The 72089-nt window shown below is 33.9% G+C and overlaps 1 long non-coding RNA gene across 1 annotated transcript; it reads left to right on the plus strand.

The window, feature by feature from the left end:
• The first annotated feature begins 22476 nt into the window (after window positions 1-22476).
• LOC141417303 (uncharacterized) lies at window positions 22477-57027 on the plus strand. The gene is made up of 3 exons (XR_012441824.1): window positions 22477-22707; window positions 52408-52533; window positions 56610-57027. It is a non-coding gene; the product is annotated as an uncharacterized lncRNA (long non-coding RNA).
• The last annotated feature ends 15062 nt before the right edge of the window (window positions 57028-72089 follow it).

Below are 72089 nucleotides of genomic sequence, written 5' to 3' on the forward strand. Positions count from 1 at the left end.
TTTTGATACGTTTTGTGTTCGGTCAGTTAAAAATACTTTAAATTTTATTTTGATATCTTCGTTAACCAATACATTGTTCAGAAGTGTTGCTTAATTTCTTTCTTCTGTTTTGATCAATCTGCTGTAGATCTTATCCAATGAATTTTTAACTTCATATACCCTTTTATATAATTTTAGAATTTCCATTTGTTGCTGTGTTAGTTTCCAAATCTTTTCTGAATTTCTCATTATATCAAGGACTACATTTCTTACTTTGGACTCATTAAGAAAGTCATCATACTTATCTAAAAATTCTTATTTATTAACTCCTATTCTTCATGGGTTCATTTTGATTCACTGATTTTTTTCGGCATCATGTGTCTTATTTTCTGCTTTTCCTTGTATCTAGCAATTTTTAATGCACACTGAACTTTGTGGTGATATGCTACAAAAACATGTATCAAAAATAAAATAATTTAAAAGATAATAGTTTAAGAAGAGTTAAAAATGAATATGAAAGTTCCTGTGTATTCCTGTAGATGATTTAGATAGATGCTATAGATATCTCTCTCTCTCTTTCTCTCTTCCTCTCTCTCTTTCCCCCCTTCAATTCTTGCTTACCTGCCCTTTTCTCTAATTTTTGATAATTACAGTAAACATACTTTAAAAAAAACTTTAAAAGCAAATTCTGAATTTCTAAAGAGAACATTAATCATCACTGAAAAGCCTAGTAGTTTCATTCTTAAAATTTCTTTAAGGACCTTAAGAACAGCAGCAAGAACAAAAAGGTAAGACTGGTGGAACAAGAAAACATAGTTTAATGAGTTAAAAATCCAAAACAATCATTATTAAGTCCCATAGGTTTGTGGCAAAAGGATTTGATGACAATATTTTATTTAGTAATAAAAATGCTGTGATTACTACATGGATTGAACAGAGATGAAGTGGATGGATTCCTCTGGGTTTCCTGATGGCTATCTCTGGGAGATGAATTACTGCATACTTTTGCAAGTTGTGTGGTAAAGCTTCTAAAGAGACATTCATTATTGTTTCACCCAGTGGAATCATTCCAGAACTAGATTCAAGAAATAGGAGAAATGTATATTCCCTGATTTTAGATTATTTTATTTACATAGGTAAATAAGAGAAAATTCTATGTCCTGTATTAATGTAATAAAATTCATTTTCATTGTTCTACTTAGTAGCTACTTACAAGGAAGCATCAAAATCTTCACAAGCTAAATGGGACCAATGGAAGGAGCACTTGACTCAGAGCAGGGATTCCCTGTGTGTCCACATGACGTCTATTCAATTTTTATCTTTTTTTTCTTTTCTGGTCTCTTATTCATTTCAGGGAACATAACATTTTAAATATTTAAACTATGGTGATTTCGTTTGAATGAATATAGGTGTTGTGTTTAAATGTTGTTATTCACTTAGAATACCAAAGAAATATCCAATTAGGATGAAAGTACCTTTCTTTGAGTGGTTTGTGTTCACAAAAAAAGCAGCCAGACAATGATAACAACTTTTTTTCTAATGAGCGTTATTTAGTCTGTTCAGGTTCTTTGCATGCTGTAAAAAAATGATTGTAGCAATAGGACTGTTCAAATTCTTCTTTTGTATTAAAATCCACTGTGTTGTATAGTGATGAAAATCAATTGCCTTGTGACAATTCTTTCCAAAGTGGCTTCTTAATGCTGACTAAGTATTATTAACAAGTATAAAAAACCATCTCAACAAAAGCTTTCACTGCCAATATTATTGGAAACAAGTAAATTCACATCATAGTTGGAGTTTCAAAACACACAGCAGCATATTAAAGCATTATTTAAACTGTTTTTTCCTACTTTTTGATCCTAGAATTCATTTGGTAAAAATATTTAATAACAACTTGAACTATTTCACAAAACATTGTTTGGGGAATATCAAGGCTTTAAATTTTTCAAATTTTCAAGATATATTAAAGGAAAATAAAATTACATTAAGAATGCATTAAGAATGCATGTCAGAAATGTAAGAAAAACATAAAATATTAATAATGAATACCAAAGCATCCATTTCAAAATATATTTACACAAAAATGTTTATTTTAGTCCAGTGCCTTTGTAAGATATAGCTCTCTAGGTTAGCCATTACCAATATTAACTATATTTTCATGAAATTAATGAAATCACATTGGTGCTTTGGAAAAGTATATCAAAGCCTGTGTGACACTTGAAATTTTGCTTGCAATCAGTTTAGGTACCTTTGTGGATCATTTGAGATACACTACAAGGGGAAGATATTGACATTGAGTACATACCATGTGCCTGGCACTCTACAGATGCTTGATATTATTCTTACTAAAAAATGAACAAACTTAAGCCTTTAATGGGTCACATCATCATTAAAGACATTATGGGAGCCATGAAGCAGAAAAGGACATGACTACTGTGTATTCCCAAATGCTCTCATTGTCATAAGTGACTCATTGCGGTGTTAAATGCACACACACTATGAAAAGTGAGGTGCTGTGAGAAGTACAAAGTGCTCCATGAACTCAGAGGCAGGGAAATTATTTTAGACATTGTGTACGGTGTGTGATGAGTTTCAGAATGAGTGAATGCTAGACGGTGGGAAAATTCATTTGCGAATAGAACCTTGAAAGCTACCTAGGATTTATAATCTGACTTTAAAAGCAGTGAGAGGGAACATGCTTGCCTTGCTTGTCTTGCTCCCAATCCTACCGTAAAGCTTCAAGATTCTCACAAGTAAATATGCTGTTAGCAGGAGAATATTCACAGATGTTCTTGATCAAGTTGAGGACCTTGCCCTCTATTGCTTATCCACAAAGACAGTTTGTATGTTGAATAGATGTTGGATTTTTTCAATTGCCTTTTCTTCATCTATGGCTATGGTAATGAAATTGAACTGTTTCAGCCTGTTTTAGTTACATCACTTGATTTTTTTAAGGTTAAGCAAGTTTTGTGTACCTAGAATGAATCCCATCTGATTTTAGTTTATAATTCTTTTTACACATTGCCAAATTCAGCTTGCTAAAATTTGCTGAGGATGTTTGCATCTATGTTCATGAGAAATATCAATTTGTAATTTTATTTTCTTTTAGTGTGTGTGTGTGTGTGTGTGTGTGTGTGTGTGTGTGTGTGTGTGTGTGTGTGTGTGTGTATGGTGCTGGGAATTAAGCCCAGAGCCTCACACATGCTAGGCCAATGTTCTACCATGGAGCTACACCCCAGCCCTTTTTGGTTTTGTGTAGTTTTTGTATTAGGTCAATGCTGGTCTCTTTGAATAAGTTAGGAAATATTCCATCTGCTTCTATTTTTGGTAATAGATGGTCTCCCTTAAATATTTGTTAATATTCATCAATGAACTCATCTGGGGCTGTTGCTTTCTGTTTGGAGATATTAATTATTGATTCAGTATCTTTAATAGATTTAAGCCCATTCAAATTGTCTGATTTTTCTCATGTGAGTTTTGACAGATGTGTATTGCAAAGAATTGGTCCATTTTGCCTAAGTTATCAAGTTTATGAACACAGAGTTGTTCAAAATTTCCATTATTATTCTTTTAATGTCCATAGGATCTGTAATGATATCTCCTCTCATTGCTGATAATAGCAATTCCTATCTTCTCATTTGATTCTCAGCTTGTTTATAAGTTTTCAATTTTACTGTTATTCAAAGAACTTATTTTTCATTTTCATATATTTTCTCTATTAATTTCTCTGAAAACTCTTGAGGGTTAGGCTCTGGTGAAATAGTTTCTCCTGATGGCAGGTCCTGTTAAGAACAGAGTACTCTGAAATACTTTAAAAGGGTGATTATTTCACTTCTCATGCCAGAAATATGAGGGGATTTTCTCCTATTTTACTGTGAGAACTTAGACAAGCATCTGGAAGTAAAACTCACAGCAATGGCATACCTCCCCCCCACCCCAGCCACACACACACATATATGAGTCCTCTAAGGTTATGAACTCTCACAGATGCTCTACACTGAACCTCCAGCAACTCGTCAATTATAGTTTAGGACTGTTCTTCTCCAGCACTAGCTCTTAGATATTTCTACCTATTGGTTTCTCTTCTGGTAAATTGTGATTCCTTGTATTCACCTGTCTCTCAAGTTTTAAGAGCAGAGGTTTACACTGTAGCCTCACTTCTCTGATGGACATAAAATGAATCGATTTTTCAGTTTGTTAGAATAGGATGGGTGATTTACAAGCTCCTTATATGCTGAACTAAGAACCACAAAATTTCCCTGCTCAGCATGTTTTCATAGACTTATCTGGCATCTGTATATTTTCCTTGATTTTGCATTTGTTTATTGAAAGATTTTTGTTTTCTTATTAATAAATTTATATATTACTTTCATATACATATTAAGAATGTAAGTCCTCATCAGATAAAATGTTTTGCAACTGTTTCCTTCTAGTCTGTGGGTTGTCTATTCGTGCCGTAGGTAAGGAAACAATAGCTATCTCTTCCACTTCTCTTAGGTTCATTGGCTGGTGATCCTGAAACAAAAGGCAGATCAACAAGAGAAATCTGTACAAATGTATTCAATACAAATCTTACATGACATAGAAGCCTTTATGGAGATAAGAGGAGCAGAAGAAGCAATTGATTGTGTGTTTATGATGGATTTCTTAAAAGAGTAGAGAAGAAAGTAACAGTCACATCTTTTTATGATTTTATTAGCAAGTAAAGTTGTTCGGAGGAATACATTGTGATATTTACATACGTGTTTAAAATACATCTTAGTTGGATTTACCCCTTCCATTGTTCTCCTTCTTCCATCCTCATCCCATCTTAGAACAATTTCAAGAGAGTTCATTCTTCTATTTTCACACATAGATACAAAATATATCCACCATATACACACTCATTCTCCCTTTTATTGTGCGCACCCCACTCCCACTAGTACCCATCCCTGGAAAAGATTTATTTTTCCCTCCTGCCCTTCATTTTTTAAATTAAGTGTGTATTGATAGTCTAAGGGGGGGTTGCCTTGGTAATCTAGGTCTGTACATATTGTGCTTTTATCAAATTAACCACCTTCCCTCCATTACTAACTCATTTTCTATCACCATGCTCCCCTAATTATCAACAGCTTACTATATAGTGCATTATGCTATATTCATGTATACACAGTTTATTTCAATATTTTTCATTCTCTAACATTTTCTTTTTCTCTCCCAATTCCTATAGCCCCCTTAGATGGACTCATTAATACAATTTTGCTCCCCCTCCTCTCTCTCTTTATTATATATGTAGAAACATATATGACCATATATATGTACATTTAACTTACAGGTCTACCTTCCACATATGAGAGAAAACATGTGACCTTTGATTTTATGAGCTTGGCTTACTTTGCTTAACATGAAGTTCTCCAGTTCCATCCATTTACCTACAAACATAATTTCTTTCTTCCTTATGGCTCAATAAAACTACATCGTGTATATATACCACATTTTCTTAATCGATTCATCAGCTGTGGGCCTCTTGACTGCTTCCAATGCTTGGCTGTTATAAATAGTGCTACAATAAACATGGGTGTACAAGTGGCTCTATCATATCCTGGAGTACATTCTTTTGGATATATGCCTAGGAGTGGTATGGATCATAAGGTAGTTCTATTTTCAACAAAGGAGTCCAAAGTATTCATCGGAGAAAAGACAGCCTCTTCAACAAATGGTGCTGGAAAAATTGGACTTCCATCTGCAGAAGACTGAAAGTAGTCTTTCACCTTGTATACTAGCATCAATTCAAAATGGATATAAGAACTGAAACAGTGAAATTAATCCAGGAAAAAATAGGCAACACATTGAACCCCACAGGCATAAGTAATAATTTTATGAATGGAACTCTAATAGTTCAACAATTAAGAGAAAATATTGACAAATAAGAGTATATGGAAGTAAAAACCTTCTGAACAGCAAAGGAAACAATCAGAGACTACAGAGTCAGCCTATAGAATGAGAGAAAATCTTTGCTAGCTACACACCTGATAGGGATTAATAACAGAATGTACAGGTAGCTTAAAAAATTAACTTCTCAAAGTGGTCAACAACACACTGAATAAGTGGGCAAATGAACCGAACAGACAATTCTCAAAAGAAGAAGTACAAATGTCTAATAAACATACGAAGAAATTCTCAACATCCTTGGCCATAAAGGAAATGCAAATCAAAACAACACTGAGATTCTACCTTACTCTAGTCAAAATGGGTATCATCAATACAGATGCTGGGGAGGATGTGGGGGAAAAGGAACACTTCTACACTGTTGGCAGGCTATGGAAAGCAATATGGAGGTCCCTCAAAAGCCTAAAAAGGAGCCACATTTTTTAAACAGGTAACAGTAAGATTTGTTCTCTCAGATTCTTTTCAGAGTCCCTGGTCTTCAGAGATAAGGATGCTTCTTTATTCTTGGTAGAGAGAAGGCAATTCTTACATGAGGATTTTCAGACCTGCTTCAAAGAAAGGTCAGAAAACCCTTCCTACATGTACGATTTCATGAATTTCTTCCATTAAAATATTCAGTATGTCAAGGTGCCATATTTTGTGGTAGAGTCCCCTGATTCCCATCAATGCTTTAATGAGATATTTTACAGGACAGAATTTTGAAATGTTAATTAAGGCATAGTGCTTATGAGAGTGTAAGGTTGATATAAACAGATGTATAGATCAATGGAACAGAAGAGCTCAGAAATAGATCCACATATATTTGATCCATTGATTTTTTTAAAAGTTAGATGTTAATATTTTCATACATATTTAAGACTTCAAACATTATATTTTGATATTGATGATAAATGTATTATGAGTTAAGCCAATTAACATGTCTGTCTCCTCAGCTAATTATCCTTTTCATATTTTATTTTTATGTTGGAGGTATACAATTTGAAGTTATGGAATATGTCTGATAATAAAATAGTTATTATAATGAAGAAAGTTAGCATATTCATCTTTTCACATAGTTACCCATCTTTTGTACATGTGACAAAAAGCAGCTAAAATCCAGTCATTAGCAGGAATCCCAAATGTGATCAATTTCCAATTAGCAATTTATAATTACAGTACAATTATCTGTGATCCTTATGTTGTATATTAGATCTCTCAACTTGTTTGTCCTACAAATCAGCTATTTTGTATCCTCTAACCTACATCTCCCCATTTTCTTCTCACAGTCCTCTCCCCATCCATGGTGAGATATGAAAACCCTTTCAATATGTATACATTTGAGTTGTTTTTAAGAGTCTACATATGAGTGAGATCATGCAATAGTTTTCTTTCTGTGTTTGGCTTGTTTCAATATGATAAAGTCCTTCAAGTTCATCCATGTTGTATAGTTATACTATATCTATTTATTCATCCATCCACCATCTGTATATCTATTTATCTGTTTTTATATATCAGCTTCTTTATCCATTTTTCCATCAACAGACAATTTGTTTCTATATCTCTACTATTGTGAATAATGCTGCAGTGAAAAAAGAGTGAAGACATCTTTGCAAGGTGCAATTTCATTTCCTTTGGATGTATAACCAGAAGAGGGATGTCTCATTACATGCAGCTCTACTTTTAACTCCTGTAGGAACATCCTTGCTGTTTTCAATAGTGGTTATACCAATCTACACTTACATTAGCAGTATACAGTTCATGGAACCCTGTCAACATTTGTTATTTTTTATTTTTTCATTATAGCCATCTTAACTTGTGAGGTTATGGTTTTCATTACATTCTCTGGTGAGGAACGATGATGAACACCTTTTAATATGCATATTGGCTACTTCCATATTTTCTTTGGAGAAATATCTATTCAGGTTATTTACCATCTTCAAATGGATTAGTTTCATATTATTGAATTATATGAGTTCTTTATCAACTTTGTATATTAACTCTTTATGAAATATTTCAGATATATTGGCAGCAATTATTTCCCCAAAATGAAGGCTGCTCTTTAACTTTCTTGGTATTATCCCTTGCTGCTCTAACACTTGTGAGTTTGCTGTAGTCTTATTTATTAATTTTTGCATTTATGCAAAAATTATGAGCTTTTTGTGTAATATCCAAAGAAACCATTGTTAAGCCCAATGACCCTGAGTTTTTCCCCTATGATCTCTTCAAACAGTTTCATAATTTCAGGTTTTACATTTAGGTCTTTTATCCATTTTGGGTTGGTTATTGTGTATGGTATAAGATAAGGATGGGTCCAGCTTAATCTTTTGCATGTGGTTTTTCCCACCACCGTTTATTGAAGAGACTATGATTTCCCTATTGATGGACTCTTTTTAACAAAAGTGCAAACATAATTCAGTGGACAAAGGAAGTCTTTCCAAAAAGCAATGTGACATAATTGGATTCTTATATGCCAAAAATTCAATTTCATTCCTTAAAGCTTATACAAAAATTAATTATTATGAATTATAGGTCTAAATGCAAAGTCTAAATCTACAAAACTTCTGAATGAATGCATGAAAGAAATTTTTCATGACCATAGCTTAGTCATGTTACCAAAAGCAAAATAATAAAACATGTTAAACTGACTTTTTACTGTTGGACAGGATTCTACTTAGATAGTCAAAAGTTTGTTTTGGAGAAGATTTTCCTAAAATATGAGTATGCATTCTACATTTGCTAAAAGAAAGAGAAAGGGGCATGAAAGCGAGAGAAAGAAAGACCCTACTTATCCTACTGTGTATTATTTTCTGGACAAATCATAGGTAGTGTAATGGCTTATCCTCAAAAAACTCAACTGGTAAACCTTCAAAAATCCTATGAGCCAGTTGTCAGACCACTGAGAGACTGAACTTATACTTGATCTACTACCAGGGCTACAAATCAAGGTCTTTTTGTTTATTGTCAGTACTTCATGTACTTGTCCGTCACTAGGAGAATGGATAAACTCTCATATTTTGAGACTCCCATATTGTATTTGACTTACTGAAATACAACAGAGAGGTTAAAATAAACTGGAGCTACAGCATGAATGAAGAACTATCTCAAAAATAAGATTTTATATAATATTGTGATTCAACTTATATAACATCTTAAACTATTTTAAACAATAATATATATTCTACATATTTGGATGTCATATCAGATCACATCTGGTAATCATTCTATGTATAACTGAATAATATCTTCAGGAAGGCATCAGGGATGTTAATTTAACATGTATTTTTTATATTTGAATGAAATAGAGAGTTAAGCCTTCTAAAGCTGGATGTTACAGTACAGATTTTAAAAATAATAATTTCTAAGAATATTCTTGTTTATTTCAAATTTTGTATAGTACAAGTATAGAAAAATAACTTGATTTTAAATATTTAATGTAAAATTAATTGTCATTGCTCAAGTAATTGACACAATTATTTTCATAAGAAAATATGACTATATTATTCATACTGTAGTTTTTATAATTACAGAGTAGATTATAGAGTAATAGAAATAAACTTACAAGTTATTTGGATCAATTTCATTATTTTTTAGTTGTTTAAACTAAATCCCAGACATGTAAGTGTACATTCCCAAAGACCAGTACTCTACCCAGAAAAGCACATACCATTTTAATTGTTATATTTGACTGTCTTCAGAAAATAATGTTAATCTTTGATTTAGTTACTAAAGATTTCTCTGCTCATCCTTCCTTCTCATAAAGTTGTGACTTTCTTTTGGTTTCTATTCGACTCCTACCAGGGAATAATCATTGAATTACATATACTATTTTTAACTCCTTGCTCCCCTGCAACCTATAAAACATGCTTTTTCATGAATATTATAAAGGCAAATCTAATTAACCCAATGTAGCAAATATTTCTGGAAAGGCAGGTTAATTTTATGGAAGAAAATTGAAAAAGGAGAGAAATCTTGATTCCATTGTTTAAATCTTTTGCCATTTGTGGTGATTGGTTATGTTTATATTCTTTTTATAAAGTAATTAAGTTTCTTCTTTTCACTTGATGAAATAAGTTGAAAATTCACTTTGCATAGTCTGTTGGGTAGTTTCTCAATCCTGTTACCAAACCAAGTATCACAAAAATGGTTGTAGAAGAGAGAGAGAACTCTCTTTTTTGAGTTCTGTTCACTTTAACCCTGAAAATCATCCCCCCATGCAATTATTGCTTCTATGTTCATTTCTCTCATTTTAAGTGATTTCATAGTAATGCAAAAGCACTCTTGAAATAAGGATGGTATGGCATTGTAAATGATCAATTGGAAAATAGCTGATGCAGACTTGTTCAATATTACTATGATCCTTTCAACTATACAGTTCCTTGTAAATGAGTCATTTATAGGTACTTCACTAAGACATCTTGATATCTTTTTGTAACTTTCAAAAACAAATTATAAGAGGGGAAGATTGGCACTTATAATGAAGCTGTCCTTGAGCTTTTCTTAGTCACATTTCTTGAGAATTTCTTGTGTTTATTGTATAGTAAGGAAGTAAAATGAATGTGTGATTCTGCCGCCTTTTCATAGACTGATGCATATGCATAGAATCTGGACCGCTATGCACTGGGGATAGGATTTTGACTGAGGTGTTTATGTTCTAAGAGAAAAAAAATACATCAAGGACTGGTAAGTCATGAAACATAATTACTTCTAAGAATTATAGATAACAATCTCTTCCATTGAAAAAAAATTGCCTAAATGTACTCCTTACAAAGTTAAAAAAATTGCAGAAAAAATTTCTAAGCAAACAAAAATTTATTAAAAATAGCAAGAAGTCCTCACCTGCAAAATTTATTCATTATTACTAAGAAATCAGCATGTTCTATCTGGTTTAATTCACTGAACAATATGGTAGGGTAGAAAATACTACTCTCATTTTACAAAAAGGAAACCTAAAAGTTCAGAGAGTTTAAAAACATTTGTAAAGTTTGTTGTCTTATCTGAAAGCAAGAGTCAATATGTAGCAGAACCAAATTAGTAAAGATCTAAGGACTTCCTTCTTTCTTCTTCCAAAAAGAAAGCAGCTTTGTTAAAGAATATTCATAAATGCAAACTCCATAAGAGTAGTAAGATATCAAAAGTGCTAATTCATATGGAGTTAAAAGTTTGGTTTAAGAGGTAAAATTTCTTTTTACATATGTTTTGTTTGTATTTGTGGTATGTCTAAATTTCTCTTACATTTAGAATGTATGCCTCACTGTTATGGTACCAGAATGGAATACCAATGAATAAAGTTTTATTGGGGTCCAAGTCTCTGGAAAAGAAATACTCTTTCTGGTATCACTACTCTTACTGTACCATATTTTTCTCATTACTTGTCATTTTCTGGCCAAATTTCAGAAGAATAATTAGTTTCGTTATCGAGGTTCAGAACTTTTATTTAAAAATCTGAACCATTGAGTAAATTAATTTTAATAAGAAATTATTTTCAATAAAGTAATATAATACTTCCATAATAAAGTAAAATAAGTTAATTATCTAAGGTGTTTTAAATGAAAAGTACATCTACTTGAAATTAGCATGAAAAGGTATGCTACTTAAAACAAGTACAATACAATCAAATTTGATTTTTAAAATGCAAAATTTCAATGAACTCAAAACTTCCAAGAATGAGTTTTTCTAACCTTAAAATTTATAATTTAACCAGACACCAGTGGCTCACACCTGAAATCCTTAGCTACTCAGGAGACAAAGATCAGGAACATCCCAGTTCAAAGCCAGCCTAGGCAAATAGTTTGTAAAATACCTATTTCAAAAATATCCAACATTCAAAAGGCCTGGAGGAGCGGCTCAAGTGACAGAGTGCTTGGCTAGCAATTGTGAGGCCAGGTTCAAACCCCAGTGCAGCAAAAACAAATATATATATATATAAATACATATGAAATTTAGATTACCAGCCATATTTCAACTTCATATCTCCTTCTTGATTTATGGTGTAGTTCAGTAAGTCTTTGAGAGCAGCTATGTGTTCAGTCTGTAGCATACTGGAATATACCAAAACATGAACGATATCTCTTTGTAACTTTAAGGAAGCACTGAGGTTCATGGATAACTAATTAGAGTTTATTAAAGTAAAAACATGGCTAGGTTCTGTAGCATATAGTATAGTCTCTGACACCAATTAAGGTCTCAAAAGGTGGAATAGTAGGGATATTCTGAGAACACCTGTAAATTACTCTTTATGGAAATCTATGCACTTTATATCTATCTTGTAGAAATAATAATTTTTGTGGCTATTCCCTGGTTATTGAACTTCAACTTTGTAACAAAGAAGTAATAAATAAATAATATATCTAATTATTCTTTGGTTTCCAGCACCAGGGTTATTCTGAAGTAATCTTTAGTTCCATAAAAGAAAGGGCAGTATCTAAGTTGTTGACATTCCAATCCATGGACATTTAAAATTAAAATAAGAAATCTCAATGTATAATCATAATTATATATATATATATATGTTTTAGATATATTTATATATATGACACTCACATATGTACAACTGTTCAGACATTCCAATCCATGGACATTTAAAATTAAAATAAGAAATCTCAATGTATAATCATAATTTTATATATATATATATGTTTTAGATATATTTATATATATGACATTCACATATGTACAACTATTCAGATTTAAGGTCAAGTTCAGGACTAGAGGCATGGCTCAAGTGGTAGAGTGCCTGCCTGACAAGTGTGAAACCCTGATCTCAACCCCCAGTAAAAACAAAGAAAGAAAAAGAAAGCTCAAGTTCAGGGTAAAGTTCAAAGTTCAAGTTTAAAAATCAAGTCCCAAGGCAAGATCATGTTCAGGTCAACTTCAGATGCTGCTACACAAAATTCTTAGGCTTTGGGGGGCCTCAGTTAGTACTATGTGGGCAGAATGCTTGATGGCCACTAACTTCCAGAGTCCTCTGGGGCAAGCAGCTCCCAGAGGATTCACTTCTGAGCTGCAGATTGTCCTCACCTGGACAGCGGCCATCATAGTACAAGTATTCAATTTATTAAAACCCTAAAACAGGGCCAATCCCTAGTCATGTCACTCCCTCTTAAACATAACACTTTCAAGTGGCTTCGTCAGGGGGCTCCATTTCCACTCTTCAGCAGAGTACTTGGGCACGTGCATATGACACGTCAGGTGTGTCCTTTCATGTGTGTGTGCTAACACACATGGCTGTCCTGGACTTTGTGTTCATGTCCTTACCATGCATGTTTTCTGGCTTACAGCAGTTCTTGGAGTGGACAAAGACAGATGTTAAAGTTAGGGAAATGGTTTCCTTAATTCTTTTTTCTGGTCTTCTGAATTTCTTCTTCTGGTGATATCAAAGAGAAATACAATCAAACTTTAGTTTAAGTGTCAGGAACAGATTTTTTGCAGTAGCTACTGACTGTAGAGGAAAGACCTGAACTCCATTCTGATTTGTGCAGAGTTCACAAAAGAAGATAGCTTCCTGACATTTCGGCTACCCAAAAAGTTAACCAGAATACCTGATACCATCTCCAGAGATATTCAAACTGCAAACCAGGCAGCCTGTTAGATTGTCACTGCCATCTTCAAGCCCCAAAAATAGAAATCACACTTGGCTTCCCTCTGGACCCAGAAAATGGTTTCTAGTGGCAATAAATATGTGTTTATCTTTATTTCCATAAGAATTTCTCATTAAAAGCCTCAGTGCTAACACCATCCTGCAAATGTCTTCTACCACCAAGTCCCAACAGAAGATTCAGTTGGTTCCTAATAGACAAAAAGCTACCAAATGTGAAAATGGAGTTATATTGTTCAAAGAAGAAGAAGATGTCTCTCCTTTCCATGAACAAGAGGGGAAACTGAAAAAGACTGTCAACTTAGCCAAAGTTTAGTCAGATTCCTGAGCCCTCTCCTAAGCCCATATTTCTACTTCTACAAGGAAGTAGAATCCTCTGGGCTGGTGTAGTGACTCAAGTGATAGAGTACCTGCCTAGCAAGCATGAGGCTTTGAGTTCAAACCCCAGTAACACCAAGAAAAAAAAAAAAAAGAAGGAAGTAGAATCCAGTGTTAGCAAAGAACCCTTCTAAGTCAATTTGGCAAGAACATGACCTTCCCCAATATCTGATAATTCTTCATTTTTGATCAGGTTCTTCATCCTTTACTATTCACTAGGTGATGTCTGAGCACTTTGACCTGTTTCAATTAAGCCAGTTAGATTGGCTTAATAAGAATTATCCTCACCTTTGATATTTCTTCTCAGTCTTTTTTCATCTGCCCCTTCCCCATGCTTCTTGACTATAAATTCCCACTTTCCATGCTGTATTTGTGTTAGTTCAATCTCTCTCCCCCACTCCAAGACCCTTTTGCAGCAGTCTCTATACCCTATTTTGATGGCTCTGAATAAAATCTACCCACACTTTAAAAAACAAAAACAAAAAACAATCCTTAAGCAAAGTTATAAATATTTATAATATTTTGCTTTCTTATATTTCAGTCAATGCAATATTTTTGAGCAAAGAAAACAAAATAATAAAAGAGATAGGCAAAATTACAAGATGCTGTATTTCAGGAAGCAATTATTTGCCTAGTCCACGTATGTTTCCTGTATCTTAAATGTTTGCAAGAGATGATATATGGGGAAACTGTGATTTCATAATTTCCAATTATAATACTTTCTAAAGCATTTATATTTTTATCTCTTTCTGCATCTGTTTTTCTTAAATCTCTCTCTCTCTTCATATAAGTGAACACTTAAAGATAGACATACAAAAACTACTCTATCATATCACTACAGACAGGTTCATTCACATATCTGCTAAGTAAGCACTTAGCAGCAAACTCTTAAGTTTGTTGTGTGTGTGTGTGTGTGTTATGTGTACACATAAACCACATGAAATTGCATTTTTTGTAAGTTATATTGGTGACTTATTGATAGGTTCATGTAGTCAAGCTAAGAGAGTACAAATGTCTTTCCACGGGTTTTCTATGATAATAAAATCATTTCCTCTTTCTTGAGATTCATGAAACTGTATTCAATATATACTGAACTGTTGAATTATAAAACTGATTTGTGTTCTATTTTCTGTGTTGGTTAGCTCATTTTGAAATGAGCTATTTTCTGGGTTGATTAGCTCATTGTGCCTTTTCTAAAGGCACAATACTATGGAACTAGTTAATTTCTCCAAAAAATATCTGCAAATATATGCTATTAATTACAATGAGGAGTGACTAAGGGGTTTTGGACTTATTCATTTCTACCCAAGATTAATTAACTTTATAACAACCTATCATCTATTACCTCCCTTAGTCTTACAAGATATTTGTACTCATCTTTCTTCATTTTATGCAGAGTTTAGCTCTCCTAGTGACTCTTTACTGCTTGGTAGAGAAACGAAGGTTTAGAGGAAAAAAATTAAGTGATTAAATTTCCACATTGTTAGGAGACTGTTGTTCAAAAGCAAGTTAAAAATTTGGGTGCAGGTGTTTTGTTAGGCTAAATGAAATCCTTGATGCACTTTATCATAGGACTTCTCATCTGTCTATAATCTATTTTCTGCAGATTATGCATCTTGATTAAGTTTGTGCCAGGCTCCCTAACTGTGACTCTCATCAGCCCTGTATTATGCTCACACACAGGATTCCATCTTTCTCCTTTTTGGTACTTGTCGTCCTCATAATTAAATACTTGTAAAATTATTTTAATGCCTCTACATAGTAAGCTTATAGAGGGAAAATACGTATTCATTAATGTACTCATTTATTAATTATGAATTAGCTTGTTGCTATAGATACACAACCTGTCACAGTGCCAGGCACATAAAAGGTGCTTATGGTTTCGACTAAATATCTGAATGTCTGATGTAAAACAATATAATTAAAATGTAGAAATCAAATGAGTCTCTCAATAAGCAAGAGATGGAAACAATATAGACCTGTGGCTTAACAATAAGCTTGGTGTTAAGCAACCTGACTTTCAAATACCAGCTTTGCCATTTGTCAGGCTGCTAATATGAAGCATGATATTGTCTACCAGTTGTAGATTCCTCTTTGTAAAATTTACCAAATAATGGTGCCTATATTATATCAGAGGATCAGTACAAGAATTACATGAGATAATGAGGAGTGCAAGCCATGTAAAAAATACAGAGAAAAATTGACACAAATAATGAATGATCATGATAGGAAAGGTTAGGCATACCCATCTGCTGCTGGAGAGGATGTAATTGAAATGTTTACATTCATATACCCTTGGTGGCAAAACAAATCAGTGTGAATTTTAAGAGAAATTTGCCATATCTTTTGTTTTTTAAAGATTTCTATCCAGTTCTAAGCATGTATTCTGTGAATACATTTGCACAAGTGAGAAGTGATGCATCTGCATTTTAACATTTCAAAACATTGAGGAATAAACTAAATATAATATTTTCACCATTTTTCTAGTTTTTAAGAAAATCCAGAAATGTTCATTGTAAATGAAACTAATTACTCTTATGTGTATTGAAAGGAGAAATCTTGGTAATGAGAGGGAATTTTTTTCTAAATTTCCTGTATTTACATATTCTGCACATTTTCCTACAGGCATCTTAAAATTCTTTATTAAGCTTTCTTTAGAACATAAAACTCATTCTCACTGTAGAAAATATGTCAAACTGTAAAAAGTTTCCACTATGGCCAGGCCACATGACGCACACTTATAATCATGGCTACTGGGGACATAGAGATCAGGGAGATCACAGTTTGAGGCTAACATAGCCAATAACCTAGTGAAACCCAATAAGCCTGGGGGTGTGGTGGCAAACATGTGTCATCTCAGCTATGTGGGGAAGTGTAAATAAGAGGATCATGCTCCAGGCTGGCATGGGCATAAAGAAAGACCCTTTCTCAAAGAAAATATTTGTAAAAACCAAAAAAAAAAAAAAAAAGACCCTGTCTCAAAAATAACCAATGTGAAAAGGGCTGGCAGATTGGATCAAATGATAAATCATCTTCTAGCAACCAAGAGGCTCTGAGCTCAAACTCCAATACCACAAAAGAAATTAAAAATCAAAAAAGGTTTCCACATCAATTTAAAGTGGAGAATTTTAACCAGTTGTGCTGGCACACAACCCCTTCATTTCTATTGTCTATAATCCCAGCACTCAGGAGGCTGAAACAGGAAGGGCAGGAGTATTTGAAATTCAAGGCTAATCTGGGCTACATATCAAGACACTATGACATATACACACTCACTCACAAAATATTAACTAAGTAAATAAATGGAGGAGTTCATGTAAGTTATTTTCTCTTTTCTATATAAACTTCACTCAAGTATACAGTTTAATAATCCTAGAAGGAGGTGCATGAATCTGCTCTCAACTAGGTAAAAGTTTAAGGAAAACACAGATGAATCATATATTTCTGTATAATCTGTGCTTTTGTCAAAAGGTTGCCGTGACTCATTTATGACTTTCCATAGCTTTAAAACTAGTGTGTTTAACCATAGAAAATCTACTTCATGGTCTTATTATGATGACTCTCAAGTCAATAAAACACTCTTTGGTTTACATATGACTAGTTTTGTAGAAATAAAATCAAGTACAGTCTTGTCCCTGCTCTAACTCTACAAAGTAAAATCCTGTACAAAGAAAGAGATTACAAAATCAAGTAAGTGTCCTTAAACATAAGTGCTGAATTAAATGCAATGTATCTCATGTAATCCTCATAATACCCTATAAGATCCACCTACTGGTCAAAGGCCAACTAGCTATCAGGAAGGAACAGGGCTGGAATTTGAACACAACTGCCTGTCATTCCATGTTTCACCAAAATGACCACATTACCATGTGGTCTTTAATTAATTCAGTTCAATACCTATTTTTAGCTGATCCTATAGTTTTCAGGACCAAGTATTGGGGAAACTATTGTACAAAGGAAGTGTTTTGTTACTTAATTATTAATCAGTACTCCCTGGCATTGAGAAAGAAGTAATATCCATGGATAATTCTAAAATGTCACTTCACCCACTGAGCTTATTCTTCTTCCACATAAAAATTGATGGAAACAGAAATAAAGTCGGTCCCCTCCAATGCCTGTCATGATAATCAATACCTGAATAACTGGGTGTGATCTATTTACTGGAGATCTTTTAAAACCATTCTTCTCTGGAAGGATTCTTTTTAATGAGCTGACTCATTCTTGACCATGAAGAGAGGTCAACTGTCTCAACAATTTCAGGAATTTGATTCCTTGAGAATTCCTACTTCATCGGTCTCTGGGTAGAAAAAATAGAAATTTTTAGAAAAAAAATGGATACCCATAACTCAGCAACAATCCAGGTGTTTCCACTACCATGTCTGTATCTATTTAAAAACAAGGAGACACATAAACACTGGAAATAACTGAAGATGAAATTCTACCTCTTAGTCATATACCACATTTTTGTATTTCATTTCATACATAAAAGTCATATAACTGTTCTCTTGAAATTATTTAACCTGGAATACTTGACTCAAGAAAATACATCCTAACATAAATAACACAGTAGTTCAATTCCATGGCAAAAATATTTAAATTGTATTGTGTGTTTCAGGAGATGCTGTTTGGGCATTTCTTTTTGTCTCTGAGAGTCTTGTTTTTTCTCATAAGTGACTGTATTTGAGAAAGAGGAAATTGGGGGTAGTAATTATGCAGCTCCTAACTTTAATAAACTCCCAAAGTAGGTACCAACTATCTTTATTGCCTCAGACATTATAGATCCTGGGGTTCTTGGGAAGCTAAAAGTAAATAATTCTAGCATAACTGAAATTTACTACAACTCTACAATGGGAGCTCACTGAGTGTTTAAAATGCACACTGCAGATATATGTACTGAGAGACTGATTTAAATCCAGTTTGCTTTCTGGTACTTACTCACTGACAACTTCATTTGGAGAACTTGGATCCTTTATTTTTTATGTCACTTAGTGCCTAAATTTGTCATACTCAAAGTTTTGACAGTATTTGACTTACCTATAATGAGAAAATGAATGAATTGTTAGAGATCTGGTCACTCTTCTTTGTAAGTCATATTGGAGTCCCAACCTTGCTAGTAATTGCTCATAGATGTAAAATTTAACAAATAAGAAAAGCATATAGTAGAAGCATGCTTTTTGTTGAATTGCCCTGTATTTTGTTGAATTTCTAAGTTTGTGAAGTTAACAATTAAATTCTCTAACAAAGTTCCAAGATAGCCTATAATCAATCAATCACATGTTGCCCCCAAATAGCCATTATCAAGTAGAAATTCCTAGGCTTAAGAAAATATAAATCATTCGTGTGAAATAGGTGTCTTAGGAAAGCCAATTAGAAAAAGAAGGAAAAAAGAAAGCCAAATAGAATCATGACAACACTAAATTAGCTTGAAGTTCCTGTAGTCCAAATTAGTATTTTTTTCTTAAACAAAACAAAGGATTCTAATGTAATTAAAGAAGAGAAAAAGATATATTTCTTAAATCCAACAGTTCCTAATTATTTTCCTGGCTCTTCCTCCTATGCTTTTACATTCCTGTTTCCCAAAGACCTTTCCTTGGCTCTCATCTTTACATATCTATCATCTATTTTCCTGGAATTCAGCTAGCACCTCTGGATACAGAAGTCCCACATCAAGATCTTTGTTTTCTTTTGCTCCCAAATTTTATTTTAAAAATCAGTCATAATAGTAAGCACTTATTAGCCAGATACTGCCATTATATTACATGCGTTACATTGTAATTCTTACAACAAAACAGCAAAAGAGACATGATGATCCTAGCTGTATAGAAATGGAAACAGAAGCTTAAAGGTTAAACAGTAACTCCAAAGCAATACAAGCAACAGTGATTAGCTGAGTCTTCAAGCTAGGGTGGTTCAGACACCAAAGTCTGTGTTCTGCCCAGTAGGCTGTTTTCAGTCAGCTTCCTCATGCATAATTGAGACATCAGATGTGTCTTTGATGCTGTCATATCCTTTAACTGGCACAATTATTAATCTCAATAGTCTAAAGTTACACTAGTAATACAACTTTTGAGCTGCGTGATGATACCATTATGCTATATTTATATTACATTGTCTTTTACTTACTTGAACACATGTTCATAGCACCTTGTAGAGTCCCAAGAATTAGGCTGAAAATCAAATATTTGTTGAGTAAATGTAAATTATTTGAATTTCATATCCAGATTTATTTCCTACATCAGTCTCCTTCAAATTCAGAGCTTTCAATACCTTGACCATGACTTATCAAAGAGTCGTAACTGTATTTCTTGGTCCATTTCCCTTCTTGGCTTCAGTTGGTCACAATATGTTCTCCTTGGGCAATTTTGAAAAATGTGAAGTTCTGAACCCTGCTCAAATCTTCCATGATAACCCACTGCCTAGCTTTCATGACCACTTTGAAGAATATTACTTCATTCTATTAGTGCCTCAGGTAAGCTAGGGCACATCACTGAGGCTCCTAAAAATCGAGACTTATTCTGTCTTTACCTTTTCCTTTTGCTTATGAATCAGGACATTATTTTCTTAGCATGACAACATTTTTCTGCACCTTCTAAACCCAGCTCTTCCATAGGAATTATTGGCTTATCTAGTAAGAAAGGAACTGATTTACATTATTCATTGTGTCCCTCTCCTGACCATTTATTACTCTGTTAGCATTTGAAATACATGTATTACTTGATCAGATGAGGACAGATGGATATATTTTCAATGGAACAGAGCATGTGGATGGGTCTAAATGTTTATCAAATCTTTAAGTCCCAGAAAAAGAAACTTGTAAAAAGAAAAGAGTTACAACATTTATCATTCACTCAACAGACATCTAATGGTTTCTTCTGTATGACAGGAATTCTGCTGAATATTTTGTTACCACATCTATGCTCACTTGTAAATATATTTTACTACAGAACATTTCTACAAAATTCAGACATAAAAGACTAATAAGCTATGGGATAGGTAAGCTGCCACTTAACAGTTCTATCAAAGCAATATATTTAACTCCCTATGTTAAAAATGCAAACAAACTTTTGACTTCCAAGATCAATTACACCTATAGAGGGAGGCTTGCTGGAAACAGTATTCTGTCTTGTCAAGGACTCCTTATCATCAAGGAAGAATAAACACTCTAATTATATTTTTTTACTTTTTTGTTTGTTCCCTAATTGGATCATTAATTACTTCCTAGAATTCAAATCAACATCAGATTTATAGCTGGAGGCTATTGAAATATTGATTTGGTTATAGAAATGTCAAACTTGGCAGGTAAGCTGTCTTACCGCTGAAGAATGCTTTGGCTTTACTGAAACTGGGACTTGTTTTTAATGGCTATTAGAATGTAATGAGCAAACCATTTGCATTTGTACCAGGACTAGAGAGAACTTTTGGGAAGTTAGTTTCTTTAGCATCTTCTGATTCCATTTTTCTGGAATTAAGGTAGCAAAAAATACACAAATCCCATTTATCAAAAACTCTGACATTCACTTGCTATTTCTACATGACCTTGTTACACTTAAAGTAAGATCCAGGGGACCCCAAATCATACAGGATGTCTTTATTTGGACAGAGAATGATGTTGAAAAACTTAAATGTGACTTTTACATGGTTCTGCATTTTCTGGCACTGTAAATATAACATGCCATGTCATCTCCCCATACACCGTGGTTAATCACATTTAATTTGAGAAGAATAGACCTAGCCTGCTTATTTCATAGGTTGTAGTGAGAAGAACAATTTTTTAAGTATCCATCCTCTGAACTTCAAAAACACATTGTACCTTGAGAAACCATTGTGTAAGTCTCATATAGATGTGTTTCTTTACATTAAAAAATCATTTACTATATTTCCAATGAGCTCATCAGAAAAACTGGGTGATTGAAAAGTGGAAAAGGGGGGTAAGACAATTAAATAAATGGAAAGAGAGCTGAATACTTATATGATACTTAACCTAGAGTATTCTGACATTTAGGATGTGACTTTCTAAGCCATCACTTTAAGCAAATCTTAATATATTCAGACTTCTTTTTACAGTAAAGATATCTGCTGTGCACACTTATAACTAACAGTGGTATAAAGGAGAATGAGCTACTAGAAACCAAAAGAAGGCTTTGTCCCACTTCCTCCCCATAATATTTATTTAAGGGAACAGAGATTTTCTGCTGTCATCCATTCACACATTAAGGAAAGAGAGGTGTTTCTTCCACTCCTCCCAGAGCATCGTGCTTCTCCATCACATAGGCAAAGGCAATAGCCAAACCTTGCTGAATTGGCCTTGATCAGGCTAAGTTCTCTACCACCAACAGAACCAAGAAGGTAACCAATTGCAGAGCAGCACATTGCACCTTTTGTCATAAACTCAGTGAGGAGAATCATGACACATGAATTATGGTTGTCATAGCTGTTCCAACTTGCTTCCTATCTGATGGAGAGGGTTTGTAAAAGAGTGCTTTTATATCAGAAAAGTATATCAGCATCAAGTTTTTTAATGCTGAAAGATGAGTACGTTAGCAAGCTATCGTGCTCTTTCTCCTTAAACATCTCAATCTGATGATTCAAAAAAGAAAGTTTTCACTCCACCCCACTGATCAGCTAAGATATAATATTTTAACTGTGAGTAAAAAGTATGTTTCCTCAAAGAGAATATTTTTAGACAGTGAATAAGACTCTAAATGAAGCACTGGAAAAATTAGTCCTGGGCCTCTGTTTCTGCCCACAGTTTTCAAATTAAAATGATGCCCCTGGACGTAATGAAACAATCTACATGGCTCTTCAGGAGGACTTGGGAAATCCACTCTCCTGACCCCTGGCAATGCAGTGTGAGTACCATATCCAATCCTTCTAAGCTCTAGCCAATGTTTTCCCAACTAGAATCAAATCTTCATAGATTCTCAGTCTGCTAGCCAGCCCAAAGCAATATTCGTACAAAAAACCTAAATGGTAGTCAAATTCCCTTTTATCTATTCTCTTAGGAAATTCTTTCAAAAATTTGATACATGTACATTTAAGAGGACTTAGAAATCAATAAACCCCACACAATGCTAAAAATGCATGCAATTTACTTTGAGGTTATGCAGTGAGTCACAGTTTGATACATGTATCTGGTGTTACTAATATAGAATTATCAATCATATAAGGGACATAACAGGACTTTTAAGATTGCAACATACTTGAATTTAATTGCTAAAATTTCAGATGGTACCAACTAATCACAATTTTTGTACTGGAGCAAATAATTAAGGAACTATCTTTTGGAAACCAGAAGCCATTCATTGAAAAGAGGCAAAATAGATCTAATTCTTTATTAGTTGACATGGAAAAATCTTTCTAATCCTCTGAAACTCCTTCTCCATGAAGCAACTGAGACTTAGTTCTTCAAATGTGGGTGAAATTAAAATTTGCACAGGGAATCATTCAGCACTTGGCTGACATTTTATTTTACACTGAAAATCATTATGGGAATACATAATATATTGATCTTAATTTTTGATAGATTATATATTCTTGATAGTATTAACCAAAATTTTTTAGATGTTATGGAAATGAGAGGAAACAAATGTGCACAGAATGAAATATTTCTTGACCAGTAATCATAATTCACCTAATGTCTCTAACCCAGATTTTCTAAAGGAATTAGACTTTTCTTGAATCTTCATTGCTTATTTAAAAAATAAGTGTTTTCTTGAAAGTCCTCTAGGGCCCAAAGAAATGCCTGCAGATGAGTTTTCCATGGAGATTCTATCAATGTGAAATGATTTATAGTGTTCAAATTGGTAGAGAATGAGAAAATAACTGATTTGCTGAATCTCAAACCTGATTGGCTGATATGCAGCCCACTGCATTTAGGGGCATCACTTAGCTTTTTATATTTGCATCCCATTCTATAAAGAACTTCATCCATACTATCTCAGAGTAGTTATGATTCTCATAGCAACCATGAAACTGTAAACCTTGTAGTATAAATGAAAAAACAGAGTGTTAGTGATTTGCAAAATAACAACCAGTGAGTGTGTGATTAATCCTGATCTTCTGATGACAAATTTCAAACCCTTTTTATTTTCAGGCCAAGAAGGTTATTTCACCTCTCTAAAATTCTGGACCTTGGTTGCCTTTGAAAGGCCAAATCTATAATTTAACAAATTTGTGTGGTTACTGTCAATGAATTACACTAAGCACTGGATACCCTCAATCAGAGAAAAACGGCCACAAAATGATGCTTCATTACTTTCACTTAAAAAGGTCTTTCAAAGTGCAATTATTTTTTAAAAATAGAGAGGATATTAGAGTTGTAATAAAATGTCTCTATAGTCTCTCATTTTAAAACACTGGAACATAATTTATACTTGATGGAACTGGGCTTTGAACACCAGCATATTATCAATGAACTACAATGTCTTGACTATTTCCTTAGACTGCAAGATAGGGAATTCAAGTAAGGGTCCTTGAAGAATTTACTGAGCTCCATGATTCTTAAAACTCTCTGCTATAAGTGACAATCTGACTCATGAATGTAAATGTCGCTGAATTATGTTAGACTCTTAACCTGCTCACCACAATTCAAATTTTCTGTGCATGTGTCCCCATTGTTCACGTGGCACTTTGTAGAAAATATTTGATAAAAATTGAATTAAGTAATTAGTTAATGATCTAGTAATAAGCATCTCAGTTGATTCAAAATAGGGATTTTCATTCCTGGTTATATTAAGACAGCTCCTTTATTATCACATTTTTTTCTAGACCTTAATCTGATTTTTGCATCAGAAGTAAGTTTCCAATAACCTCAGGTAGAAATTTAAAGAGAAAAGAAAGAAAGCAGTAGACATATATACAGATTTGAAATGTAGTTGTGGCTTATATTCCTAGCTTATGAAACTTGTTAAAAAATAAATATTTTCTCTTAAATCATTTGCTTAATAGATGAACAGTTTTCTTGAATATGTATTAAGCTCCAAAATAAATGTCCTTACTTAGCTTCTAAGGTCAATTAACATAGGACCATTTAACAATATTTAATATATTACAGAAATAGTAGAAGATATGGACTCAGAAGTTATCTCCCAGAATCAGTTAAAATCATTTAAATCAAGCTTCACATATTTACATTCAGTTCTAATCATGCAGCAAAAATAGATCTATTTTCTACCATACCTTCATTTTTCTCTCTTCTCTGTTGTTGAACAAATTAGTTTCAACTCTGCCCCAGCCGCCTGGGTTCACTTAATTCTTGCTATTAACCCACTAAAAGATGTCAAGGTTTACTAAATTGCTCTATGAATATTTATTACTATATTTAACATATTTATATCTGAAGACATTCCTTAGAAATAATTATTTTGTCCAACATATGTTCAAGCCTTTTGAACAGTCTTGTGCAATCGTAAGAGTTACAAAATCAGTTTCTAAAATCATCCACTTACACTGTCAGTTCAATCACTATAGTTACAAAACAACTTAAAGTTTTAAAAGCTGCTTATTATTCTAAGAAAATATCTGCTCTGTCTGATTTCCATCACCGTACTCAGGAAAGGAAAATGAGGGCTTCAAAAGAAGTGAAACTTTTGTTAAGTTTTTAAGTGATGAGAGGACTTTAGACAGTATTTAACAATCCTAGGTTATTATTACCTACAGTGAATTGATTAATGCTTCTGAAAAAATTAATAAAGCAACATTTTAGGACTTTAATTTTAATTGAAAAGATTTTTGTAAAAAGATGTTTGTATACTCTCCATAAGGGTAGTCAATGAATTACAAAAAAAAATTCTTTGTAAGCTCACCCACAGTATATAAATTTCATTTGATTCTTCCCTTATCATTTTACTCCCCACAACATGATTTTTCTTCATTAAAATCACTGTGGAGTGATTCATTTAGGAAAGATGAAAGTAGAGTCCAAGGGTCAATGGAATGACATAATGGAAACTGTCAACTCTTGTCCCTTGGTATTTTCAAAGTTTAGAGTCAGCCATTTCCTGGTTTGGTTCTGCCCACAGATCTCCCATAGAAATTCAGAGGAACTAATGAACACTAAGTGTATCAAAAGGAGAATATGTCCCCAGAGAGTGGTTAAGATGAACACTGTTGACTTTCACATTTTCCTTTTCAAAATGCTTGGCTTCTTCACCAAAATTAATTCACCTCATTTTTGTTTTGAGAACAATTCTCAAAAACAGATTCTTCTTTAGTCAATAACAGAAAAGAATGGAAAAACAACGATGATAGAGAAAAAACAGTTCAAATACATGTTAAGACAATCTTAGCGCTGCTGAGTGGCAACAATTTCACTTACATGAAGGTTGTTGAGCCCAAATCTATAACTTTAAGCAGTAAGAACATTCTCCTTCGAGCAAGGTGGCAACTCAAGGGTGAAACATTAATATACAACTGAAATGAGACAAAGAAAAATAAAATTCTTTAAAGACATTTCCTAAATGTAAATTACATTGTCTCTAACTAAACAAAATTGAATATTCAGCTGTAAGAATCTCCTACCTAAAGTTTGAAAGACTGGATGTGTGTTGATTCATCCCCAGAATGAACAGCCACACAAGGTCCACTGAGTTCTTACACAAGGTCATTTACCTGGGTAAATCTGTTTACATCACTGTCTGCAAGACACTCTTACATCCACTAAGATGACATGGGAGTATCTCCTCAGTTTTAAAGAGATACTTCTATCCTTTCCACAAAATTATTTAAATCTGCAATGTTTTGCTTTTTCATAATATCATTTAAATACTTGCAAACTTTAAAATGGTTAAACATATCATGTAAGGAAACTATTTTTAAGTTATAGAAAAACTCTTCTGACTAAAAAGAAAAATGATCCACAGGACAGATTCACAAATTTGTGAGGCTAAATATCATGGAAAAGGCAAATGACTATTTTATAGTCTTGTATCACAGATAGTAAATTAAAATGTTTGTGATAAGCAACAGTGTATTTAAGGTTTCAAAATTACTTTCACTATTCCTACATGGTTTGGTCACTTAAAGTTTCTGAAAATTTTGTATATGTTTCAATTCTACTCAAAATTAAGCTCTATACAGACATTTGAAGTTAAATTCAGTTATTTTGAGTTATACAAAAGAAGGGAAAGAAATATTTTTATATTTCTTTCTGCATTTACTTTATACCTGAGATAAATAAAAATGACTGAAATGTGAAAATATATTTATTTACCTAAAAGAAGGAATAAAACTTTTAATTTGAGGGAAAGGAATTTAAAATAAAAATGTTATAAAGAATGAAGCATAAGAGTGCAAATATCTAAAAAACTTTGTGTCTAAGATCTGCAGCCCATGTGAACATGAAAGCAAAAGTTGTCAACTCAGAGAAAATGTGATAATGTGATTATAAACGATAACTTGTTTTATTTATAGTATATATTTAACAATGTGCAATCACACATAAATATTTATTTTATATCAATATGATTTAATATGTATTATTTTACACTGACATAATTTAACATGTTATTTTACATTTTATTTGGAGAAATCATATTCACATGTTGCTCTTTTAAGAGACAAACACAGGAAGTTAAGAGATGATAAAGCAGGGTTTAGTAATTTTGAATCTAACATGTGCTACGGTGATTTTTTAGCAGGCTGTGTCATATGTATAAATCTATCTTATCTATTCTTGGTATAATTCATTTATATTTTTATGTAGAGTGCAATGAGATACTTCTATTTACTTAACCCCCCAAAAAATCGATAGCCAATGAGTAACTTTTGCTCTAAAAATCACCATCTAGGTCAAAGCCTGCAGAAGTCCTGCAAAGATTCATAGAGAAATGGAAAATATCAACCAGCATACTTTAGAGTATTTACAGAGGAGTCTAAGGGACTAATGATAATGGAAATTGGAAAGGTGAGCATTCAGGAGATGGAGCCCTGGCAATATTTTAATAGTCCTCTGACGATCTCATCTGTGTCACATTTTAGGAAGCTAGTGCACGCTCTTGTACAGGCACCATGGTCGAAGATTGCAGAAAGAATGCTCTAGAACTATGCAATGTATTTAAACTGACTTTCTTGCCACAGAGGTTGGAATTGTTCTTGTGTGATTACTAATTCATTTAATAATACTGAAGCTCCAATTGAAATTATTATTAAAGCCAAGAAAGGTAAATTGTACAAGAGTAAAATCCTTCAAACTAAGGATCCTAACAGCAGAGTCAAAAGGGATGACTGCTAAAAGTTTAAAATATTACTATGAAAAGTCTCAAACTTGATGAACCTTGTGAATTTTATCTAGATAATGCTTAATTCCCGCACATATCGAAGTACGTTAGTATGTTGAGTGTGTAAGCTATTTATCTGATATGTGATCATCAATGTAAGCTAAAATCACTACTCATATTAAAACTGTTGCTGGTTTTGTCATTTGAAGGATCTTCATTATTTAGGATTTTGTAAAATATCCTATTTTCATGACAGTAAAATCCCCAGTACATATGAGACACATTTATTCATTAAGTACTTTGAAATATTGTCTATGCATTATCAATTCCCTAAATATCTGAATATAGCATACATTTATTACCTAAATTCTGCTTATGAGTTGTGATCATATGGCTCAGAATATGTCATTCCCCAAACTCTCATAAACTCCTCCAGTTCCAAAGTTACATGTTAATAATTAATGTAGCATTCATTATAAAAAATCTAGCCATTATTTAAGCTCACATAGCTGAAGATGGCTAAAATATAAAAATATGCAGCAAAGGTTTGGAAGAAAAGTGTAAGATATACTACTAATTTCCTTTAGTGCTGCTCCTTCCTTCATCCTTCCTTTTTCTTTTCTTCTTTTTCTGAGTTTTTTGTTAGTCCATAATAATTGTACAAAGGGGCTTCATTGTGATATATCCATACCTGCGTACAATGTACTTTCTTCATATTTACCTCCTCTATTAGTCTTTCTTATTCCTTCTATAATTTTAATGGATTTCATTATTTTATTTTCATACATGCAATGATGTGCATCTATCATCTTCACCCCCAAGGGTTACCAGAATATTTTCAGACCCTCAAAGAATAAAGGCAGCAGTTTAAAGAGCTAATAGACGGTCATGTGCCTGAAACTTTTAAATGTAACATTTTCCCTACACTGTTTGAATCCAAAATTGATGTGTTCTCTTAAAATGTCTGACTTTGTTTTAATCTGGGAGGTAGAGTTGAAAATTGGAATAATTTTCCAGAATCTACTTCTCTCAGAAAAATAATGTGTTATAAAGTGCAACAAAATGAAATTATAATTATTAAAAGCAGATTAAGTTATAGACTACTATTGCCCTTTGAAGACCAAGAATTTCCTAAATACTGGTACAACTAAGAAAACTTCTCTAGTAAGTTAAAAATCCAATGGAATTTCTAGAAACGTAAGCAACAATACTTTTTAACCAAATTACGGAATAAGAAAGGAGACAATAGAATACGGCATGAATAAAAGACTCAGGATTTTGTCTGAAACTCTCCTGTCTGACCTGTCAAATTCTGAGAAAGGTTTTAGTAAAATCTGTCTTCAGTACCAGTTTCTGTTTGTTCTTTCTTTCTTTTTCATACTAAATCATACCCAGGGAAAATTTCTGCTTGTTTGAGTTTTTGAGTTATTTTCAACCTGGGAAAGTAGTAATATAATATATCACTACAAAACTAGATACTTTAAAAAATATTATCAGTTATATTGATATATTGAATTTAAGCTTATTTAATATGCTGAATTTATCTGAGGATACTGCTGTAGCTATTATGCTGTTATAATCTAGAAGTTTATAAAAATACTGCAAATTATTGAGAAAACATCCCTATGTGTTAATTGACACACAGAGCACTTTGACACCACCTCTCCTATGATTATTTCATAGTAAACTTGGAGTTATACTTACATGTGGATTTGCCATACACCCCTTCTTACAATATATTATGCTATTTGTGAATGAAGATTGCCTCACTATTGGGTAAGCTTTGAAGTAAATGGCATTGAATATGTTCCTCAGAAGCAATTTTTGTTTTAATTGAATAAATACACTCATAGATTTATTGAAATAGTAAACTGAGCAAAAACAAAGAATTAAAAGATTAATAGCATATCAGAGCTTGAAGGAATGTTCCTATGCCTGATTCTTATCCTTAATAATTTAAATAATAGGATGTTAAAACTTGTAACTAATTTCATTTTAGGAAAATATAATCAGAGAATTTTGATTATGCTATTTTTAGCTTAAAATATCATATTAATTACTGAGACAATGACTATGTATCTAAAGCAAATGTAACAGTGATCTTGGAATTTAGGTCTGGTGATCTTTCTAAAACTTTCAATATAATCACCAGAAGCATTCTGGTCATTATAGCTGTCAATAGACATTTCTCAATTTTCTGCACATTGCCTAATATTTCCCTGTGCAAAAAGGGAGACTCAAATGGATGGCTTGATTCAAAAGGAAAAACACAACCTGAAACAAGATGCCCTGCAATCTCAAAACAGCACTGATTTCAGATGGGGAAAAAAGTTTTGAAAGCCATCCTCTGATAGTGAGGGGGTAGTGGGGGAGAGGGAGGGGGTGAGGTAGCAAGGAAGGGGGTGGGGAGAAGGGGGGAGAAATGACCCAAACATTGTATGCACATATGAATAAAAGAAAAAATAAATTAAAAATAAGATAAAATAAAATATTTCAACATTAAAAAAAAATAAACAAAGCTGAGAACCAGGCAGATGTACTTGGCTGTACTGCATAGCAGGAAGTGGAAACATGGTAGAGACTCTTAAACAGCAATACCACATGTCTTTTACCTCTCACTTTGAGGGATGAGTGTTAAAATGCCATAACATTTTTTTTAAGCTTCCCTTATAAAGCATAAGAGATTTAAAAAAAAAACCTCTAACTCAAATATTCATAGCTATTTATGTGTACAACCTTGTATAAAAAAAGAATTAACTGAATAACTCTTTTTAAAAAAAACAGTAATTTTCAAGCCCAGAATGAAGCAAATTATATACTTCCACAAGCAATGCCAACATACCCACAAAAATTCCTAAAACAAATTTTTTAAAATGAAGGGAACAAAGTGTTTTATTTCAAACTTTTTGAGTGTTGAGGAGTCACATCCTTGTGGATCCACATTTTTCCAAAATGCACATATAGCATTGGAGAATAGCAGCAGCCAAAGTAAATGCTTCTAGCTTGATTTTTTTTTAATTGCAGATATTACTTGAGAAAATAGAGTAAGAGAAGTGGAAGGATTTTCCAAAAAAGGAGTACTTGTGGTATTCAACATTTTTCTTATTGACTTGTTTTTTTTTTTCTTTTTTTGCGGTATGCTCTGCCAGCCCTTGTGTGTGTGTATGTGTAGTTGTTGGGTATTTTCGAGATAAGGCCTTGCAAACTATTTGCCTGGGCTGACTTCAAACCATGATCCTTGTGATCTCTGCTTCTTGAGTAACTAGGATTACATGCATGCGCCACTGGCACTCAGCTTTGACTCACTCTTAGTCGTTCTCTCAGCCATTCTATTAATGGTGTTTACAACACAAGATAAATAGTAAGAAGGAACACAGGACATGTTTGTAACCCCTGGTAAATCTTATAGCACAAACTGCTTAGAGAGTAGGAAAGCTGGTGTTAGCCCCACAAAATGAGTGGATTTATCAAATCATTGATAAGACCATCCCTACATTTCATCAACGTGGATTTTTCTCAAAATCCACTGGATAGCATCATTTTATTTTCTTTTTGTCCTTCCTTATTCTAAAGTAAGTTTTTGTTTTATAACAGTACTTTCATTTCTACAGCGCTGAGACTATGGTACCTGATAGGTTTTTTTCTATTCTGGAAGTACAATGTATTGCTCAGATGATTTGAGCCTCACTTATAAACAGTTTAGTCTATTTCCCAACCATGAAAACTGGATCCTCGAAGTTTTCATATATGATATGTAGGTCAACTACATATCAAAACCTGTCATTCCCTTTTTTGTTTGCATTTACTAGGAATACTCTAACATCTTGATAAAAAGCATTAGTTCATAGAGGATAGTATGCTGTCTTTGCATAAGAACATATAAAAGATTTAATAATGACCTGGAACTGGATGTGGTGGTGTAGGACTGTATTCCAAACTCTTGAAAGACTGAGGCAGGAGGACTTAAAGAGACCTTGTTTTAAAACAACAACAAAAACAATTTGGAAGTTAATAACCTATCCTTTCTGAGGATAGTAAACAACAAAGCTATTAATTTGTCTGAGTCTGGGAAATCTTGGGGATTTGTTATTTTAATGAATTTAGTATTGGTCTACTTACTGAAGATGGTTAATAGCTCCTTATTGGATCTAGTACCACCTCCTCCATCTTCCAAAAGTGTATTCTTGGTTGAAATAGTATTAAAGAATAACTTGTGGGACGTCTGCTCAGTGATTCTTTTTTGTTTTGTTTTTGCAATACTGCAGATTGAACCTAGGGCCTTGCACCTGCTAAGCAAATGCAGTACCACTTGAGCCACACCTCCACCCTGAGGCAATTCTTTATTTTATCTATTTCCCAGGGTGCCAAGAATACCTTAGAAGCTTCTTTGAGTAATTAAATGTAGTGTAATCCCCCACACAGCAAAATCTATATACAACAAAAATAGCAAAGAATCTAAAAGTCTCACAACAGTACCTGGAAGGGAAATTGCTTGTGGAATTTGCAGGTGGCCTCATAACTGTGTGGGGCGTCAGTGGTTCATAAATATGTATTGCCACATGCATATAGACTTGGGAATATTCAGTGTTACAAACCTGAATATTCAGGTAGAGCACCAAGAAAACAAGAAAAGGGGGAAGGAACTGCTGGCTAGACAGGAAGGGAGTTGAGTGAAGTTAAAAGACCAAGATAGAGTGGCTGTGTCTGTGGTTGACTTTCACCACGGTCCCTCATGAAGGATAAATAGTAGTTAATAGTAAGAGTTTACACTTCTGTAGCTTTTAATAAGTGTCAGGCATGGTACTACAAGCTGTTACAGGTATTAGTTTTAGTAATCTGCATAATAGGAAGTGAGTACTAGTTTTACTCCAGTGTCACTCAGAGAAACTGAAATAGAGTTTAAATAACTTGAATTTAAGTAACTGAAACATGCACTGAGCCTATGGTTCCCAGGGCTGACAAGCCATTGTAGTGTACTGCTTCTTAAACAGGCACAGCTGCCACCTTCCTGCGAACACAATAAAATTTGCATTTTATTAGGGCTTTCAATGAAACACAAAAAAAGGTCCCATTTTCCCTAAATTTACACAACTCTATACTGGTTTTTCTTTCCAAGTCAGTAGCCACAATTATTCAACTTTCAAGTTACTTTGGAAAGTGAAATGATTCCTCGTAAAAACTGTTTTATTATAATAATCAGTACCTAATAAAGAAAATTTAGGAAGTCTAAAGATGTAGTTGAATGAAAGTGAGAAATAACATCGTGTTTCTTTCTCCTACACAACTAATTGTTAAAATGTGATGGATATTTCCTCTAATTCTTTACTTTACCACTTTTATCATAATGCACACATAATATTCAATTTTTTCGTTTAGCTTTAATTTATTTTAAAAAATAGCCAAGACTTCCAAACCTCCTTCAAAGTTTGATTGTGTAGTCAATCTGTCACATTGACTCACTCAGATATTCATTCAATAACAATTTGGTACTTATTATTTGTCAGTTATTGTCTCATAAGAGGAGAAGCAGAAGGGAACAAGACAGAGGTCTTCATGAAGTTAAATTTCCATTTCACTCAATAATCTAATTGTGTAATAATAGTTCTCTCAGTTCTGATTAGTATTAGCAGGGTTTAGCTTCTCAGAAACTTATTTCTTCAATAAAATAAGTAAAATGAAACACTCAGTTTACCATGTTAGTATTGGGTGAGACTATTAGGGGTTTTTTAAGTTATATTGTTTTATATGGGGGGACTCATTGTGACAATTCCAAATAAACTTACATTGTACATTAGTTAGATTGCCCTAATTATGGGCTTTAAAAAAATTTTTTTTTACAAGTAGAGAATGCTTTCCAATTTTAAATAAACTGTGGCATTGACAACAAATTTAAGGATTATCCCATAGTTTTTATTGATTGCCTAAGGCTATTCAAGTGTAAGTATTTATGTTCAAAACAAGTGAAGATTAAACAGGAAACTCATTTAAACCACATTTGCACATAACTTAATCTACTCACATTTTTCACTCGCTTCTGGGTAATTCTTTTCAGATTGAACCCAGAGTCTTGTGCATGCTAGGCAAGTGCTATACCATACGTGACATTCCAGCTCACATTTTTCACTTTAATGTACTATCATATTAAAATATTTTGTCCTGCAGATAGACAATTTTATGACACATCAGTTAGACTTTGTGTAAACTCTAAGTGCCCTGCCTAAGTGTATTGAATTTTTTTATTATAATGGATTAGGATTAGATTGAACTGAATTGAATAGCAAAATTTAAACTCCTAGAAAGAATATTCGTTTATTTTAATTTTTTTTAGTGTTGTTCTGGGCGGGGATACATTGTGACATTTACAATTTTCTTACACTTTATCAAATATATTATACTTGAACTCACCCCCTCCAGAATTTTTAAATGACAAAATAGCAAAAAGTTACTATTTAATGAAGAGTCATGTTTTGTTTCTGATTCTTTCAAAAATCCAAGAATATAAATAATTTTTATGTCATTCAATTATATACACTTCCAGTCAACACAGAGAGATATTTATTGCTTTAGATATCTTCAATAACTTGTATCCAAGAGAAGAAAGTTACACATGATGGATTTTTCAGAAACATTTGATTAAAGTTATTGAAAAAGAAAATTTATATGAGAAACAATTATGGCAATAGTAAAATTTACTTTGTTACAGTATTAATAAAAGGTGAGTCACTGAATGAGATCCATCTCTGTTTGATCAAAGGGTTTGTGTTAATTATATGTAATGAGCATGAATTTAAATAGCAAATCTGATGAATGCAGTGATGGTTTTAATTATTTCTCATTTTAACCAATTATGTTTATGTTACATGCCTAGTACAGATTGAATAAAATTCTCAGTGAGTATATAAATACCTTATTACATCAGAAAACTATGTGGGTCCCCCCCATATTTTCTCAATGGACCTTTCTGTAATCAGACATCTACTAAGAAGCTGAGAATTACATACACGTACATCCCATATAAATATTTCTTTAGAAATATACATTCATAATCAGCACCAACATGTTTTAGTATTTCATCATTTTATCTTTGTATAAGTGTATCCGAAGGTAAATAAATCGGAAAATAAGGGTTATCCACCTACATGAATGGATGTGTCATTCAATCAACTTTTAAGTAACTCATTGGTTTGTGGTCTTTATTTGCTCAAAGTAACCACTCAGCATTAACATTCTCTGCCACTTTGTCATCATTTTCCACCAACTCACAATTGAGTCCTGACAGTTTTCATCTCCTTCCAGCCTTTCTACTTTGTCTTGGTAGGAGTGCTTTGTATATATGTTCATAAACCAGCAAAAACAGCATCACTTAAAAGCTTATTAGAAACAGAATCTCCAGTCCACTGCAGACCCTCTGACTAGAATCCACATTTGAACAAATCTCCAGTTGTTTTCTCTTCAGTTTAAAGTTTGAGAAGCACAGTTACTTTTTCACCATCCTATTTCCAGTACCTTGCTCAGTGGAGCTGTGTTAGAGGGAACATACCCTAGTTATCTACAAGCAATCTCATTCCATTCATTGCTTTCAATTCATTTCCTTTAGTGCTCTTAATGAAACATTTTTCAGATAAAACTGAGTGTTACAACTCAGGGAATTTAGACACTGTTTGAACTCTGTAAGACTTTGGGTTGAATTAGAGCACAATTCCCTGTACAGAGCACACTGCATGTTTTCCAGTCCTCAAGTTAGAAGAATGACTATGAACTAATGAAGTATATATATTCATAGAGTGTGAATCACTTCTAGGTTATACCACAGAAGCTAGTGTGCATTGCTGTTCGTGGTGGTTCAGTTTGTTTGCTTGTCAAGATATGGTTGGACAGCATTGTAGTAAAAGTTTTCATTGGCTAATGGTTATGTGGAATTTCTTGTAGGAGGTGAAAACCCAGTACTTTCACATAATGAAACTACCTGGAAAGGCATCTGGGCTTCCCTCTTTGCCCTTCCCCTATATTGACACCTCTCCCACCCCAGAGAGTTCTCCTTCCTCCTCACTCTGCCCACTTTTTTTTTTTCACACTCTGCCCACTTTTTCAGGACCTTAATATCTTAAGAGCTCTCTCAAATTGGTAATTAGAAGTTGAATTAGAGCCAGCCAGCACTTTCTGGTTTATAAGTAGTTTTGTTTCTCTGAGCTTCTTAAAAATCCCTGGTCATCGTATTCCTGTGTTACAGGAGAGGACGCTGAAACGAGAAGGGACTGAATGCGTTAGCATGTCCTGTTTAACGTACTGCTTCTCGGTGAAAGCCACCTGCTCCCTAGGACTCTTTGCTTCTCTATGTAATTCAAATCACCTGTTGCTTTTCCAACTCTAGTTTTACTTACAGACTTAACAGTTTTGTGAAGAATAAATGGCCTGCATTAGAGACATGTGAGTTGAGAGTACAGTTCAAGAGGCTCCACCCAGGTCTTACTATCCTCCTGTACAGGGGTGCAGCCCTGGGGAGGTAAACCTCAGTCACTAGGTGGTGAGGGAAGACACTGAACAGGTGAGGAATAAGGGCCTGGGCTGAGCCTATGTGCTCAATCACGTGTACACATGTGAAAAGGAATATTCCAAGTTTTCTAAGACTAAACATGTTTTTCTTAAGCAACTGGCTTTTAGATGAGAAATGTCGAGGACTAGCATATTTGTCATGTAATGAAAGCTATTTACTATTAGAAAACGTTGAAATGGAGTATAGTTCGTATATTCTATACAACTCCGTATTCTCCTAGAGAGTACAAATGAAATTTGTAAAAATCGTAGACTGAGTTTAGCAATACCCAGACCATAGCACTGTGCTACGAAAATATTTCTCGTTCTCCTGCACATTATATTATGTATGTGTTTTCAGCAGCTGTATAAACATAATTAGCACTTAAAGAGATTTTACTGAAAATGCCTACATATCATTACATCACTAGTCATAAAGCTGTGAGAAGTTATGATGAAAAGTCTTAGCAGACTCCAGGGAATAAACATAAATAAATGCTACTCCTGTTGAATAAGTGATTTCCTGCCACACATATGTCTTTTGATATGACTAAAACCTTCAACTATAGAATAGACTTCATGACACACATTTGCTTGCAATAAGCTCCTTTCTGGAAAAAATGTGATTTTACTACTTATATCTGTATTTTTCCAGGAATTTATTGCTATGATCACTTTAATATTATATTATTAAGGTATATCAGATGAGTTTAGGAGTGAAGAATGAAATGGATAGGTAGATGAATACATAAGGAAGTATGCAGGTGCTAAATAGAAAAAAGAAACTAAAGATCAAAGCACACATCACTTACAGATGGTAGGAGGCAGGTTGAAGAGAAAATAGAACAAAGCATCTATCACATATGTATGGAAACATGGACTAGGTTGAATTGAATCAGCCAAGCATGTAGCTATGTGTAAATATATTTCTGTGAAATACAAATTATGTTTCCATGAATCTGGATTGGCAAATATAATCTGTACATAATACTTTTAATTACTTTATTAGTTTCATAGCCTGCCTAGTGGAAACACATGCGTCTGTGTGGTCCTGATAGATTCCTTTTCAACTGGTAGAAACTATTGTAAGACGCAGCTGGAGTCAAGTTGCTACTTAAATTAAGTTTGTGTTATTGTTAACTTTTGTACACATTGATTTTTAAGCAATATGAAACTACTAGTCATGACTTTGTGCAATGTACAGCTTCTTATTTTTCACATTGAGTCTTTGTACATGTGCTTGCAGGTTATTTGGCAATAAACTTACAGATTTCATTTAAGCATACATGTGGAGAATAAAGAACAGTGCAAGATTAATGACTAAAAATGTATATATCCATTATATTAAAACAAATATCCATTAGATAAAACCTAGAAACCCTGACATTCCTCTCTCATATATTAGATAAAAGATTAAACAAGTAAAATGTGTCAAAAAGCAAGGCTTGTGGCTTAGTTAGAAATGAATTCAAATGATAAGTATTTTGTGAAGGCATTCATGTTTGTGGAAACTGAGCATAACACTGCAATTTGGGTAGTAGTTGATTTCAGAGCAGTTTTTCACTTTCTGGTTTTCTTGAGACCTTTCTCCTCCCCACTGCCCTAGGGTGCCTTTGCCTAGTAGTCATCCTTTCTTTAAGTTCCTTTGAAATGCTTAGATGGTTTAAAATAATGAGCATTTATCACACCTCAAATTAAAATTACTTTTTTCAATTTTGTACCCTTAGAGAAGAAGGAAGCAGAGAAGGATGAGTGAGGGAGAGAGGGAGGGGGGAAGGAGAGGCAGTGAAATCACATTATCAGATGCACAGGTATTAAAGTTGTTACAGTGGTCTGTATTTGTAACTGTTCCACTAAGACAAATACTTCTCAGGGCTGGGGATGGTTCTCAGTGGGTAGATCACTTGCCTACCATGCACAAGGTCCTGCATTTGCTCTCCTAATGTTCCTTTAAAAAGTACTTTGTAGAAAAATAAAAAAAAAAAAAAAGTACTTTGTAGAGGTCTTCTAAAGAGATTTGTTGTACTTAATCTCTTCCAAAATATCCGTTTGAAAATTAGTTGGAAGTTTGAGTTACTACATTCCAAAAACAATACCAAGCCGTAATTAGAATTTAAAGCAACACTTTGTGGTTGGGACTATGTATTGGCAATTAGTTAAGCTGAAATACTAGAGAATCTTCCAGTTCCTCTGAACACACACTCTCACACTTGTGCACACACATGTGCTTGTTTTTTGGAGTGGGAAGTGGTCACAGAGGTATAATAGAATAATTGAGGTATACAATTGTTAAGATATAACGGTAGAAAATTGCATCTATAATTTTTTCTATGCAACTGTAGAGTTCAGACTTCTTGCTAGAGCTCTTAAGTATATATGTGAGATGCTTTGTAATTCACGTACTTATTTTCTCACTACCATTTTTTTTTTTTTTTGCAGTGCTAGGAATTGAAACCACAGCCTTGTACATGCTAAGCAAGCACTCTACCACTGGGTTACACTTCACTAAGTTCTAAGCAGTTTTTGGGACATTTAGTCAGGCTAATAATTATACAAAGTCCTATTGGTATAAATTAAATTAGATAGATCCTTATTCATTGTCTCCTTAATGTGTTATTAAATAAATTATTAAAATAGATGAAGTAATTAAGCATGTATTGAAAGAGGACATGTAGCATGTTGTGTGGCAAACAGAACACACATGATGTACCCAATTAGGACCTTGTGCTGTCTACTTACCATCTCTTAAAATAAGTTCTTTTGGAATTAATAACAAAAGGCAAGACTGTAAAATAGGTACAGTAGGTGGTGGGCGGTAATTGTGGGAGGGAGAAGGGGAAATGCAGGAGATGAAGGTGAGGGAATATGGTTGATGGACTTCACATACATATATGAAACAGAACAATGAAGCCTCTTGAAATTGCTTTATGTGGGGCTGGGAGGGGCCAAAGGGGGAAGAAAGTGGGTTTGATATAATCAATGTACAATGTAAGCCTTTTAGGAATTGTCACAGTGAATTCCCCTGTATAATGAATATATCCTAATAAAAATGAAGGGAAAAAAAAGATCAATTCCTTTGTAAAATATAGGTTGTAATTCCTTTCTCTCAATATTGTGATCTGGATCAAATGGCAAAAAAGTACCTAACACATAGAGTAGGGACTTAATAAACGTCCATTTTCTTTGGCCACTCTCTTGAACATCTAACATATGTTTCACCTGCTAATTAAGTGCATTGTGTCAAGCCCTTGATCAGAGGATGGAGTTATGTCTAAAGTTTGTGAGTGTTTAAGACACACCAACTTCTTTTAGCAAAATCTCAGCAAAAAGATATTTTTAACATAATAACAAATAATTCAGAGTATAAGATGACATAACTGTGATTAATGTCTATACCAAATAGTTTGTTAGCCACACACACCCATCTTTTTCACAAATGCTATAAACTGGAAGTACAACCTTGAGTAATAAACTGCCAAAAAAGATGTCTCCAAAATGATGTAAGGAGTCTCAACATCTAGGCACTGAATGAAAATTTATTGGTTATTTAATGTGCACTTTGAAATTCAAGAAGAACAGGTTTTGTTCCTTTCCAGTAAGATTACAGAAGTAAGGGAGAGTTTGTTTTTTGGATTTTTTTTTTAATTAAAAAGGGTGCAAGCTGATTCTTGGGCCAAGTATAAAAGAACTTTGCAAATATTATCCTGAAATGAGTATGGTCACATATCTTGCTGGTTTCTCAGACAAGGGCCCCAAGTCTGTTATTGTGCTTAAAATATGAGTGATAAGGATTTTGCCTTGGAAAACATAGAAGGTAAAAGATTCATACGGACCAACACTGAGAGACCATTTTATTTCTAAGTGATAATTAACCATATTTACAACAACCCCAGTGGTTTCCTTGAAGACCTCTAATCAAGAAAGTTTCTAGTACCTGAGTGATAAGCAATAATATCATTTATTTTCATTACTCTAATTAACGAAAAGTTCTCTATTATGAATCAAAATGTCACCTACTCAGACAGGTTTTTCCCTTTAGCTATTTTCAAGTAGTTCTCATATCTTTTAAAATCTTGATGTTTTCTTAGGTCAATTCATTTTTTCTTATGCAGGAGTTGTTTGTAGTCTATTCATTACTGAGGTCAGCTGTCCCTAGACAAAGTCATACAGCATTTGATGAATATTATGTTATAATATAACACAGTCATTGACTGTCATGCTGCCATAACCAAATACTTTTATTCTTTATTCAGTCCTAGATAAAAATAGCTTTTAAATGATTCTACTAGCACATTGTAGACTTTGTTGAATTCATTATCTACTAAGATCCTAAATTTTGCTGGTGTGTGCCACGTGTGCTGCTAAGTTATATTTTTAGAGTCCTGAACTTAGCATTTCTTCAGGTAGTTATACATGATCTATGTTCCATCTTACTTCATTCATTCACACCAAATAGACTCAATTCTTTTCAAATAATTTTATTTACTATTTTATTCCTAGACACACATATTTTGTTTGAATTTTCAAGAAAAAAGATACTTCTTCTTAGCAATTATATTTTAGACCTTTGAAATAAAGAGGTAATATATTTCTAAAAGAAAATATGTTATGTGATCTACAGAAATCTCAAGCCTTACAAACTTGGAAAGATTGGGTATTTTTCTGAGTATATGGGGTTGTGTATAAAACCTCAGTCATACTTTGCCCAAAGCAAGTCTTAATTTTTAATTATGCGTAATAAATCCAGGCCTATTTAATCCATATATTTCATGATTCATTTACACTTCAATCACTATGTTGTTATTTTGAAGAAGCATTTGATGTCTATAAGCCCTTTGAGCCTTTAATATATGCCTCCAAAACCCAATCCCTCCCTATACACACACATACACATGCATGTGAAAATAGATCATTATGTTTTGCCCAGGGTGAAAAAAAAATCAAATGTTTATACTTGGGGTGTGGTTTTGGCCTTTATACTACATTTGGCTAGATATTATACTCAGTTAAAATTCAATCCTATCTGAATCCTGTACTTAAAAACACATGAAAGTTAGACTGCTTTAAATATGTATTTCAGAGAATCTTATAGTTAGCCAAAAAACCAAAAAAGTCATTAAAGTTCTAGAAAAGATTTTATAATTCCTACTGTCTTTTATATATGGTAGTGCTCAGATGGAAGCACTGATGTCCAACCACAGTCTTTAATCTCTTTCCTGATATTTAGACCAAAATAGCCAACTGGCTGCCATTCTCCATGTGGGTACTCAAAAAATATATATATATAGCACTTCTCCACCACACTTCTCCCTTTCCAAAGTGAACTTTTCCTCTTTTGCAGGCTTCTGACCTGGGAAATGCTGTTAACCATCCACCCCACTGTCCACCTGAAATTTGGTACAGTTATGAGGCAGGGGGAAAATTCTGTTTCATGTTCTGGGCATCACTGACATACTGGAATCTTAGAATGTCTATCTCCTAAGTACTGTGACAATCCACTCCTGAGTTCAAACACTTACGAATGAATTACTTTAATAACTGTTCAACTTTTCTCCCTCTTTATAGTCTTAGCTTCATGTAGTCTTTTCCCCCCACAATTACCCTAATAATCTTTCAAAAACAAAAATTCTATCTTGTCACTCTTCATCTCAAAATCCTTCTAACAGCTTCCCACTGCCCTCAGAGTAAATTAAAATCCTTTACATGGCTCACAGGATCCCCCATGGCCATTTGTCAGGCTTAATTGACCACTATTATTTGCATCTTTTCTGTGTACTTTTCATGGGAATATAACGTCTTAATTTCCTTATTTCAATTCCAGTCTTCTCAAACCCTGTTTCTTCTTCCCCTACCTCACTGGGACACTTTCAGATCTCAAAGAGTAAAGTTTCTTTTGAAATAGTACTTGTCTTGATCACAGTTGTATTCCCACCCTCAACTGTGCTGAGCATATTCTAAGTGCCCAGTGAGTTTGTGTGGAGGGGAGCAGAGAGGTAAGAAGGGAGAGAATGGTAGGAAGGAGCAAAGAGCGATTACGTAAGAGGTCACATAATGTCCCCCGAATAAATCAATCAAACCGCTGTCTCTGAAAAATTCTGATGTCAACTATCCTTTTCAATATTGACTACTGATACTAAATCAATGGCCAATAGGATAATAGAGAGGGACTGAAATACCTGGAAAAAGTTAACCACTAAATCTGCTTTGAAGAACATCAACATGTATCCCCGCAAGCCTTAAAGTGCTACCAACTATAGTCATAAAGCTGGAAGTCACCTTAGGTAGCTCCTAGATGTAAACCTTTATTTTCTGAAACTGGAAATAAAGATATATGGAGCTAAAATTAATTTATTTCTCTCCCAATCTTTTCCGTCTACACACAAGAAAATGCTATACTAATTTTCCAGAGTTCTGAGAAATCTAACCAAATTGTATATTAGGACCTCAGTTTGGTATGATCTAGACATTCAAAATCTGTATAATTTTTAACAGATCAGTTTGCACAGCCAGTTTACCAGACCTGAGGCACAGTTTGGAGATGGCTATTTAGCTTCAGCACATCCCTTTTGGGAGGAAGCATTGCTAAGTCACTGCCCTACATAAAAGATGTAGAGTATACCATGGCAACAGCACGTGAGACCCTAAAGCTCTATGAACCAATTATCTCACTTTCCATTTCTTATGAGAAAGACAAGAAACCCAACATCATGGAATGCCAAAAAGAGGAGAGGACACTGGAAAAGGAAAGACTACTTCTTTTAGAAGAAAAGGACATATAGTCTAAAGGGAGAGAGAAAAGTAACATTTACTAAAATAAAAATATCAAACAAAAAACTGAACTGAGTCCTGCTAAGTACTTAGCAATAGTGTGACTAATTAAATATTCTAAAAAGTCTTTAGGATTCTGTTACCAAATCTGTATCATAAGAATTTTACAATTTGCACTAAGCATTTAAGTAAAGGATTAAACTCAAAAGGAATGATGCACATATTTTTAAAAATGTTTAATATAAACAATTTTACTTGTAAAGTAAAGCATTCATAATTCTGCCTGAGAATTGGGGGTGAAAACTAATTGTAAAATGTGCAAATGCAGGTATTTCAATGACCAAGTCAATCAGCCAAACTTCAAACATGACGATGAAAATGATGTAATTTCAGTACTTGTCTGTTATGGGAAAAAATCTTGACACAACATTCTTCCCTGAATACTCATGAAGAAGCTGGAGTTTTAGAAAATACAAACTTCAGAGTTTATGAACACGTAACCTTTTCTGATCTGTAGATACATTAACGAAATTTCCCAAGAAACAAAATATTTCTAACTAATCTCTTATCTCCTTAACAATGGAAAACCAAAAACAATTCTAAAAGTTATGAATTAACACATATGTTTGTAATCATTGTTACTTGCTCTCATACTTTAGCATCACCAGAAGGTTGCAATTTAGAGATTCTAGTGAAGTAAGCAATAAACTCAATTTTTGCTTTACAGGCATTTCTTTTCAGAACAAAATTTCAGATGAGAAATTTGTGCTTTAAAAAGTAACATGAGTTTGAAGTAATTTTTTACATTTTTGACATTTTCATCATAGAGTTATTAGCTTCTCACCCCCATCGTCAAGTCTTACAGTAGTTTATCTAGTAGCCTTTTCAATAACTTCTGGAAAAACACCAATTTTTACCTTGATAACATCAATGGAAACGTGAATCCTCCCAATGTCACAGTAGTTACTGGAATTAAGTGGCAAGAAAAATTTCTTCTTCTTGTTTGTCCCCAGTGGCTTAAGTCACTTTAATCTTTGTAGTTATTTGGAACAACTAACTACATAGATTGAGAGTTCAGGCCACACAAGCCACAAGGTGCTATCAGATGTTGTCTTTTTGTCTGTTTTCTCTCTCTACATTGGGAATCACAACTTTGAACTGTTGTTTCAGAAACACTCTGGTCACTGAAATTACTGTCTCTCTTTTAGATCTGCAGCCTGGAATAGCCCCAAGACACTCACTGGGGATCTTCACTCACTGCCCCTTGACTTACATGTGAATGTCACCAGGGACACCCCCTCCAAGAGGGGTGTGAAGAAAGGTCCATTGTTCCCATGTTCAAGCCTAGAATTTTGTCCTAATCAGCATTTCCCTTTGAGCTCTATCCCCTAGTTGCCAGAGTCCCATGGGCATCACAACCTTTGTTGTTTGAAAGCTGCTGCACCAGGGGCATCATCATATCTGATAGCTGATGCTACCTTCTCTCTCGTACTTGGATTTATCCCAAGTTCTAGAAGACAACACATGGTAGATAGAGATCACTGACCAATGTTTCCCTCTGGAAAACAGAGAGAATGAACATTGGAGTAAGACCTCTGTTCTCAGTTACATACTCATTATTTCCTTATGAAGTAAGTAAATTAACCTATAGATCAGAAAGAAGAATATTAATTTGCAAAGAATCATGGATTCATGTATACCTAAAAATACACAGAGTAAATTGTAATTTCCCTACTTGTAATTGTATTATATATTCCTTAAGAAAAATGCATGCTTCAGCTGCTACTCATCTCACTTCTTTAAAATAAAATGATACTGTATCAATACCATGTTATTTTGAGAATGAAATGAGCTACTAATAATATCTACATGGCAAAATGAGTAAACCATGACTTTCTTCTCCAAACTGGAAGAGATATGCACTCTAACTCTATGTGCTAGAGAAAAGAGAAATGGAAAGGAGGAATGTTTTTGGTTGGGTGGAAGGTCTTTATCATTATTATCACTGTTTTACTATTATTCCCTTAAATAGTAAAACATAATCAATTCTTACTTTTGTGATAGTTATGTTCTATGAAGTAACTATGAACAGTGAATTAGTTAATATGAATACATTATTCTTAGGGGAAATACAGAGTAGGCTCCTGCAAGTCTCTGATCATGTTTTTATCAAGCAATCAATGCATGATCTTGTTTTATGTGTGTTTCTTTATAATGACATTTCATTTAATATATATTGTTGATTTACTAGCATAAATTCATAGCCAAGAGTGGTATACTAATGCCTGAACAAAGCTCATCTAATATACATATTTCTTCCTAAGGCAAATCACAGCCTTCTTGAAACATTAATCAGCATGGTATCACTGAATTTTGGGGCAATTTTACAACTAAAAGCACAAAATGAGAAAAATGTGGCACTAAATGGGCACAAAAAAGGAAGCTTGCTTATAATTTGAGAGATGAAACAAGAACAAAACAATGTTTGTGGTTCAACCTCAACTTGTACTTAGGGTGACTCAAATGTTTGTCCGCGCGGCACAAACATGTGAATAAACATGAAAGCACTGTGACTATTGATTTAGGTTTGCAAATAAATTTTAGCAAGTAGGAAAATTCACAAATATGGAATCAGTCATTAATGAAAATTGATTGTAGGTTGTTGATTGTAGGCTGTTGTCCTTAACTTTGATATGCATCTTTATTTAAAGCTAGATTCTGAGTGGGATCCAAGAGGTAGATTGAAAATGGAAAATGAATAGACAAAGATAAAAGGTGACTTTTCAACTGTTTTCTCACCAGTTATGTGCAAGTGACGTAGGTCCGCGGCATCCTCAATGTCCTTGTTTTGGACATTCTGTGAGGTTTTTGTTTATATTTCCCTAATAGTTTTCAGCTTAGCATTTTCTTAACTTTAACATACAACTGAACTGTCATATGGCCAGCAATTGAAATGAAAACTTGCATTCACAGAAAATGCAAACTCAGGAAAATGAAAACTTGTATTCACAGAATGACATGTATGTAAAAGTTCACAGCATCTTTATTGTAATAGTCAAAAACTAGAAGCAACTCAAATGTCCTTCAGTGGGTAAATGGTCAAATAAAATGTGATATAATTTGCATTGATTATTACTTAGCAATATAAAAACTATTGATACATTCAACAACCTTGATGAAAGAATTATGTGAAGTAAAAAAAGTCAATTTCAGAAAGTTATATGCTATATAATTCCCTTTCTGTAACATTCCTGAAGTGAGAAAATTATAGAATGGAGAACAGGTTTGAGATCACCAGGTGCTTAAGGTGGGAAATGAATCAGAAAGGAAGAGGGTGTGACTATAAAAGGGACTTACAGTGGTGAAATGTTCTGCATCTGGATTATATCAGGGTCAATATCTTGGCTGTAATATTGTATTTTCCTGTCTTACAAGATGTTACTATTGGGGGAAGCTGGGGCACAAGGTACATGAGATCTCTTTATATAGTTATAAATATCAAAGTATTTGCCAACACCACTGCTTTTCCCTATGAGCACGTTGTTTAAATGTGCACATATTGAGATTTGTGGGAAGTTTATATGCTTAGAGTCAAGCAGATTTGTATCTATATTACACAGAGTAATAATAAGCTCTGTAAAAAAATTCCGATTCAGTGGTATAGACCAATGAGTTGATTGATTTCAGGGGTTTTTCCCTACTTATGAAGCAGATACACTGACTTCCTGTATACGTATCCTGTAATGATTATTCAAAGTGCAAATGAATGTCATACCCCACACATTCAAACTCCTTATGACTTTGATTCTTTTGCCCTCTCATGTTTGAGCACATTAAAGCCACCATGTAATGGAAGTGATGGAACTTTGGTACCTAAGGAATGCAAATGAACATTCTGCAGAATACTGCTTTTTAGCCATTAAAAGCAAAAACCTAAAAACAGGTGGGTGGCATCAAATGTGAGTAGGGGAAAAAACAAATTCTAAGAAGTGTGAGAGTTTGGTACCCATTTGGAAAGACAGGAGCTATTTTTAGATGTAAAGAGGATGTGGTGATTAACACGAAGCCTAAAGCCATGTAAATCCAAGTACAGCAGTTTTCAACATCAGTATCACGGTTATATGGTTATATAGTTACCAAATATGGGCAGGTAAAAGAAATGATTTTCCATTTTTAATCTCAAAATGTCAAATATAAATGGATCGCAAGATTTTATTGGTATAAAGCATCCAGTAGGACAAATACTCAAACCAACTTCCTAAGAGAATTACAGCACATGTTTTAAACACTGGAAGTGACTGACTCCTAAATACCAGTCCAACAGTTGTAATGGAAATAGAATTATTTGTTGTGAGTCTTAATAGTTTCAAAATATCCTACTAACTCCCAACCATTCACTTTTCAGAGATGAGATTCTGGAGCTGTGGAGTCGAGTAAATGTTTCCTTAACAATACTGCAATGCCACTCGAGGAAGTCTCTACCAGCCATAGTCTGACAGTAGTATATGCCTTAGCCCTTGTTTTCGGATCCTTATCTCTGTGTCCTCTCTCATTCATTAACCAACGTAAGGGTACTGCTTTATCATACTATAATTTCAGTACACTTTCAGCAGACTTCAGTTATAGCATTAAAAATTAAGAAATATTTCTACACTTCTAAATGAAGGGAACATAAAAAGAAATGAAAGAAGATATGTTAATTTAACATAACAAGATAGACCTAAGTTTTTAACTTCAAATATTACTTAACTTCTCTTAGTCTTTCTTTCTTGTTCATCTATAAAGTATGGATAATGATTCTTATTTCTCAAGTTCTTTGGGGAATTAAATGGTATTAGCTTTAGAGTTTGGTAAAAGCTAAGATAATTGTATTAGTATGATTCTGTGTATATGTGAATAATATCATTTGTCAATGATACCACTGACTCTGCTGAAAACCATAAACCAGCTCTTCACAAATTACAGGTTGAAAATTACAGAAAAGCAAAGCAAGTAACAGTTTATCTAGTAACAGTTGTTCTTGTCTTCAATTGAGACAAGATTCTTCCTACTAGAAATTAATAAATCTTCTGAGATTTTCCTTAGCTAAAACATTCAGAGGTGAGGGTATATTTTATCCTTATAATCCCTTACTTATGAAGTTAGTTAAATGGTCAAGATATTCAGTATCTAATATATTTCATAAAATGTGAATGCAGTGACCATGATTTGTGACACTACCTAGTTAATTTATTATGGAGTTGGAGGTGAAATTTGTTTATCTTTTTAATCTTATTTTTATTGCTTAATATACTATACAAAAAGATCTTCCAATGAATCTTTTCTCTGGATCATTTCAAAAACTAGTAAGAAAATGAGATCATCCATGTTTGTCATAAAAAGTCTGACTCACCCTCTAGGTATGTTAAGATAATAACTCTTTTTATCAAGTATGTCCAACCTGGTTCATACTTTGTTTGATTTACAATATAAATTTAGTACCAGTTACTACATATAATTTATTCTTTGTTTCTAGTCATTTTGTTTAGAACAAACTTTGTTAGATAAATTTTTAACTAACTTCATATATACATACCCAAATTGTCCTCTTTAATCTCTCTTTCTCTCTCTCTCTCTCTCTCTCTCTCTCTCTCAATATCTCTACTTGCTCTCTTTTTGCTTTTCACAGTAGAGATTGTCAGTCTTAAAGAACAATTCCCTGCACATTTCTCACAGAGATGTTGGCCTGGCATCCAGGATTTGAGAAAACAGGTTTATCCTTCACTTAAAGCTGCATTGCTTTCACATCTTTCTGCTAAAACATAAGATAAATATCTGAATCCCTGCCCTGCTATAGCAGTAGGAGACTGTGAAAAGACTAAAGATCAGTATATTAATTGTGCTCCCCTCTGGGAAAAGTCATTTAATGGAAGTGAGATAATTTTGGATAATGATTCCTACTTCTTAGGTTACAGTTTTCCGAAAAAAACCCAATGGACATTTTATTTCACTGTAAAGGCATGTACTCAAAAATTGTAAAACTGAGAGAGTAAGAAAAGCTCAGAATTGAAAACTGGGAACCAAAGAAAAAGAATTCCTGTCAAAGAGAGATTAGATTGATGATAATTTAACAAGAAAGAGCAAGAAAAAATAAAGATCTTGTCACTAACCAATAGTAGAAAATGATGTCATATTGACAACAGATTGACTTCTAGCCTTTACTGTGGAATTCTTGACATTTAGTTTTGTGACCAGTATAGTAGATTCTTTACTTTTTACAGATTCTTAAAAGTCTGCAGAGACTTCCTCCAACAACAGATCCACCAAGCTGAGAGCGTTTTTTATGTTGTTGTTGGTAATCTTTCTATGCACTCATTTAGCTAAAGTAATCACTAAACCCATGGGAATATTATTTTACTGTCACTGCTATTAACATTTAAATGTTGCCATTGGTCTAGGTTATTCTGTGTTTTATTACTTTTATGCTTACTGAATGAAGAATAATTTCTTGGAGAACTTTCAACACAACTGATTAGAAAATAAGGCAGTTTATATAACCATTTTACTAACATGGACAGTGCATTCTCAAGCAGAGGACCTCTGATATGTCAAAAGACACAAAGCAATTAAAAGTTCTATTTTTCAACCAAAGAATGTGATTATTAAATCAGTGTGATTATTAAATCACATTCCTAACTTGAGTGCAAACTGATAGAAATCAAAAATTATACTCAGGTACCACCCAAAGATGTGATGGTTACCACTTCAAGTCTTTTGTAAGGAAATCACCCTCTCGTCTTAGAGAAAAATGCCTTCTCTGCTAAATTAAAATTCCGGTTTTCACATTTTTCATTATTTTCTTCACAATACTTTTGTAAAGATAACATTCGTTTGTCATAATACCTTTCAAAGCTTTTATTTATTTTTTTATCCAATTCTTCCAATAAGTTGGCCTGTTGACAAAGAGACACCATTATCTAAGCCCTCCGTGCCTTTGTTTACCCTCAGAAAAGATAGTTCTCATTTATGAACCCCTTTGACAGTCTTTGCTGGAGCCTTCTTTATAAAGAGCAGAGGATTCTTATTTGCATTTCCTACTGTTGGTGTGAGGTGATATGTCCAGGTATTGAGTTTACAGTGGTAACGTGAACTAAGTTCTTTTCTAAACTCCTGAGAGACACTCAGTCCCGAAGTGGCACAGAAGAATCCACTGGAATAAAGCAGCGTTATCAGGATACTCTGTCTGGGGCATTATAATGACTCTCTTGGTGACAGCTTGTCTACTGCCTGGTGGGATTAATAAAGAGCACTTTTTCTAGGGGAAATGGTGGGGCTGCCATTGCTTTCATGTGATCTGACACAGCATATACTCTGTTAAATTGAATACTTCACATTTTACTACAGACAAAGGTAACAGAAAATAGTACCTGGGGGTTTCATAGTACCAGCATTTTGTTTTTATTTTTCAGAGGAACCTTTAATCATTTAAAAATAGATATTTGTTTCCATTACCCAAAGAAATGAGCAAAATCCCGTTACATACTTCAGCTTCATTGTGACCCTACCTCTTCTATTTCCACTTCACTGCTCACAAAGTACATAAATTTAAAAGGGATGATACTAAACTGCATCTTCGGGATATACTAAATACCATTAGTAAGAAATTCACACATGTCACATCCAGGAGACAAACCTGAGAAGCAATGTGCCACCAGACTGGAAATTTGAGAGGGACTTTCAAGAACATGAAGTTAAATGGGCTTCTTTTACATGAAGCAAAACTAAATTTTATTTGATTCAGAAGTAGTGACCCAATTCAATCTTATCTGAGGTTCAAAACAGCTGATTTCATTTGTTTTTTGACAATTGGCACATTTTGTTATCCTGTAAGGTTAATGAAAGGAAGTCAAGGTTATAATGAAAATGACAAAAGACAAATACCACAATAAAGTCTTTTTATTTTTGTGGTGATTTGACCTAAAGAAAAAACACTTAGGCTCAGAATTCTCATAAAAGTCTGTGCTTAATAAGATCTATCATAATAGTTGTGAGAAAAACCTGTCTTTCAAGACTTTCTGCATTATTTTTGTAGCAGAGAAATTGGCTGATTTAGATAATTTATCCTACAAATATACATTTAAGTTCTTACTCAAATAATGTGAAAAATATCCTGGAGTAATAAAAATCTATTTACTTGTCATTATTCAAACAGAGACAAAAATAGGAGAGACAGAGAAGCATGGGATATTCTGGCCTTTGACAGTCATTTACTTATTGAAGGGACCAAGGGACACTGTGACATCTGAATACAATTTGGAAACAAATATATTGGTATATTGGTGAGTGATGTCTGTCCAATTAAACATAAGACCTCAGTTCACAAGCAGATGATATAGAAAGGAGCCATACCTGAAAACCACCAGAAAGAGACATTTTTTCAATGGACCCCCAAAGAAGAAATATAATAAAGAAAATGGGATACAATAAAATGCTACAGAACATTCACTGAAACAATAGTCTTTCTATACCTCTGACAAAGAACCTATGGGAGGAAAGACTTCTCAGTGTTTTCAAAAATTATATAATAAAAATATTCAAAATAAAAAGAGAGGGGCTGGGAATAGTGACCACACCTGTAATCCCAGCTACTTAGGAGACAGATAGGATGATGTTAGTTTGAGGCTAGTCTGAACAAAAAGCTGGCAAGACCCCCAACTCAACAAATAAACTGGACTTGTTCTACCCTGAAATTCCAGTTATGTGAGAAACATAGGTAGTAGGATCACAGTCTGAGACTGGCCCAAGGCAGAAAAGCAAGGCCCTATCTAAAAGGTAATTAAAACAAAACAAGACTGGTGGCATGGCTCAAGTGGTAGAGCTCCTTACCTAGCAAGTAAGGCCCTGAGTTTAAACCGCAGTATTACCTTAAAAAGAAATAATAATAATGATGATAATAGAAAGAAGAAAAAGCAGGGTATAAATTGCCCTTATCTGTATTAGGCAAACATTAGTTTAGTCTTCCTTACTCATAGCTCATTTCTTTCTTTCTTTCAGTGTTTTTGTGAAAGCAGCAGAATGGTGCTGGGTTCCTGCAGAGAGAACTTCGCCTGCCTCAGTAGGACCAGGATGACAGTGGTGAAGAGTAGTGAGGATGGGAATCCCATTGACCATCCTTTCTTGGTATGTCTCAGAAAGCTGGCCTTCATTTAGAGGTCAGTTAACCACAAAGTCCTTATACACTACTGTATAGACGAGAGAATCCTTCCAGAGTATGTTCTGTAGGATGATTCTGGCCACCTTCCATCTTCTAGAAGGGGATTATTGGCAGAGGTAGAAAGTGAAAGAAGACATGAATATATCTATGACAGATCTGGTATTCATGAACTAATATTTTTATTGCATATAATAGCTGTACATGGGAAAGCATAATGATATTCACAAATGTGCTTACAATTTATCTTACTTGTATTCACCCCCTCTGCTGTTCTCTCTCCTCTCTCCTCCTCCCTTCTTAGAACTATTTCAAGAGGTTTCACTTTTCTATTTTCATACACAAATGCAAAACACACCTACCGTATCAGTCCTCTCTCACCCTTTCCTTATCTCCTCCTCCTTCCACTGGTACCCTCCCTAGAAAAGATCTGTTTTACTTTCCTGTCCTTCATTTTTTAAAGTGTATATTGATAATCCTGTGAGGTTTTGCCTTGTGATTTCAGACATGTATATATCATGCTTCAATCAGACCACCTCCCCCTATTACTTACTCTTTCTCTATTGCCCTGCTCACCTATTATTCTCTATTGCACTGCATTATACTACCTTCGTACACAGATGGAGTGTTTTAGCATTGTTCACTCTCTAACACTCTCTGGCCTCCAGTATCCCTCAAATAGACCCACTAATACAAATCTTGTTCTCATCATGAGCTCATATTAATTGAAAACCCTATCAAGAATAAAATATAAAAATCTGTAAGGATGAGCAAAGAAAGAAGCCAGTTTGTGTAAAATTTAAAAAGAAACAAACTAATCAAAAAGGTGCAAGTCACCAGCAGCCTCCTATATCAAGTCAGCTTGCTATTAATTTGAAAATAAAAAATCAATTGCATATGAACCACCTAATTCCAAGGATTAACTTAAAATTAAGCCATCCCAGGGTACATCCAGTGTATAGGAAGTAGTGTGCATGCTTCTTCTTTTCAAGAAGGTGAAGGTATTTGAGCACTTATGTCCTCACATGCTCCTTCCCACTGTGGTTTATTTTAGCAGGATGTTAAAGTTGTTTCAGGGATGAATCAAAGCAAATTCATCAGAAGAAGTGTTTGTGCCAAATAGCTAATTAAAGCAAACCAAAGGAAAAACCCTCTAATAGATGATTCTTTTAGTTGATTTGGCATTTTATAACCACTTTTATTTCTGTTCCATGTGTTGCCCTGAGTCAAAAGCTATAATTTCAGTCAATTTATTTTTATTACTTGGTATATATTCCATTATTATCATAATTTTCCAATCTGAAATCTGTCTTCTCAAGTTGAGATTTTCCTTGAGATATGTAGGGATATGTATATATGAATTTGAGTAACTTCATTATGTATTATCAAGTATATTCAAACTATTGCTTAGTTCAACATAATAAAATCATGTCCTTAATTAAGAATAATATTAAAATATTTAATCCTAATTTGATATCTCAATAAGGCTTTTAAATTTTAAAATAAGATTTGAAAAGTATATTTTATTAATTTTCAATTCAATTTCAAATTCATTAACAAGACAAAATCTGACTTAAGATTAAATGTGTTGAATATTGAAAAATATTAATAGAAACAAAAATTTCCACACATGTATAGAAAAAAAACTGGGAAACTGAATGAACTAAATTTTTAGCAGATATCAAATATAGTGTTCTTTTTCTGCCTCAAAGGAATTTAGACTGAACACATACACATACACATTTACAAAAAAGGACAGTGTTAGAAATCCATTGTCTTGGCCAGGTGTGGTTCCACACATCTGGAGTCTCAGCTACTGAGGAGGCGTACTTGCTCAAATGTTTGACAATATTAACACATTTTGTTAATATTAGAAATCACTTCATTAATATCTGAGACCATCCATTTCTCAACTTAGAAAACACAACACAGAGAGATCAGAGGATCATGGTTCCAGGCCAGCCACGCTAAAACATTAACAAGACTCGTCTCAATCCATAAACTAGGTAACAGTGCCACATACCTCACATCCAGCTGTGGAAGGCACAAGTAGGCAGATCATGAGTGAGGCTGGCCAGGCACAAACCTCTACTTCAAAAAAACATAAGGCAAAAAAGGCCTGGGGGTGTGGCTCAAGAGCACCTGCGTAGCAAGTACAAGGCCCTAAGTTCAAAACTCAGTACTGCATATATATTTTCTTAGTTTTACAACCTGTGCTAACTAGACGAGGGAAAAATCTGGTATTTTTATGTAAATATCTCAAGTGGTACCACTCAAGGATCACTATTAAATGACTACTGGGCTAAGCATAGTATAAAGAACTTAGTTAAAATCCTACCATTTAGTAGACTGTACATAGTCATTAAAAGGTTGTACACTTTAATATGGACACTACTTAACAATAGGTACAGAGTTTAGAAAGTAATAACAAAACCTCCTCCCCGCATGACTAGCTAAATGTAAAAATATATTCAAGAATAAAAATCCAGAAACATGAGATAAGCACAGAAATTGAGTTCACACAAATGTCTTCTGTGTAAAGTTAGACACAGTTTTGGAAAGTGTAAGAAATCTGAGAAAACGGAGTACTTGCCCAAATGTCTGAAAGCATTAACATATTTTGTTAATATTAGGGACCACTTCATTAATATCTGAGACCATCCATTTCTCAGGCTGACAACACTACACAGAAAGAAAACCGATTTTTACTGTGGTATTCCACTTAGAAAGACCTATTGTCAATGTACAAAATGGCCAAACCAATATTCACAGTATTTTAAAATAAGGAATTCTTAGCTGAATAACGCATCCCTAGGAAACTCATAAGGTTATCATGCTAAGTATTGATGCAATTAAGGCATAGGCAACTGTACCTGTTAATGACATGTAAAAAGGTATAAGAAGAAAAAGCAGATTCCCAAAGAAAGATAGTAAAGCAGATCACATTGCATACCTCACCCATAAGCAGTCAAGTGGAGCTCTTGCTAAAGTTTCTTCAGCTATTGTTTGGTTATCAGTTTCTATTTTAAACCCCTGGCATTAACAGATGTAGTGACTATTTTAACTGTGCTGATGGATACAGTAGCCTCTCCCCTAAGTCATGCTGTTCCCACCTAATCAGATCAGCCAGAACTGATCCCCCATTCGAAGTAGAAAGTAATCATCCAGACTCACAGATGTGGCCTGTCAGGTCATTGTGACCTCTACAAAGCACTGGAGTTCCTGTGTGCCAACCCTATAGATCAATGAGATTGCTTGATTCTGACTTAGAAGGGAATGTATTATTTATTTAAGTGATCCCATCTACAGGTTAATGTTCAGTGTCAAGGCCCTTCTATGTAAACAAAAATAGACATTACTGATGACTCTGAGGCAGGTAAGATACTTATTTAAGTAACAACTATTCCAAATTCTGAGAAACATTCAGATCTTTACAAATGGATCCCCAACCATCCTTTCTATAATCAAAGCCATCATACCATATGGAAGTGGGCTTTTGAACAGTAGACTTAGGTGAGCTTTTTCTTAGTTGATCAGTGAGTTTCTCTATTGATGTCTTGAATAGATAAATGAATTAAGTTTATCAAGGGATTAAGTGATAGAACTGGAAATAAGAACGTAGTATGTGAAATGTGGCAGAATCATGATACGTAAACAGGATCACAAGAGTGAAGACCTATAGCTAATTCAGCTTAAGCTGTTCATTTTATGGGGAATATCAAATCTATCATGTAAAAAAGTATACTAGAGATACCCTGGGAAAAGAAATAACATTATACAAATATTCACTGTAAGAGTTAGAAACATTTATGGGAGCCCTTTATCTTTTTTTTTTTTTAATTAACATGGAGATTTGATCTATCAACCTACTGGTCATCTATCTAACATAATGTCACATAATGTCAAACGTGAACACACAGTAAATAAAGGACAACATAAGCTTAGAAACATGTAGGATTTTAGAAATTTGGTAGTCCTCCACTTTTATTTAATGCTGTTGCCCATTTAAAATGATTTGTCTAACTTAGGATTTCTATTTCAAAAGGGAGAAAAGAATCATGAAGAAGGAGACACACGATGAAGTCCTGAAAAATGATCCAACTTCCTGTGGATTCATTTTGTTTAAGGAGGTCATTAGTGAAATTTTGATGAGTCTGAACTCTGAAATGTCTAATATATTGAGCACTGGTTAGTAAGATCTGAGTTACTTTATAAAACTCTCTTCCACCAACCTGGCAGTCTATATTCTAGATCACATAAATATTTCCCCCACGTAGCTCCCTATGTGGTTTAGCCTTAAAGTTATTTCTCTATTTGCAGAGCAAGGTGATTTAATGGTAAATTGGAGTCATTTCTGATAACCATGGAGTTGTTTTCCTCTTATTAATAGTAAAGTAGTTGAAAAGCACTATTAAATGGAAGTCTCAGTAACGCTATTACTCATTCTTTGATAACTATGTTGCATCCAGCTAAGCAAAAGAGACTCCAGTCGCTGTCACATTTTTGGGTTACACAATGTGTTACTAGATCACTGTACTAGTTTGCTTATGCATGCACAAACTTGGCTTTTGGTCTTTTCCAGCCCCACCCTTTTTCTTCTTTGAAGTTATTGTCTTCTTAGTCAAGTAAAGTCAGAATGCTTACATAAGTAGGACATGGGAGGCAGGTTAGCTATTTATGTCTTTCTTTGGTGTGTTCTGCATGACAAAAAATGAGCTCCCTAATCCAGAGAGAGCATCACTCCCTCATGCTCTATGTCCTGTTCCTGCACCCCACCCCCAGGTAGTTGCACTTATTTTATGGAAGAGCTGCTTGCTAAGCTGTCTGGTAGCTCTGTAACATGACGCAACTCGGCACTACTCCATGCCTTTCATAGTCTATCTGCCCATTCATCCACCTTGTGTGCACTGGTTATGGTGCACAAAGCCAGGGATGAAGAAAACCAGACCAAAACCAAATAAAGGCACATTCTCTTGCTTCCAGAAGTCCACAGACAGAAATAGTGGAAATAAATTTAATCACTGAAGAATTGAACCCAGCTTACTAGCTGACTAACCATGAACAAACTACTTTAGCACTCTGCATATATGCTTTTTCTTTTGTAAAATCAAGGTGATATCAGTCCTTATCTTGCATGTTTGTGGTGAGAATTCAAGTGTCTTATACACTCAGTATAGTCCAGAGCACAGAACTGGCTCTCAGCAATGATGTTATGCTAAGATGTAATGGGAGCTCAGGTGGGGAAATCAAATGTCATCACCAGGGCCAAAGGATGGATTTCCCTCAAAAAAGATGCTTAAAGATTACCTCTGGAGGATCTGGGACATATTATATCATATTTAATTTATAAAAAGATGATTGGAACTGCAAAAATACTTGTGACTTGCTTTCTTGGGAAAAACACCATTAGCCCATTGAATGAAACTCTCTTCATTGATGAAGTGAAGTGACCAGGATTACTCAGAGTGCAGTCTTATTAGTACCTTAAAGCACCAGAGTCCATGAATGATGCTAATATATCTTTTGTCATTGGCTCCCACTTGCAGGTGCCTTCTCTACCATTCAATCACAAAAGATAGTTGGGGAGATAAATGAACTCAAGAAAAGCAGAGAACAATACTGCAGTTTTTTAATCTGTCTGAGTTCTTCCCCCACTTCAAAGTTGATTTGACAAGTGCATTTATTTCACAGTGCAATTGCTACAGGTTAATAATATTGTTTTATCAGGAAACATTTATCTTGAAGAAGAAAGTTATCCTAATACAACAGATAACTTATCCAAGGACAAATAGAAAGGGGCTGTGTCTAGAGGCAAATGTTAATGCCTAGCATGCTATAAAAATAAATGAAATCTGATTAACACCATTGGAGGGAAGAATAAGTCACTGTTTCTATGAAATATTATTTTCCTGATTGGAACCATTTCCATTTTTGTCAGCTTAAAACATTGTATTAAAGATGAGATGACTTTAAAACTGTGACAGATATCTCCAACCCTATGATTATAAATGGTGTTACAAGCTTGTAATCCTGAGGGTTTAGGCTAAAGTATTTTCTCCATAAATTGAAAGAGAAACACAGTAGGAATTCAGAAGGTTTTAATTAAAGTTGTTCAAAAACATTTAATGGGAATTTTAAAGGCTGGCTCACTAAGTATTTTTGATAATGAATTTAATTTACAGAAGAAATCTCTTAGCAAATTTGGAAGTGCCAAAATAGCCTACATATGCATAATATATATTTTCATGAAAGCATTATTATTAATTACTCCACTTTTAGTAATTCACAGAGGTTAGTTCATTTTCATCTCCATTCGAATGTTATTATTAAACCTATCATCTAAAAAAATCGTTCATAACTGCTTTTTAAAGAAGGAAAACAAGCTACAAAGGAAGAGACAGCATTGTCTTACCCACACAGCTACTTTCTTTTGTAAAGTTCATTAATGTACGAAGTGAAAGCAGCTTGAGTCTCAAGCTAAAGAAAGAATGTTAGGGACATGATTTATTTTGAATAGGACAGCTACAACACATCCAGTCTAAAGTCACCACTGTTGCTTTTCTATGCAGTTACCTGCAGCATTGGACAGCATCTCTTAGATGGTTTCTCAACTCAGTAGCACCATAGCTTAGCAATGCATAGTACAACATGAAGCTGGATTGCTCAAAAAAAAAAAAAAAAAGAGAGAGAATTAAAAAGCAGGTGGGTTGTTTATAGAGGTGCAGGTGTGGTTCCAGTAATAAATCAACCCACTATTAAGGATAATAGTTTGTGTTTCTGCAGGTCCTTTCTCTATGGAGTCCAACATGTTTTTAAAATATGATTCTGTTCATTCAAAATGCATCTCTGTGATTAGGAAGGGTGAAGGGTTAATTAACTCTGTTTTATGTGTGAGGAAACTCACAATTACTCTGTCGACAGGCTAGGATTGCAATGTGCTAATTTCAAAATACTTTCCTACTGCTTGCTAAGGCCTAAGGTGGACAACAGTAGGTCTCAACTGGTCGCTTCCCAAAGAGATGACTGAAAAATAAACAAAAAGGGAGAGCAAAGCCTGTAATTACAGAAATTTCGAATTGTGGTGCCAACAAAACTTCTGAATTTCCAATGCAATTTTTGAACATACATCCCAAAACATTGAAACTTATGCATCATTATACAGGGGGAACTCATAGTGACAATACCAATGAGACTTACATTGTACATTAGTTATATTGCCCCATCATCTCTCCCCTCAGCCCTCTCCCCACCTCACTTAAAGCAAATGCAAGAAGTTTCTTAGTTCTGTTTTATGTAGGTATCTACCATATACCATATACTGTCACCTTAATCTCCTTCATTCACCCTCTCTCCTCCCTCTAGTACCCCTCTCCAAACACTGTACCTATTTTACAGTCCTGTTTTTCATTATTAATATTTAAGTTGATGTTCAAAGGGGTTTCTCAATGTATGCCCACTGTGGTGTGCTTTACTTTGATCTGTTCAACCCCTTCCATTACTCTCCCTTACCCCTTTACCTCTCACCCACCATTTTTCAACAGCTTTCAATACACATCCTTATATCCTCTACCTTCATATCTTATGTTATGCCATATTATAGATGCTGTATAATTCTCTTTTTTTCCCTCTTTCTCTGAGTTCCATAGAGTCATTCCAATATTACAAACATGTTCTACATGTGAGTTTGTATATTATCATGCTTGTTTTTGTGTATATGTTTATCTTTGGACCTATCTTCCACTTATGAGAGAAAACATGCAGCTTTTGTGTTTCTGAGCCTAGCTTTATAACATGTAAAGGGGATCAGAACAATGAGAAAAACACTACCAAATATTTATGGAGATGAATGAAATGGATTTTAATAAATGAAGACACATATTTTCTTTCTGGATAGCAACACTCAATGTAATAAATACACTTTTCCTCACATATGAATGCAAATTAATAAAAAAATGAAATTAAATTCCAAAAGTCATATTCTTTCTTTATTTGAAAATTTTGTTTTGTTTGTGAGAGTTATACAAATTTGCTTTTGAATCATCTGGAAGAAATATTAAAAGAGAATAGGTAAGTTATGTTTATAAATATTAAAGCATAGCAATTTAAGATGTTGATCCGTGCCCCAAAGCTACAGTCAATAAAATAGTAAGATTTTCCTGCCAGACTAATGAGGTAGATCAATGGAACCAAATGAGATACCAAACTCACACAGCTACATACACATATGCATATATAAAATTTAATATTTTAAATAGTATGAGATGTAAATGGGAAAGGGAATTCTCATTCCATAAATGACATTAAGCATAATGGAATATTGACTATAACAGAAAAATACTTACATTTATGCTGAGTGAGAAAATGAAAGATACTGAATTGTATGACAAAGGTATATCTATGTACGCATAAAAACAAATATGCATATAACATGATGAAAAATATTTCAAATATAAACAATATTATTATCACCTGGATTATTTGTTTTCTTCTGCTTTCCACATAATAACATGAACTATTTTATGATTTAAATAGATGTAGGACATGTTCCTTACAATGGGTAGTATTTGTTGAGTACTTAGTATATAATAGACAGTGTTCTAAATCTTAGACATGAACCGATTAATTTCATCCTCTTAACAAACTTACAAGGAACACATTTCACTCGCCTCATTATAGAAGTAATAAAATAGAAGTCTAATAAGGGTTAGCAATTTGCAGAAGATCCCATAGATGCTCAGTGTCAGATCCAGAGCCAACTCCAGAAACCATGCTCCCAACTGCTGGAGTGTAGTCCTATCTCAGACAGTGCAATGGCATGCATGTTGATTGAGGAATTTTAGCCCTTTATAAGTTCTATAAATTGCATTTTTAACCTCACTTATGATAACTCAATTGGCCGTGAAAGGTAGTTCAATAGGTGCTCACATTATTTTTCTGATTCAAAGAGAGACTTTTTAAGCACTATGTATTCAGTTTTAGAGGTCAGTAATTTTTCCCAGTCCAGGTGTACTTCTACAGCCTCCTACTTGTCCTTGAGCTCTCACAAGCTATCACACTTGCTTCCAGAAAGTTGAGTTATTTGTGTGCTATAGACTGTGAAATCAGAGACAGTCCGTTTCTATGGGAACCAGCTTTACTTAATCCAAGAGGGCAGTGAAGAGTAATTTGTGAATGTTGCAGAGGGAAGAAAAAGTTAACCACACATCATCTCCTCAGTTTGAAACACCGTTTTGTTCACTTCCTTTTTCCCTTCAGGAATTCCTTTTAATTCTATGTAGCTGAAGGAATTGCAACATCTCTTACCTGACAGACTTAATAAACTCTCTCCTTATCCATCTTCACAACATCTAAAACCACAGGACAATTTCTCCTCACAGAATGCAGGTCGTTATGTTTTCTTCTCTTCCCTGAAGGAGAAATTACAATGCTGGAATACACAGAATGTATTACTTCCATAGAAGGGCCTTAGTCTTCTCAAGGAAGGGAATGAATGGGAAGAAATGATGAGAATTGGTAATTAGGAAAGCCATATTAATATTCTTGTCTTTATAACTGGATGTCTGTGCCATCTCAGTGGCCTGATTTCAATTATAATTCAAGAATTAAGGAAAAGTTATATTTCACTCCTAAATTTATACATTCCTTATTGTTGGGCTTTAAAATAATATGAAGAACAATATTTCCTTTCTACATTTTTTCCACCTAACTCTGATAAGTGTCTTTAATTTTTTTAATTAATGATGTAGTTTTCTGTAGAAACTGGGGCCTGGCAAAGTGTTACAATACTTTCTGTGCATTTCATTATAAAAATCCTTATTTTTATTTTTCCCTATTTTTGAAAAATAATTTGTGTTCACTTTATCAGCAGAAATAACCACAAAGGATTTATCATAATCTAGTCAATTTCTGAAATTGAGAGTACATGTTAATGCTTTTCAAAAACTTATTTAGAAAAGAACTAAAACCATCCTCAGAATGTAAAAGTTACAGTTTTCAAGAAAGATCCAGTTCAAACTATTCTTTCTCCAAATTTTGTTCAATATTGTTTAATGACATGAATCAACATACAAATTATTTTATCATAAAATGAAATTAAACTTTTAATTTATAATAGAATAAAATATGACAGTTAATTAATAAGTGAAATTAAGTATAAAAATTTCAAGATTAAGAACTACATAAATATAAAAAGTTCACAAGCATGTTTATTACGGATAACATCTTAAGATTTTCAGAAATCTTATACAATTAATTACTGTCCTGCCAAATCTGATTTTCTATGGTATAGTTTATTATTATTGAAAAAGACAAATCAATTACTATACTTTAAGATAAAAACCATGCCTAAGCTGTAAGAGAGCTGTACGCATTTTCCAAAATTTCCCCTTTTGAACACATTTAAAAAGTGCTCAGAAGGATGACTGACTCTACCATGCAGCATATGCAGTGTACATAACCCCAGCTCAACTTTTTCCCAAGGGACTTCATTAGTAAAGTGCCCCGAGTATATTTGCTTTGACATTATTGGCTTGGCAAGTGAGGAGCACCATGTTTTAATTAAACATGAGGATAGTTCTTTCAGTTCGTCATTTTAGAGCTTCAGATAGTAAAACGGTGTCCAGTTACACATTTATGCTGATAGTTCATGTTTTCCAATAATCTGTGTAGTGAAAGCATAGACTGTGGCAGACATTAAACAGCCATAAAAGGATGACCAAATATTAAAAACGTCAAGAAGTTTACTTCACAAAATGAAAGATGAGTTTCAGAAGTATACAACCAATGATTTTAAATCATGATATTTATATTGACTTGTATTATAAGCAACTAAAATTATGTTCATTATAACCAATTTTACATTTTCTTAACTTTTTGCATTTGTTTTAGGGTTGTTTTTACTTTGTGTCATTCGTATTCCTAGATTGTATACATTTTTTAATTAACTTTGGTATCTGCTACCTTTAATATGGTCTATGGCTATCCTAGTTATCTCCTCACAACCATTATCAGCCTTTTAAACTTTCTCTGAAGTCAGCTTGAAAGTAACAATACATTTAGAAGTAACTGTTGTTTTAGCCATTTTGATTACACACTTCAGCCTTTTGACCTTCTGAAAATCACATGACCCACACTTAAGACCTTTACATAATTACCTATCCAAGTTTCTTATCTTTCACTCCCTTTATATGTTTTTTTTTCTTTCCCTTAAAGTTTCTGAGTATAATATAATTGTAACTGCAGTCATTGTCAAAGTCATGGCAACCTTGTGGGGTCTCTGCCCAGTCTTTCCAAGATAACCAATTAATGACTCCTTGCTTTATCTCAGGGATATGCCATACCTAAAACTATCATTGTGTATTTTTGTTCTTCAAACAAAATAATTAATCTGACCAACTTTTACTTTGATTCATTACTTAAGACCAAATAAGATTCACATGAAGAGTTTAATTCATAATTTAATTAGATAGATTTTCTGTTTCTATGTATGTGATAGTTTTCTATCCCATGAAAGTATTTACTGAATCAGAATCATTCCACTTTTAAAAAAGAACACGATCACACTTATATTAAAGTTGAATTCCACAGCAATAGGAAAATATTTTAGATTGTATGATTATAAGAATTTTCAGACATGTCATTTATACTCAGGACATCTCCTGAATTTAATAAGATATAAGCCAGTGTTTCTAAAAATATGGTATTCTGAAAACTGAGATTCTCGAAGACACCCACAAGGGTCAAGTTCAAAAGTGTCTTCATAATAGTAAAACAATGTTTACCTTTCTCATTTTTTTAATGTTTTCCCCAAATGTGAAAAAGCAATGCTGAATAATTGCTGGTGCTATAGCTATACAACACTGTAATAGGAAACATGGGATTCCCTTAAGATTGACCTGATAGAGCAGTAAAACTTATTAATTTAATTTAAAATTTCCCCTTAAATATATCATTTTAATATTGTATCTGACAAAATGGGAAGTTGGCATAAACCACTTCACTCATTTGCAACATAATGGTAATATTAAAGAATAAATCTTATATAATTGAGTTGTGAGCTAAACTAATCACATTTATTTCATGGAAAACTATTTTTACTGAAAGAATGACTAATAAACAAAATACAGTATTGGTAGACATTTTCTTTAAAAAACAATCAACAAATCAAGCCTGTTATTTCAAGAAAACTAATGGATCTCTGGTCAATAATAAAATTCAAGCTTCCTAGCAAAACTTAAAATTTTGGAAAATTTGTATCTGACATGAGTTTGAGAGCTCCTCAATCATTACAACTTTTCTGATAAAATTGGTAATAAAATGATGTAATTTGATATGAGTAATCACTTGGAATATCTGTTGGTGGAACAATATTTTACAAATGGACTACTTTTTAGTATTACAAAATTATACATGGATACAAGACCCATTCAATGTGAAATGTAGACCAAGGATTTTAATGTAATTAATATGAATCCATACTTCATGATTTCTAACCTTTAAGAACCTACCATTTGCTAATTTGAATGCTATATCACAGGAGAATATCCACATTATATTATAATTAATCTATTAAGATAGTCATCATTTTACTACTTACATACATGTAATTAGAAGGAGTTATCAAAAAAAGAAAATTTTATGAAGTTAGATTTTCTTCATATATTTCTTCATGTATTTCATTCAAAAGAGCATATCACACAATATTGAACATAGAAGAAATCACGAGAATTCACCTATCTCCCATTAATCTGGGCCTTAAAGAGATTTGTGTCAATGTAAAGTAATGCCATACTTTTTATGGAATTTTTTGATTTGAGAAAATATAGTTTGTTTCTGTAACAAATACACTTTTTGAAATTTACCTTCAAGTTATTTTCGAGATCTGGCGAGAGCTCACCATCTCCTTGGCTACTCACATGGCCCAAAACAACATAATCTTTGGCCTAGATAATTTCAACTAACCTCTGAACTCAGCTCCTTTCTCTCTTTCTCCTTCAATAATTCACAATAGACCAGATTATGCTACACCCAAAAATATTGCCAAAGGTTCTCATAAAAATTTATATTTAGCTTATAAATGTGTTTATAATTATACACACATATATGTATTTATAATTATATGCACACATATAATTTCCAAATTCTCAGAGCAGTCACATCTCGGAAAGTACTAGTATCCATGGACAAACAGAAAATTCTATTCAATCTTACAACAGAGTGACAGGCATGACAGTATTCTTAAATTACTGGTCAGAACTGGTCACATGACTACATCTTAAGAGATGTGTGTCTTTTATTCTACTCGTCCATCACAGGTATTATGGTTTGAATATAAAATGTACCCTGAAGGCCTGTGCTTAAACGCTTAGTTGCCAGCTGATGTTACTTTTGGAAGTGATTAGACCATGAGTGCCCTGAATCCATCAATGGAAAAATCCATTGATAAATTTGTAATCAGATGGCATGACTAAGAGGTGATGAAAACTAGAAGGTAGGGCTCGGTTGGAGAAAGTAGATGACTAGCAGCTTGCATTTGAAGGCTTTATCTTCTCCCTAACCCTTTCTACTGTCTCTCTCTGCTTTCTGGCTGTCATGAAGTGAGCACCTTTCCTCACTATATCTATCTGCCATGATGTCTGGGCCTTGCCAAAGGCCTGAAAACAATGGAGTCAGCTGACTGTGGACTAAAACTGTGGGCCAAAAGAGATCTTTTATCCCCTAAATTGCTTACCTCAAGTACTTCATCTCTGTTATTAATAACTGACTAACATAGCTGGGGGCCTCTCCTCCAGGCCCCTGACTCTGAGATCCAAGCTCCTAGAACAGCCATAATCTCCTAGATTACTAGTCTCCATAAAAAATTTTTTTAAAAAAACCCAGGAATTTTAATGAACTTTCACAGCAGAGATTAAATCCTATAGCAGAGAAGAATAGGCATGACTCTCTTCTCAAATCACTGGCCAGAACTAGTCACTTAATCTAACCCTGCCCATCCACCCATACAAAGCTATGGTGAGTCATTCATCCTTGTCCTTGAAAGCAGAGAGCTGTATATTTTTGGCCAACAGTATGAGAATAAAATGTTTTCACTTTTAATTCAAGAAAGAGAAGATGAGTTGCTCTTTGGATATAAATGAGCAAATTTTAAATCGTTTTAAGCCTTTCTAATACATCAGTCCATTGTGGATAGTTTATAATGTACCTCAATCTTTCATAGAGTTCATGCTTAGCACATATATGTATGTATAGACAGATTGATTAAAAAGTACTTACCACCAGGCTTGGTGGCTCAGGTCGTAATTCCAACTACTTGGAGGTGGAGATCAGGAGGGTTCAAAGGCTGGTCCTGAGCAAAATATGAGACCCTATCTGAAAAATAACAAGCAAAAAAGGCTGGAGCCATGACTTAAGTGATAGAGTTCCTGCCTAGAAAGCATAAGGCCTTCAGTTCAAACATCAGTACTGCCAAAAGAAAAGAAAAAAACAAAAAGAAGCAATGCCACGAAGTCCATGCACTGTAATTGTACAGTTTAATGATTTCAGTAGATTCACAGTTGCTTAAACCAATAACACAACCTGGTTTTAGAACACATTTATAACTCATAAAATTTCACAAGCCACCTGCATTCATTCTATGCTTCTACTCCAAGTTATAGGCAGTCCCAATCTGCTTTTTGTTTCTCTAATATTGCACTAAGATTTTGAGATATCTATATATCACTTATGCATTAGAAAACAAAATAATGGATCCCCCAAATTTATAAATACATATTTCAAAGCAATAATAAATAGTTGTCTTCAGTCTTAAATTAGAACAAAATAAGGAAGAATCAATTTACCTGAGCGAACTTTTTATTAAACATAAAAAGAACTTCCTTACCCCTAAGGAAACATTTAGAGAATCAAGTAAGATAATTAAGAAACTTTCATAAAAAATTAGTTATATTTTGAGAAACTCTGAAAAATACTAACATCTGAAATAAAGGTACCCTTCAACTTTTACTCCCTTTGTATAATATCCAAGGTCATTTTTCTCACAAGTTTTATAGCTAGAATTCTTGCCAAGTAAGAGAACAGCTATCGTGCATCACATATAATTTTATTGCTAATATTTCATAAACTATGAAATGAATAAGTGAAAGATCCTTTGACCTACTCCCAAATATGTCCACACTATTTTGACCTCAGTATCTAAAATAGGTTTCTTTATAATAAAGCAATTTTTGAGCTGCAGATAACTTAATGGTCTATTATGACACTAGTGTCTCCACTTAAAATTATGTCTTAAATTCTAGATGGATGGACTAGAATTTATTTCCTCACTTGAATAAGCATCACAGAGTACTATTATTGTTACCTTTTATAATTCAGAGAATGTAGAATCAAAGAGTAAGAACTCTGAGAGAAAAAGTAAAGAAGGAAAAATCTGGAGGTCTTTAATTTACAAATGTTATTCACTAATATGTGCAAACTGAACTTGCTTAAAATAAGGACCAGGGCAGAGCTGAAATCTTTTGGGAGAGTTAGTTGATTAATTATAAATTAACCCCATTATTATAAATTTTATAGTATCTTATTTGTTTTAGTGGATTTTTATTTTCTCTCCCTCCTTCCTTGATTTTTGCTCCCTTCTTCCTTCCTTCTCTTTCCTCCTTGCCTCCCCCCCCATTTCTCTTCCTGTTTTATACATTCATCTTCTTTTTAAATGTTTTTCTTTTAAATAAAATGAGACCATTTCTAGAAGAGATGAGAATTTCCTTTCAATAAATTGCACAACCAACGGGATGGTAACCTTTTCATCCAATGGCAGCAGTCAAAGAGTCCATGGAGACAAATTGAACATATGTGAGATACTGGATGAAGACATCAACCTAAGGCTGAGAAGTCATCTTTCTTAAAAGCCGACACATTCATGGTGAACTAGTGCCAAGACAAATGCAAGCAGAACTATAGCCTGGAAATACTTAAACATATTATTTGAATTCTCAGAAGTATCATTTTTAGTTAAAGTAAACATTGGCATGCAAAGCCAATAGTCTGAGTAATCCGGTCTTGAAGTGTAACTTTATTTGTTATGGGGATTTGCTCAGGGAAGAGAAGGGGAAAAATATAAACCCAACCCTTCTGCGTCTAGTGCAGAGAGAAAAATAGTTGTTTCTGCAACACCGGAGACATTATTTGAGGCCATGTAAATAACACTGCCTCGAGCTACTTTAACAATTCCCAACTAAAATTTGACTTAATTGTTTTTAGAAAAGTGTTCCATTTAGAAAAGCATCCAGGATGATTATTCTTCGTCTTTATTAGAGATGGATACTTAGCTCTGCCAGTGAGAATCCCATGTCACATCCAGACTGCTGGGTCAGAGTGGCTCCCAACCCAAAGCAATGGGTTCCCTTAATTCTCTGAATGTGTCAACTTGAAGCAATGGAGTTGTTCGCAGTTATAACCCAGATGTTATCAACTTGGGGTTCACAACATAAGATTTTAGCAATTACTTTATAATTTGTAAGTGAAATTGTGTGTCTATAAGCTTACCTTTGGGGAGTGAAGGATCCCTAACTTTAGTGAGATCCATAAAGAGATTTTAGACCCAAATTATTTACATAGGAAATACTTGTATTACATACCTCTATTCTGTGTTCACTGGATGCTTCTGTATCTCATGGTACCCTGTTGCCTATGAAACAGGTCTGAAATCACTAATTACACATTTAACTACTCCTTAAGTCTTGTCTTATTCTCCATTCTCAGTTTTTTCTCCACTCCATCACACTTCTCAGACCCCCATTGCACGTAGAACAGTAGGACATGGTGGTTTATTTTCCACTATAGACATGTTAAAAATCATTTCTGAAAAGATTCTCTATTCATTTTTTTTACCAACTATTTTTTTAATAATTCTTCAAACTTATTTTTTTAATTTCCCAATTTGGAACAATTGTTCATGAAATTCGTTTCCTAGTTATCTTCACAAATCTTGAATCACTCTTTGTCGGGCTCTTAACATTTTTTTTTTCTCATTTCCATGACTTTAAACTTTGAAGTATTCCAGAGTTCAGTCTTTAGGCTCTTGTCTGTAATTTTTTTTTATCTCCATATCCTCTCCAGAGTCATGGTTTTAAGTACCTTCTCCATGATGTTAACCCTTAAGATTAAATTTCCCACCCCAACATCCACCCTAAACTTCAGAATTAAAAACCCATTGCTTACTGACTTCATCTCAGTTTATGGTAACTCTTTTTCTACTTGTTCCAGATGAACACTTTGCAGTCACTATTGACAACTCAGTCTCTCATGCCCAGATCCAATCCATCAACAAATCATGGTAGCTCTACTTTCACTGCCTATCCTAAATCAGATCCACCTCACCGTTCTACTACTAAGCCTGGTTCAAATTTCAGTCATTTCTTGCCTACCTGGTTATAATAGTCTCCTGACTTGTCTGTTTGCACCCAGCTTGTCCTCTTCCATGTATTTTCAGTGGAGCACCCAAAATGATCTTATTACATGTAACTCAAATCACCTACTCCTCTGTTTCAAACATTCCAGTAGTTTCCTATCACTCTCAATATGAAAGTCAAAGTCATTTTCAGGACCCATAAGGCCACCATGATTTTTTCCTCCCCTCACTTCTCTAACTCCTCCTCCTCCCACTTCCACTTTCACTTGCAATCTCAGCAATTGTTTTCAAAGATCAAACTAGAGCAAACCAGTTTAGAATATGCTATTCTAAGTGACATATTTAGAATATAGAATAGTTTTAGAACATGCTATTCTAAAAAGAGTACACTAGTGTCAATTATAAATTTGATGACAAATATACTTCCCTGAATTCAAAAAGACATTCCCTTATACACTATTTAACAAACATTTCCTTAAGACACATTTCTTCCTCTATAACAACAGATTGCAGAGGCAGATTAGAGCTGGTAAGTGCTTTAAAGTAGGAAAATTCTGATGATAGAAAAGAACCTCTGGCAATGACTCATTCCCATCATCCATGCTACAGGTGACAGTTAGCTCTTGGAAATAATCCAAACACTCATATAAGGACTGTTCTGCTTCGTTCCATGGATGGAATATGTTCCTATGTTCCACTGATAAAGTGTCATATTAGAGTCCTTTCTTCTGATGTTGTGCAACACTAATCTTGTCTAACATGTTTGTTTTACCAAAACTAAGCACTGTATTAAACATGAGACAGTGAGTAGTACATTTATCATACTGACCAGAAAAGAGGTGCAGTGATGCAGTGGTCAGAAAACTGGGGTTAGAGTCGGAGATCTAAGTATATCACAGCTGCAACTTTACTTACTGTGTTGTGTCAATAAGTTGCCTTTCTTCTGTAAACATCATTTTCTCATCTGTTTCTTATTATAAAAATAAAAAATGAAAACCTAACCACCATGCTGTAAATAACTACAAGTGCCACCAGCAAACAAGAAGTCTGGGAATATTATTCAGTCAGAAAGAAGGATGGATTCCTGCCATTTGCATGAAAATGCATAGAACTGAGGGCATGGTATTTATAAGCCAGACAACAGAAAGACTAATATTGCACATGCTCTTTCATAGGTAGAAATTAAAACAAACAAAAAAGACAAACTGAAAGTAGAAGGATTACAGGTAACTGAAAGGGGTTCCAGGAGGAGGGGGTTGGTGGGTGGAGGGAGGCAAGGGTAGAAGAGGGGTGGATAGACAAGATCAGTACACACTGTACTCATTTACATGAATAGAAATACCAGAGTGCATCCCATTAATTTGTGCAATGAATATGTGAAATAATTATAAAAGAAGTAATCTGGTTATATATTAAGTTTGAATTTGTAAGCATTAACAATTGATTATATACTAGACTGCATACCTTTGAATATTTGCATTTCATATACTTACTTTTGTCAACTACAAGGAGACCGTATTTTCCAATCCCTGAACTGCTGTCCTACAGACAATTTCAAAAAGAAAAACATAAGCATAGTGCATCTTGTTTTTATTCAACTGGAGCTGCCTCCTGACAATGTGTGCTGTCACTTGATGTGTTCACGTTGTGTATTCAAGAATTCATTACACATCCTTTGCCTTAAGTAGACATAAAGCTTGTCAATTTGTCTTTTTTTCCTTATAAATCTTTGTATTCGTCAATTAGTAACTTTCTGGCACTTGTATATGGTCCATTTTTTCCTAAAGATTGTTAAAGTTCATTCTGTTCTCTTTGCAAATTATTAAAACACATTAAAATCTAAAAAAAAAAGACACTTTTTACTATTTGAAATTTTAATCTACTATACATGGTGGGCAAATGACTATTTCTAACAACCCCCAAATCTCAGAAGCTAGCTCACACCAATTCTGATGTGAATGTTTATACCAAGTCAACTCTACTGGAGTCTTTCCTACCAAAAGTGACTTACAGATCCAGCCCTTCAATTCTCACATTTTGAGTCTACATTGGATATTGCTCTTCCTGGTTCAATCCTTACATGTTTACCCTCTTCTGAGTCCTTTGCAGGGTGTGGATCCTTCT

This window comes from Castor canadensis, chromosome 15 (genome assembly GCF_047511655.1).
Source record: "Castor canadensis chromosome 15, mCasCan1.hap1v2, whole genome shotgun sequence".
NCBI classification, from domain to species: domain Eukaryota; kingdom Metazoa; phylum Chordata; class Mammalia; order Rodentia; family Castoridae; genus Castor; species Castor canadensis.